General features: G+C 39.6%; 1 protein-coding gene across 1 annotated transcript; it reads left to right on the forward strand.

Annotated features, from left to right (window-relative positions):
* Positions 1–36400: 36400 nt before the first annotated feature.
* On the forward strand, positions 36401–37936 carry LOC122896531 (testis-expressed protein 13C-1-like). Its single transcript, XM_044234696.1, has 3 exons — positions 36401–36513; positions 36681–37167; positions 37477–37936. The coding sequence occupies exons 2-3, from the start codon at positions 36747–36749 to the stop codon at positions 37743–37745; spliced, it is 690 nt and encodes a 229-aa protein (XP_044090631.1). The 5' UTR covers positions 36401–36513; positions 36681–36746; the 3' UTR covers positions 37746–37936.
* Positions 37937–72089: the final 34153 nt, after the last annotated feature.

The raw sequence follows: 72089 nt of genomic DNA on the forward strand, positions 1-72089 counted from the left end.
TGGATCACCTGGCTAAGGTAGCCGGAGGACTTCTATTCCTGGGTCTCATGGGACTGCAACAATTGGAGAGATGGTTCTTGGCAGGCTACCACCCCCAGGACCCTGCACAGAGAGCTGACTGAAACACACCCCTAGTCTTTCTGTGAAAGAGGCCTCTTCACTTGTCCTAGAGATTTGGCCTGAGTGGTAGGCTTCAAATTTGACATGCATTTTAGAGATTTGTGGACACACTCTCAGGGAACATGGGCTGGTGGATTCCACCTTGTGCTGCTCTCCCTCTGTCTTGCTACAACTCATCAGTATCTCAGAGCAATCCCCTTTCCCCAGGTTAAAATAGATCATATCACCTGGTGTAAATTAAACCAGGGTCTTCAAGGATTTAAACTTACATGTTATATATGATCTAGTGAGTGAAAGCATTTTTGTTTTTTTTTTTCCTACTGCTTCCCTATGAACATCCCATTTTGGCCTGGTCTTAAACCTGGAAAGAATGAATGGTGCCTCATAGTGGAGCACAACAAAATTAAGGCCCATATACCCAATATTGTAATTACTGACCCTACCCCATCAGTAACTGGTAAATATTTTGAGGTTAGATGTTTGGCTAATGTGTTCTGTTCAGTATCTATTTCTTTCTTTCTTTTTTTTTTTTAAGATTTTATCCACCCATTTGACAGAGAGAGAGATCACAAGTAGGCAGAGGGGCAGGCAGTGAGAGAGGGGGAACCAGGCTTCCTGCTGAGCAGAGAGCCCAATGTGGGACTCGATCCCAGGGCCCTGAGACCATAACCTGAGCCGAAGGCAGAGGCTCAACCCACTGCGCCATCCAGGCGCCCCTGTTCAGTATCTATTTCAACAGCCTCTCAACACAGTATACCTTCACCTCTGAAAGGACACAATCCACCTTTACCAGGTTTACTCATGACGTACCTGAGAGGCCTTGTCATTACACAGTCTTTGCCAGCAAGATCCTAAGTGTATCCACCTTTCTCTAGAAACATTATTTGACATTATATTGATGACATCTTCCTCCTAGGAGATTTACTGGACACATGTATAAAGGACACAGAAATACAAAAAAGCTCAAAGAAAAGGGACAGATCATTGCCATACATACTGCAAGGTCCCACCACATAAATTCCTGAAAAGTCTTTGGGAACCCAAGAGCTGCTCTGTCTTTGACACTGTCAAGAAACAGTCGCTGATGCTTTTAGCACCTACAATGCTAATACAAGTCCAACATTTTCTAGCCCTTTTTTGCATTCTGGAGGCAACACACTCTTCATTTATAATTTTACTTCATCTCACTGATGCTGTTGCTTGCAAATGGGTCTGCCTTAAATGAAGTCTTTGCCAATGAAAGGCTCTAGAATCTGTCCAAATTGAAATCAAACGTTACTGCTGTTAGTGCCCTTGGAGACCCCTTCTCTGTAGAGGCTGTGGCAACCACCTCTCATGCTTCTGAACTACCTATCACAGCCACTAGTTGGCCATTGGCTTCTGATGCAATAATTTGCCCTTCTCTGCTCCGCGCCATTCACAATTGGAATGGCAGTTGTGGCCATGTATTGGGCTCTTCTAGAAATAGAAGCTCTCACAGACTGAGTTTATGACCTTATGTATCTTGCTGCACATTATGTCTTGAGTAATAGAAGAGGCACCCCAAGGTTAGCACAGCTACTAAGACCTCTTGTCTACAAGATGGAGACAAACCGGGGCCCTTGGCAGGTGGGTGTGGCCTCTCCTGTCCTCAGTCCCTTGCCGGATGCATTGGTGCTGGAGGAGGTCACCTCTCCTACTTGGAGAGACCCTTAGCATCAGCTGAGTAAATAACAATGGGAGTTTATATACTTTACAGATGGTATTGCCACCGCACACAATAGATTTTCAGAATGTCCCTGGTAAAGAATGAGGCTCAAGGACCAGCACAACTGGTCCCATGTCAGACAGTTATTGTAGCACCGGATACGCTGGCCAAGAAAATTGCCCCATTTGTACAAGTTTACGAACTTGTAGGTCATTGCCTAAAATTTGCCCCCTTTGGGGTAAAGAACACTGGGAAGCTCTTGCCTCACAGATACCCAAAATGTCAATCAAGATAACAGACTATCTTTCCATATAATTAATATAATATAATATAATATAATACAGCTACAATACAAAGCCTCACCAAGACATTCCTTATGCCCTTTGGAATTCTAGGCATTACTGATAGTGACCAAAGCACTGGTTTTGGTCCTCAGAATGCCCACGTTTAAGCTCTTGAAGAAGATATTCAATGGAATTTCCACCTTTTCTATAGACTCCAGGCAGATGGTTTAATCAGGAGGCATAATGAGCTTCTCAAAGAATTCCTATTTAAGTTAAAAATGTCCAGTGGAGCCCATGTTGGTTGTCACTTTTGCCACAGGCATTGATTAATCTAAATTCGTACTCCCTAGGGACATACACTCCCTATCACAATGACACACAGGTCCCTCAATATATTTTATTGGCTATAAAGGGGGATACTTGTAAATTGTCGTAAATTTTTTACAACAGCCTCACCACGTGGTCCTCTTCTTCTTGGTCAAGTAAATACTTTGTTTCCTACTCCCACTCCCTAGAAGCCTCAGTCATTAGGTTTAAGTTGACACCAAGGTACCAAGGGTCAATTGTGGAGTAAGGCCTAATATTATGCATCTCAGTATCTTGGAAAAACTAAGAGGGTCTCAAATAGCCTAGATGCAAGTTCCCTTATCCATTGTGCTCACATAGATATTGTCCCCAGCACAAGGACCTGGCATAGTGTCTGCTTATGAAAGTTTCCGCTCCCTCCCAGCCAGAGGAATTTAGACAAACCAATCACATCCTCCCACAGGAACCAGGGGGTACCTCATCCTTCTGTTCCCACAAAGCCTGTTTTATTTAGCACCTTGCTGATTCACTATGCTCCTGAATGAAACACCTGTGTGACTCTACATGGTATGGTGTCCTCCTCCCCAAGGTTGTGAATATATGTGATTAATTAACTGTTGTCAATCTCATTTGTAAAGTGTCTGCTGTGTGTTAGACCATCTTTGTGGCCCTAGAGCAAGACTCCCTCCCCCAAACGGGCTGTAGTAGGGGTGAATAAAACATTGACCACTCTTGGGTCAAGGAGGTAGACATTAACTTTTTTAGATATAAATTAAGAACAGAAGGGGCAAAGAAAATTTCTGAAAAAGACATAACATGAAGGGCCTCATCTGACCAGATATTAAAATGCAATATGTATGTACAGAAAATAAAACTCTTTAGTCGTGGCACAATAATGGACAGTCGGATCAATGAAACAGAAAAGAGTCCAAAAATAGATCCAAGTAAATATAGGAACTGAGTATACGATAAAGAATATTTTTTTTCCTTCTCATCTTTCTTTCTTTCTTTCTTACAGAGAAAGAGAATGGGCAGGGGAGGGGCAGAGGGAGAAGGAGAGAGAAAATCTTAAGTAGGCTCCACACCAGCATGGAGCCCGACTTGGGGCTCAATCTCATGACCCTGAGATCATGACCTGAGCTGAAATCAAGAGTCAGACACTTAACAGACTGAATGACCCAGGCACCCCATAAGGAGTATTTTTTAAAATGAGAGAAAGATAGTGTTCACGAAATGATACTGGGATAACTGGCTGGCTATTATGAAGGGAAAAAAAAAGATAAACCTGTGTCGGGGACCGCCTCCGGCCGGGAAAGTCCCCACCATTACACGATGGTGCTTGGCTCACTGCCAGCAAAATACGCTGCAAGTGAACACCGAACTTTCTGGTGAAGCCCACCTGAAGGAGGACATAGTCATTGGCTGTTTCAAATTTAATCAGCATAGTAACGGGACTCTCACTGGCTCTCCCCATTGTTTGGCCCCTTATTGGTCACCCTGACACATATAAGGTAAGAAAGTTGTCGAAATAAAGAGACGAAGCATTAACACCATGCCAGGCTGGTTGTCGTTCTTGCGGGCCGAGGGCGACAAATGGTGCCAAGACCCGGGAATAGTTAACGAGTAAGTAAACCTTGCAAGGAGAAAAACCGCAGGTAAGCGGGGAAGGAACCACGATTAAAGTGGTGGGAATCTTGTACAAGACCGCAATAAGAAGCGGGTGGCCATAGAGCCGGGATTTTCTTCCGCGGTAAAGCGGGGAGTAAAGGTCGACTGAAGTATATGCGCGTAAAAAGTCAATGTGTTGGTTAGTGTCTTTAACGTCTGCGTCTGTTGTTTTTGTGTTCATAATGGGATCTGAAGTATCTAAAGAGCGGTCTTCTTGTGCCTCAGAGGGGGGTAGTTCTAGTGAAGAGGAAGAAGAAATGTCAGGGGAGGAGTTAGACCGTAAAATGTACTCCAAGTTTGAACAGTTGAAACTGTCGACTCCAGCAACGCCTAGTGCCCCTCCGCCGTATAATCCTATGGCGTGCCAAGGAGCTTGTAGCTGCTGCACCACATGCGGTAGTGGCAGGGTTTCGAGCTGGAGAGATCATGGCCTGGCCTCTGCCTTTCCGGTTTTAGAGGACCAAAACAACCAGCGGTATCATCAGCCTCTTGATTTTAAACTAGTTAAGCAATTAAAGGAAGCAGTCATGCAGTATGGCCCTCAGGCAGCCTTTACAGTATCTTTGTTGGAGACCATAGCGGGAATGAACTTAGTCCCTGAAGACTGGGGTAATCTAGCCCGCGCAACCTTGTCAGGAGGGCAATATCTAGTATGGAAAACAGCCTGGCAAGAATACTCACAGGACACTGCCCGCCGTAATGCAGCGGCTGGAAATCCTCAGTGGGACCTAGAAATGTTAATGGGAATGGGACTGTACATGGGAAAGCAGGCCCAAATACAATACAACCCTGCAGTGTATCTGCAAATAGCCGCAGCGGCCACTAAAGCATGGAAAACCATTCAAGGCAGTGGGGATTTACAGGGTCAGCTGTCTAAGGTAATACAAGGACCAAATGAGGCATATGCTGATTTTGTAGCGAGGCTGATGCAAACAGCTGGTCGAATATTTGGGGAGGTAGAGGCAGCCATGCCATTGATAAAACAGCTGGCTTATGAGCAAGCTAATAAGTGGTGTAAAGAAGCCATCAGACCTTGGAAAAGCAAAGACTTGAGTACATATATTAAAGTTTGCAGGGATATCAATGACAGTGTTATTCAAGGGCAGGTTATGGCTGCAGCTATCACTCAAGGTTTACAAGGATTACAGGGAGCTCAACAATATAAACATAGGGGTATTCCTGGAGTTTGTTATTACTGCAAGGAGCCAGGACACCTTAAGCGTGAGTGCCCAGAGATAAAGGTGTCTTGTCAGGAGCCTAAAAAACCAGGTATCGATATTAAAGATTGTTTCTTTTCCATCCCATTGCACCCCGAGGACACCCAATGTTTTGCTTTCACAGTACCTACCATTAATCATTCTAGTCCGGATCAACGCTATGAATGGGTGGTATTGCCTCAGGGCATGGCCAACAGCCCTACAATGTGCCAATTATATGTAGATCAAGCCCTGAAGGAGGTGAGAACACAATTTCCCCCACTCATTGTGTATCATTATATGGATGATATTTTGCTGTGCCATAAAGAAGAACAGTATATTGAGAAGGCCCTTTCCTTTCTTTTCAAACATTTTGAGAGATTCGGATTACACATAGCACCAGAAAAGGTCCAAATGACGCCCATTAAAGAGTATTTGGGAACTAGGTTAGAGAATACTAAAGTCAGACCTTTAAAGATAACGCTGCGGACAGATCACCTAAACATTAAATGATTTTCAAAAATTGTTAGGAGATATCAATTGGATCAGGCCCTACCTAAAACTCACTGATCAGGAATTGTCACCCTTATTTGAGACACTTAAAGGAGACCCTAACCTCACCTCTCCTCGTCAGTTGACTGAGGGGGCAAAAGCAGCCATCAATCTGATCCAGAAAAGGCTAGAAGCTGCTCAGATAGACAGAATTGACTATTCCAAACCTTTGCTATTTTGTGTCCTTGCCGAAAAACGAGCTCCCACTGCAGTTTTTTGGCAATCTGGGCCCATATCATGGGTTAGTTTGGCCCACTCTCCAGGGAAGGTCTTGCCTTGGTACCCAAGCGCCGTTGCACAAATTATACTTAAAGGGATTAAACTTAGTATAGCAGCGTTTGGTAAACAACCAGATACTATAATAACACCATATACGCAGGAACAAATAAAGTGCCTAGCAGCCTGTGATGATGACTGGGCCATTTTGATAACTATAACGTGCGCTCAATTTGATAACCACTACCCATCACATCCATGGCTACAGTTCAGTTTATCCAATCCAATCATATACCCTAGGATCACTCACCATAAACCCCTCAGTAATGTAAGGCTTATATTCACTGATGGATCTAAGCAAGGAGTAGGAGCTATAGTTACCAAAGAAGAAGAGTTGGACCTTCCTATTTCAAAGCTCCTCTCCCCAAGAAACCGAGCTGCTCACAGTGATAAAAGCATTTCAAATGTTTCATCAAGAACCCTTCAGCCTTTATCAGATAGTAGATATGTGGTGCAAGCTGTCTCTATCATTGAAAATGTGGGTTCTATTAATGCCAGGTCTACTATCTCTAAGGCATTACAAGAAATCCAAACATTAGTTTGGGACAGGAAGGCTCCATTTTATGTTGGCCACATAAGAGCTCATACAACCTTACCAGGCCCCCTGACACAAGGTAATCGGTTAGCAGACTCCTTAACCAGAGGAGAATTTGTCTTTGCGATTGAGGACCCGCTGCAACAGGCAAGACATTATCATAAGCTGTTCCATGTGAATGCTTTAACTCTTCGCCTCAAATTTAACATAACAAAAGCACAGGCACGGGACATAGTAGTCTCCTGCAGAAACTGCGTGACCTTACTACCTGCACCGTCTTTGGGGGTTAATCCTAAGGGTCTGTTACCTAATCATATATGGCAAATGGATGTCACACATGTTTCAGAATTTGGAAAGTTAAGATATGTTCATGTCTCTGTAGATACCTGCTCTGGAATAATTTTCGCCTCAGTGCATACGGGGGAAAAATCCAGAGATGTTATCGCCCATTGCCTACAGGCTTTCGCGGCATGGGGAAAGCCACGCCAGTTAAAGACAGATAATGGTCCAGCCTACACCTCACAACCCTTTAAAGCCTTCCTACAACAACTTGGCATTCACTTGATACATGGAATACCCTATAACCCACAAGGACAGAGTGCTGTGGAGCGGGCGCATCTTACAATAAAAAATGTGCTTTATAAACAAAAAGGGGGAATAGGGGACAACTTCAGGTCCCCTAAAGATAAGCTCAACACCATTCTCTTTATTTTGAATTTTTTAACGTTGGACAAAACAGGTAAATCAGCTGCAGACAGACATGCAAGTGCTGTTGCTGCTCCCCCTAAGCCTTTAGTACTTTGGAAGGACATCCTCACAGGAAAGTGGAATGGACCAGATCCAGTGTTAGTATGGAGTAGGGGGTCTGTATGTGTTTTTCCACAGGAAAAAGAGGCTCCAATTTGGATCCCAGAGCGGCTGGTGCGTGCAGCCTTGCCTCCGAACACCAGTCATGATGCTGAAGATGCTGATGATAACTCTGGGGATGCTACACCTCCTGCGGCGGACTCAAGCCAGAGAGCTGTGAGCAGTGGTTAAAGCATGGCTATATTCTTTACCAGTGACTAACTCTTCTCTCATATTCCCTCCTCTCCCTTTGATGCATGGCAGGTCTGTAACTTGTTAGGAGCATGTACTGATATCTCAGCAGTGTCCATGTTAAATGGTGGCAAATTCCTCAACTGCTCTTATAAAAAAAATGACTCTGGTACCTTTGAGACAACAGTTAATGTGTCTTGTCCCAATAATATTATTTAATTGCTATCTTTCCCAGTGCTGGAATGTCACGGCCTTCAAGCTGGCTGTGATTATGCGTATCCCTACCCATGTTCCTATCCCAGTTTTCATTCCAGAGGACAAGTTACCGGTGGTGCTATCCAGAAAGAAGAGAGACTTTGGTATCACAGCCGCCATTGTGACAGCATTGGCTATATCTACAGCAGCTGCCACGGCAGCAGCAGTCTCGCTTGCTGCAACTATACCCACTGTGGAAGCTGTGAACACCCTTGCAGAAGGAACGGCAGCTGCCCTTCAAACACAGACCCAGATCAATGCACATCTGCAAGCAGGAATCCTGATAGTCAACCAGAGAGTGGATTTGGTTCAAGAACAAGTGGACATATTGGGGGCCCTATTGGGACTGGGATGTATAGCACACTTCCCGGCAAATTGTGTAACTCCCATAGCCTATACTAATATGAGTAACTTACAGAATGTCTCCCGACAGCTCTCCCAGTATTTGCAGGGTGCTTGGTCTGACGATGTTCTGACGATTTTCAAAATTTCACATGAGTACACATGTGCAACCAGTTTCCCTCCCAGAGCTATTTCAAACATCCAGCAATATGTTCCAGTTTACCAAACCATGGGCTGGCACAATTGGTCTTCTTGTCCTCCTTCTTACTGGCATTCTGCTTCTATTCAGAAAAGTTCGCCAATGGAGAACACAGCAGCGAGAGCAGAGCCGAGCTATAGTACAAGCCCTTTTGTCAATAGAGGCTGGGACATCTCCCCAGATGTGGCTAAGCATGCTAGATCGGTAGTCAAAGACGGGTAAGATCAGTAGAGAAACATACCAACCTAAGACAGGACAGAGATCATCGATATCTTGTGTCTGATGACGGGTAAGGATGTTTTCTGCTACTGACGACCTAAGACAGGCACGATCTCTGCCATAAAACAAAAAGGGGGGAGATGTCGGGGACCGCCTCTGGCCGGGAAAGTCCCCACCATTACACGATGGTGCTTGGCTCACTGCCAGCAAAATACGCTGCAAGTGAACACCGAACTTTCTGGTGAAGCCCACCTGAAGGAGGACATAGTCATTGGCTGTTTCAAATTTAATCAGCATAGTAACAGGACTCTCATTGGCTCTCCCCATTGTTTGGCCCCTTATTGGTCACCCTGACACATATAAGGTAAGAAAGTTGTCGAAATAAAGAGACGAAGCATTAACACCATGCCAGGCTGGTTGTCGTTCTTGCGGGCAGAGGGCGACAAACCTGGATTCTTAACTTACTCCTTCCTTAAAAATAAATGCCAGATAGCTCAAATATTTACACATGAAGAGGCCTGGAAAATGTTTCTTAGAAGAAAACTTGGGGAAAATACTTACATCCATGAAATAGGGAAAGCCTTCATAAAGCAAGACACAAGACCCAGAAGCTTTACAGAAAAGTAATGATAAATTGAATGACATAAAAAATTAACAAATTTTCTCAGGAAAAAACACCCAAGAAAAGTCAAAAGATAAATGGAAGCTGGAAAATATATTGACAACACATATGATACACAAAGAGCTAGGTTTCCTAAGCTATAAAGAGCCCTCCCAGATAAGAAAAAGACAAAACAATATAAGGATGATCAAAGTGTACAAATAAGCAAATCACAGGAAAGAAATATATAATTGACTTGTAAATATGAAAAGATGCTTAATCTTATTCATAACTTTAAAAATCTAAATGTAAACAAGTATACAACTCTTTTTCTCTTACCAGCTTGCTAAAGATCCCAATATCAAGTCATACATAGAAGAATAGTCATCTACATAGAGCAGCAGAAGCAGTGAACTAAAAGATGCTCTTGTATTGTTGGTTAAAGGGTATATTGATGACAGTAGTTTGGAGGCCAATTAAGAATACTGTATCAAGATAAAAAATGCACATGTTATTTAGCCCATTAACTATATTACTTGAATTTTATTCCAGAGATATTGCATGAGAAAATATATATACATCTACACACAAGGATATTTATTGCAGGTGTGTTTATAACAGCAAAAGAGTAAAAACACCCTTTGTATCTTTCGTTCAGGCAGATGTTTAAATAAATTCTGTACAGTGTTAAGGTGTTCAAAGAATGTGACAAATTTATATGAATCTATAAAAAAGTTTCTGAGATATAGGGTTAACTGCACAAAGCAGACACAGAAGAGTGTGAGTACTATGCTCTTATTTGTGTAAAGAAAAATCATAGCTCCAACTTTTATGTGAAAGTATACATAAGACACTATTAATAGTGAGTGTCCCCAAGGAAAGGATCTGGGTGTCAAGGGTGGTTGGGAGATATCTTTTATATTCTATACCCTTTGTCTTGTTAAAATTTTACCATGTGCATAATACTTTTTCAATATAAGAATGTTGTTAATTAAAAAAAAAATCATGGAATATTTGAATTGAGAACCAGACAGAAACCGTTCCTCTTAGCACGTATTTTATTTGAAACAAAACAAAACAAAACCAAACCTGCAAGCATTGCCTTGAAACTCTGAAGGAAGGGTAGGGCTTAAAAGTTTCTAGCAAGGAAAGAATGGTAAATGAAAAATAATTGTACAAATACTGTTATGACTAATTTAAGATTTGTGGCATATCGTTGGTGTGCTCTTTGTGTACTGTGTGGCTTTTGTTATTTTTAACTTTATTGAGGAATAATTAATAAACATAATGGTATATATTTAAAGCATACACTGTGGTAATATGATATACAATATGATGCCTGGATGTGGAATGATTACCAAGGTCAAGATCAATAACACATTTCCTCACCTCACAAATTAACATTTTTGTTATTTACTTACTGTTTAAGCTTTTTAAAAAGCTTTTAAAAGCTTTAGTAAGTTATTTATTTACTGTTTAAAAGCTTGCGTTTACTCAAGATTTTCATTTCCCAACACTATTTTCATATATATTTTTCCCAATATGAAAATAACTATTTAGGTGTTCTTCTGATTTTAAATACAATACACATTCATCATAAAACATTCAGATGTTACCAAAAAATATTTAAAGTATGTGAAAAGTATCTATAAATATGCTACTTGGACAAAACCACTGTTACATTTTTGGTGTCTACCATTCCAGAATTATGCGTATATATTAATAGATATTATAGTGAATGCTATAAATTGCATACTTTAACAGTATTATATCATAATACTATCTCATAACCCAATTTTTCTGACCAATATTAAATAATAGACAAGTCTCTATGCCAACCAGGAAGAATGCACATCATCGTAACATCATATATATATCATGTGTAATAATACAACTGTGTTGTTGATGTAAATAAAATTTTTAATTTCTTTTTAAAAAGATTTGTTTATTTCTTTTTTAGAGAGAGAGAGAGAGAGAGCACACAAGGGAGGGAGAGTCAGAGGGAGAAAAAGAGAGAATCTCAAGCAGACTCCCTGCTGAGTGCAGAGCCTGATGCAGGGCTTGATACCATGATCCTGAGCTGAGGATCACGACCTGAGCTGAAATCAAGAGTTGGGTGCTTAACTGACTGAGCCACTAGGAACCCCAGGTTCTTAATTGCTTAAACAATAGCTCACCTACAATTGAGATTTGCAGAGGAATTTCTTTATATCCTACATAGCATTCTTTGGAAATGGATATATATACATAAAAACCCATGTAAATGAATATATATAGGAAAGACACATACTAACTAAATATCATTGAAGATATTTATTTGGTTGCTTCATTTCCAGGGTCTTTTAGGATTTATAGGATGAAACTATTCTAGGAATCTAGAAAAGTGTTTTGAGAGTACAAAGGAGGGAGCAATTTATTTGAGATGGAACCATGGGGAAAGCTTTATGGAGAAGTTAACATTTGCACTATTCTTTATAGAAGGAAAGAGAAAGGGCATTCTATAAAGAAAGTTTAGAATTTTAAAAAGGTGAGCAAGGAGTCAGCAGGGATAATCTGGTTATCTCTCTAGACAGTTCTCATAAATGGACAATTAACTTGGTGAATTCACCTCTGTATCCAGAGACTGGCATTCAGACAATTTCTCAGTAGTATCTCATTTATTTGCTATATGTATCACGTGTATATTTTTTATGTGTATGTGTATAATGGAGGGTATAATTTATGCTATTTTTTCTAAGTATGAAGTGAAATTTATAAAGTCAAAATCATATAAGCACTTAATAAGTGCTTTCATAAACTAGACATCAATTTTAGCAGTGAAGCATGAAGATATATACAACCTTCCAGTTTAATGAAAAGAAAACATGAAGATATATACAACTTTCCAGTTTAATAATAAGAAAACAATTTTAAAACTGTGGAGTTCATATTTGTTAGATATTTTTGATCGTGTTATTGACAAATGTACATTGCTCACTGGGTATTGTATGTAAGTGATGAATCACTAAATTCTACTCCCGAAACTATTACACTATATGTGAACTAACTAGAATTAAAATAAAAACTTGATACATTTAAAAAAGGATAAATTATATTTTCCTTTCTGCACTGACTAAAGAAAATATATTTTTTAAAGATTTTATTTATTTATTTGACAGACAGAGATCTACAAATAGGCAGAGAGGCAGGGAGAGAGAGAGAGGAGGAAACAGGCTCCCCGCTGAGCAGAGAACCCAATGCAGGGCTCGATCCCAGGACCTTGGGATCATGACCCAAGCCAAAGGCAGAGGCTTTAACTCACTGAGCCACCCAGGCACCCCAAGAAAATAATTTTTAAAAATGTATTGGAGCTTCTGTTTTCAGCTCGGAGATGTAGAGAACATGACTGAACATTGACCCCATCCTAAAAACAAGAAAAGCTGGATAAACTGCCAGTTAATGAAATTTCTTGAACCTTTCAGAGAACTAAGTTTGCAGTCCAAACAAATAACTAAAAACCCAGAAAAAAACCTATGGGAACGTATAAGGAGAAACAGGACTTACTTAAAAGTGCATGTAATAGTCTTTGCCTTTATGAGTAAAAGCATGAGAGAAAGAGGCATGAGTAATACATAATTAGTAGAGATAAAATAGAATCATAGAAGTGTTCAGTTAAACCCAGATCAGGTAGAAAGAAGGGAAAAAATGTAGAACAAGTGGTACACACATACACACTCATAATTAATATTATAGCATACATGGGGCACCTGGATGGCTCAATCGGTTGAGCATCTGCCTTTGGCTCAGATCATGATCCCAGAGTCCCAGGATTGAGTCCTGCATCAGGATCCCTGCTCAGCGGGGAGTCTGCTTCTCCCTCCGCCCCTCACCCTGTTCATGCTCTCTCTCTTTCTCTCTCTCTGTCTCTCAAATAAATAAATTCTTAAAAAATCTTTAAAAAAAATAAAAATATATCATAGCATATATGAAGAAGTCAAATTAGTGCCTGCTTAAGTTTTTCCTTTGTTAAAAAGTTGAGTACTGGGGCCCCTGGGTGGCTCAGTGGGTTGGGCCTCTGCCTTTTGCTCAGGTGGTAATCTCAGGGTCCTACGGGGGGAGTCCTGCATTGGGCTCTCTGTTCAGCAGGGAGCCTGCTTCTCCCCTCTCTCTCTGCCTGTCTCTTTGCCTACTTGTGATCTCTCTTTCTCTGTCAAATAAATAGAAATCTAAAAAAAAAGTTGAGTACCATAACATCATCTTCTTTATAGGGTTGTTTTGGAGATCAAATGAGAATAAGTGTTATCCAATGCTTAGTGCAATTCTTGGCACATAGTAAGATGCTAATAGGCTCAGTATATAATGAATGGAACATACTCTATGGAGGTAATTGAAATTGACGTGGTCTGGGTTGGCCAAGGTTTGTTGATAAACAAGGTTGGACATATTCTTAGCCTTGTTGGGTGACCAGGATGACCAGAGCAGGTAAGATATTCTTAGAAATGGAGGTGGTAAGAGATGTGTGTGTGTGTGTGTGTGTGTGTGTTTGTGAGTGATGTAGGATGAGGTGAAATTAGAAAGGGTTAGATATGGATGTGAACTGAGCCAAGAAATCCCTGATAACAGTTCTAGTCAACACACACACACACACACACACACACAGAGCAAGGCTAAGGATTTCTGCCTTGTAAAAACAAAAGATAAGGCTCCTGTTTGCTAAGTCTCAGGAGTGGTACTTGTGCCCAAGCAAATCAGTATTTGTGGCATTTCAACTTGCTGGTGGCATGGTGATAGGGTACAGGCAGAGGTGAAGGGAGGCTGCCAACTTTTGTGAAGTAACAAACCCCTTTGAAGCTGGAAAATTCAAGGTGAGTACTGTAGCAGACATAGAACTAAAGACACTTGGAACTAAACTCACAGCTTCATATTTTCTATCCCTCCATTATGTGGTCCCCGGAGTGATGTGACGCCTCAGCAAATCTTCAGGGAACCGCTGCCTTTGGGGACTCCAGCTGTGCTTTGTTTCTATCTGCAAGCTGCTAGCAAGCACCCTATGGTAAGTCTGCCTCTGTGGGATGAGACCTGGAAGGGGAAAAAGGGAAGACTCTCTAGATTAAAACCTTTTTTTGTGATTTATTTATCTATTGGAGGGTTAGAAGGAGAGGGGGAGAGAATCTCAAGCAGGCTCCATGCTGAGCATGGAACCTGACACGGGCTTGATCGCATGACCCTGAGATCATGGCCTGACCTAAAACGAAGAGTTAGAAACTGACTATGACCCCCAGGTGGCCCTAGATGTAAAACTTTTTCCCCTGGAAAAGATCCAGGGAAGTAAATGAAGTCAAATATAACTTCTGTGTTACAGTCACCAAATTGCAATACTGACTAACCAAATGGGCCTTTATTTGCCTGGCTACTGCCTGCTGAGCTTGGGGGAATGGATAGAAATTGAACTCATGTAATGCCACAAATGCCAAAGAACATAAGATAGTACACGAGATGCCTGGATGTGGTGAAGTAGAAAGTTGGATTTCATTCTCTTCATTCTGCACTTATGAAAAATTGAGAAAAAAATGAGAGAACATATGCTCTCTCACTCAATAATTGAGGGCTGTCCCAAACCTTCTGACCTCTCTGGACCTGGCCCTTTCCATCCTCTACCCCAATCGTTCCTCAAAGTAAATCTGAACATCTCACTCCCCTACTCGAAAGCCTTCAATGCCTCCCCATTCCCTCTGGGAAAGGACACAATAATCTTAACAGACACTTTGTGTTCTGGCCCCACAAATATCTCCAGGTTTGTCTCTCTTGGAAACTGTTCCCACTCATATAATTTATGCTCCATAAATATTAGAATGCTTGTCATTTCCAGCACATAGTCTATTAATGTCATGTCCCCATATCTATGTGCATGCTGTTCCTTCTCTGGAATGCTGTTTCTGCACCATTCTGCCTGGTTAACTTCCATTTCTCTTACCGTGATCCAGTTGCTTTTTATCTTCCCTAAATTTCCTCTAACTTCAGAAAGAAAAAATCATTTCCCTGTGCTGCCACTGTGACTTGAGCTTATTTCTGTTGCTGAATTTATTACTATGCATTGGGAATTGTTGACTTACATGCCTTCCATCCTAGACTGCAAGTTCCTTGAGGACAAGGATTTCCCCTTCCTTGCTTATCAGAGACCTAGTATATAATAAATAGCCAGTGACTGTGTGGTTAATGTAGCATAGATCATTGCAGTCCTTAATGAATCTATAGAGCTATCTTATAGAGCTTATAGAGCTATAAGAAGATAGAATTTGAGCACCATATTCTATTGCCTGGTTATTTTCAGACCCTTCCTCCCCGGTAAGCAGTGGGATTGCAAGGGTTTTCTTTTAACAATTGGTGAATAGTTTTTCTTGTAACAATTAGTGAATTCTTCACTCTGTCTGTTAAACAAACAGTGTGTATTAAGTGTTAAAGTCAGCCCACAGGACATGGAGGCAGTCTTGGAGAAATCTGGAATTCAGTTCAAAAAATTTCTGACCTTTCTGGGTTTGTATATGGAAAGTCATTACCGACCATCTTGTGCTGCCTGGGGCTGTCTCAGTTCTAGCACTGACAGTCCAAGGTCCTGGGAAACCCCGCAGTCCTAGGAAAACCAGATGGTTAGTCATTCCAGGAGATAATCAGTAGTGCATCTTCTTGATTCCTTATCCCTATATAAACCGAAACAAGAGCAAAAATTTGTATGTGAATATTAGGGATATGAATTTTGTCCTCACATTACCTCCTTGGGATAATGTAGGAGGAAAGGAGGACCTAACAAGAAAGAAATCCCTCTACCCTGATTAGTTGGTTTCCCAAAGAAAACTAGTGAGTAAGGGTCCTTACTGGTCAAAAACTAAAATTTATCTTGCTGAGGGAGAACAGTCAGTTTGCTTGTAGGTGATTGCTCATTGTCTTGGGTCGTCAGAATAGCAAAAGCAATCTGTTTCATAGACACACAGAAAGGCTTGAATAAAGTCCAATCCTACCATTTATCTACAATGAGATTTTTGTAATTTTCCCATGTTTTGGTTTCCTAATCTCTTGTATGGAATAGCAAAAGTAACTACCTCAGAGGGCTATGAGGAAAATAAAGTAATAGAAGCGAATTGTAACTCGTGAAACATAATAAAAACTGTCATTTAGTTTTGGTAAGTGACCATTAGACCACTGGGGTAACAGTAGACAGATTTCCAGGTATTTTGAAACTTCGAGTTCTTGATAAATGGTAGAGATCAACATCTAGGGGGATACCATCATTTATTCGCCCTATTATTGCCTGGTAGCGAAACATTTATTTAACATATACTATATGTCAAGTGTTGCGCTAAGTGGTGAGGAAGGATTGATAGTCTGTGAAGAAATTGATTACCATCTCAGTTTTAATGAAATTGTATTCTGAGACAATGACTGAACTTCTTTGTTACCTTTTTACATTAAGAGGGCCACTCTTGGATGTGATGATTGAGGGGACAATGGTATATAAATTTTTTAATACCAGATGGTAAAGGAAACTTGGACTATTTTAGAAGCTAGCTGCAATATCTTACTGAGTCAGTCTATCCCAGGTTATTTGAATAGACTGAGCCATAGCCCATGCTTTTCTCCCTTTTGGGGAGTTTCAATTTTATTTATAGAATCAGCCAAAATTTGGAGGCAAAGTTGTGAATAAAGTAGGTGAATAAGCGAAGGAATGTGATTTTGATTTAAACAAATGGGTGATGGCTATTCAAATAGTGATCCTATTTTTCTTATATGGCTTATAAACCTCTCTAAAGACATTTTTCAAAAAGAAGTTCTAAAAGGATCATGAAGCCATAGCATATTTGTTGGAAAGTGTGTATTTTTCTAAGATGACAGCTTCAAGGGACCCACTTTCATTTGAAGTACACTTTTTTCTATGTGTTTTTTAATCACAATTAATAACATAAAAGTCTATTATTTAAAACTAGTTAGGGGCTCCTGGGTGGCTCAGTCAGTTAAGCATCTGACTTTGGCTCAGGTTATGATCTCTGGGTCCTGGGATCGAGCCCCACTTCAGGCTCCCTGCTCAGCCGGGAGCCTGCTTCTCCCTCTCCCTCTGCCCCTTGCCCTGCTCACGTGCACATGCTCGCTCGCTCAAACAAATAAAATCTTTTTTAAAAAAATAACTAGTTAGAGAAAAATAGTGCTTGTAACCCCAACACTTGAACAAAATTAATGTTTTTAACATTATGTTTTGTTACGCAATAGCTGTTCTCATAATTTAGTATTTTCCACTTATAAGATAAATTTCATTTTAAGATATACATCTCAGACATCTGAAGCCCCAGATTAAAAAAAAACAGGCAGACAAACTAGAAAGAAAACAAAGCAAAATACACTTGCTTTAGGTTGGAAAGATTATCTATGAACTTTCATTCCTGCATCTTTGGAGTACCAGTGTTTAGACACTCCTTTGCCTCCTACTATGATTCCAGCTTCCCAGGAGTGACTGTCGCCAAAGAAGTCCATAACTGGTTAAATGGGGATTATTTATATGACTTCACGTGACTTACCAAGGAGCATAACAGGGCTCTCCGTGAGGAGGCAAGATATGTGGAGAATCTAGCATTTTAATGGAACATGCACAGGACATTTCTAACGTTGTGTTATAAATGCAATTGTGAGTAGACTCCATGCAATGAAAAAGTCTGGTACATTCTTGGAAGCCTGGACATAGTATTACTGCACCCAAAATCCTTTGAGAATTATAATTAAAGGATATGAAAATAATTAGAGTGAACAGAGAATTATTACAGCTTTGGAAACTGCCAAAATCTTGGCGGGGCAATGTTGATTTGTGTTTTTCTTTTATAAAATGAAAAGAAACACTTTCTTACTGGCGTCACAATATGTTCAAGGCTCATCTGGTATTTTCCCTGCCCAGCCAAAGAATCAACCACTTCTGCAAGTCAAAAGAATACAGGAACAGACTGAGATAACTTCTAGGGATTTGAAATGCTGTTTTAATCTTTTCCTCTTCACCCTATTAGTGAGAGAAGGATTCCCACCCTAGTAGTATGGGAATGGCCAAACATGGGAACCGAATCCTGGACAGATGGGACTGAAGGAAGCATATTAGTCACATACACTCACAGTCCAGGGTATCACGTGCCATATAAGGACACAAGGGTATTATACTTGGGAGCACAGTGAACAACTACAGAGTGTGGGGGGTGAGTTTTGTGGTATCAAGAGGGGGGTGGGAACCTTGGTTCCTGCAGGAAGATATGACTGGCTTGTTGGAGTCATTCCATGGTTCGGCAGGAACTGAAACCCTCTACTCTGGGATAAGCAGGCACAGAGCCTGGGCCCCTTGATAAGGAGAATTGTTTGGCCAGGGGACTTACAGCAGGAACAGAATGAGGAGGGGAACTGTGATTAGGCCATTGGAGGCACTCCTGATTTCACTAGGTCTCAAGGCTGCACATCCTATTAGGCCTTCATTTTAGGCTTTACATCACAAATGGAATAAGTTAAATGATAACAATAATACTGGATTATAATCCACAGGATAAATATCCCTGAATCCATGCTGATAGAAATAAATTACAGAAAAAACAACAACTCTTCCTTACAGAAAAATACACTTAACAAATGTAGAAGGAAAGAGAGTAAAAGAAAATCACTATTAAAACACCCTAGGAACAATTGTTGTTAGAAAAATCTACTGAAGGATACTATTAGTGGGCAACGTTTTGTGGAGAGACAGCATATTTGTATGATCTCAGAATACCTTCTTCAAGATATTTACTACTTATAAAGAGAACAATAGTAACCTAATAATAGAGAAAGCAGGCAGACACTACCTTAACCAAGTGATCAAGGTTAATGGTCGCCAGTACTAAGACATATAGACATCACATTTCTGATGACTCACTGAGAAAGATGAAACACCACCTTAGTAGTGGTCTTATTAAAAAAATGCTTCACTTTAATCTAATCATTAAAAAACATTTCAGAAACCCAAGTTGAGGGACATTCCAGAAAAGACCTGGTCAGTACAACTAGCACATGAAAGATAAGGAAAGACTGAACAATTTCCATGGCTCAGAGGCGTCCAGCGCAGTGTGGGATCTACAATTGGATCCTGGAATACAAGTAGGGTATTAGCGGATACACTGGTTAAAAGTAGGGGCACATGATTGGCTCCGTTGGTTAAGGGTTAAGGGTCTGTCTTCTGCTCAGGTCATGCTTTTAAGATCCTGTGATCGAGTCCCATGTTGGGCTCCCTCTCCCACTATGTGTCCCCTCACTCTCACTGGTACATTCTCTCTCTCTCACATGGTCACTCTCTCTCAAAGAAATAAATAAAATCTTCTAAAAGTTTTTTTTTAAAAAAGTTAAAACTGAAGAAAGTATATAATTTATTGAATATATTGTATAAATGTTAATTTCTTAGATTTGATCAATGTACCTTGGCTATATAAAATGTTTATAGTAGGAGAAACTGAGTAAAGAATACATGTGAACTCTCTGTACTATTTTTTGCAGCTTTTCCCTAAATCTAAATTTATTTAAAAATTAACAAAAATCGGGGCACCTGGGTGGCTCAGTGGGTTAAAGCTTCCACCTTAGGCTCAGGTCATGATCCCAGGGTCTTGGGATCAAGCCCCGCGTTGGGCTCTCTGCTCAGCAGGGAGCCTGCTTTCTCCTCTCTCTGTCTCTCTGCCTCTCTGCCTACTTGTGGTCTCTGTCTGTCAAATAAATAAATAAAATATTTTTAAAAATTTTCAAAAATCAAACACATCAACCAAAAAAACACAAGTGAATTGCTATCAGCTGAACCATTTGGTAACATGTTACCAAAATTTCCCTTTTTGCTTTTATGATTCTTGTTTTGAATTACATGATTTGTGGAATACCTATCTTTTTTGCCCTCAGTACAAAAAGTGGGATGCAGTTGGGAGGATTCTATATTGTCTTGGCATGGCAGTAGGTAGGATACACTTCTGCTTCATGTTTGTCCTATATCTTCTGCAGGCATAAATTAAGCTGCAGCTAATCACTGCTGGTTTTTAGCTTTCACCTCCACTTGAATTTACTGTGATGACCTTGGTCCCAGTGAGGGCTCCTGACAGACTGTACTCTGTGCCTTGCTTATTCTAACCCCTAGCCCACATTTACCTGGCCTGCCTTATATCAGTCTTTTCTGTACTCATTTGTGGAATAGGAATTTTCCATACTATAGTAAGGACATAGATCTCAGTGTGGCTACCCCCAGATCCACCTGCTTGACTTTGACTTTCATGAAATCATTGATATTTGAGTCCTCTGCTTACTGTGTGTCTCACAATATCCTCAGTTAACAACCCGAGCAACAGGACAGAATCCCTCTGCTTTAGAGAGCTCCCTTCAACTTACCTAGGATTTTCATCACCCCATATCCCCACTGAGATGAGTCTGGAGAACATAGGATTCATGATTAGAGATACTCACTGTCTATTAACTTCATTGTTCTCCTCTGTTTTCTCTCTCCCTACTGGTTCAAACTCATCTCCTTTAAGAGCATTAAAATTGTTTATATGTAATTATGAACTTTCCCTAACCAATTTCTATGATATAAATGTTATGTTCAAAGTCCTTGAAGCCCTTGGATGTTCATATTTACACTTAAGCTGCAGTAACCAAAAAAAAAAAAAAATCCCATATCCTAAAGTCTTTTTTTTTTTAAAGAGAGAGAGAGCACAATTAGGTGAAGCAGCAGAGAGAGAGGGAGAAGCAGACTGAGCAGGGAGTCCCACACAAGGCTCAGTCACAGGACCCTGAGTTCATGACCTAAGCCAAAGGCAGATGCTTAACCAGCTGAGCCCCCCAGCCTCCCCTCATATTCCAAAGTCTTAATAGAGATTCTAGAAAACCAGAAAATGACTTTTTTCCAATACTATTGATTGTTGTCTATAGGTTTAATAAATTTAAACACTCAAGGAAATAAAAAGTATACAGATTGTGAAGGAAGAAATAAAACTGTCTTTGCAGATGATATAATTGTCTATATAGAAAATCTGAATAAGCTAACCAAAAAACGCTCCTGTAACTAATAAGTGATTCTAGTAATGGTGCGGGACACAAGGTTAATATGTACAAGTCCTATATACCAGCAATGAACATATGGGATTTGAAATTAAAAACATTAATACCATTTATATTACACCCAGAAAATTGAAATACTTAGGTATAAATCTAACGAATTATATATAAAATCATATATAGGAAAACCACAAAACTTTAATGAATGAAATCAAAGAAGAATTAAATAAATGAAGAGATATTCCAGGTTCATGGATGGGAAGACTCAGTATTGTTAAGATGACAGTTCTTGCCAACTTGATCTATAGATTCAAGGCAATCCTTACCAAAATCAAATACCAATAAATACCAGCAAGTTATTTTGTGGATATTGACAAACTAATTCTGAATTTTATGTGGAGAGGAAAATGACCCAGAGTAATGAATACAATATTGAAGAAGAACAAAGTTGGAGGACCGACACTACCTGACTTCAAAGCTTACTATAAATCTACAGTAATTAAAATAAGTAGTATTGGCAAAAGAACAGATAAACAGATCAGTGGAACAGAATAGAGAGCCCAGAAATAGACCCACATAAATATAGTCAACTGATCTTTGACAAAAGAAAAAAAGAAAATCAATGGAACAAAGGAAATCTCTTCAAAAAATAGTGCTGAAACAACTGGACATCCACATACAAAGAAATGAATCTAGACCCAGACCTTATCCCCTTCACAAAAATTAACTCAGAATGGAGGCACCTAGGTGGCTCAGTCAGTTAAGCATCTGACTTTTGGTTTTTACTCAGTATCATGAGATCGAGCCCCATGCCAGGCTCCACATTGGGTATGGCGCCTGCTGGGGATTCTCTGTATCACTCTCCCTCTGCCCTTCCCCCATCCTCATGCACAGACTCTCTAAAAAAAAACAAAAAACAAACAAAAAAAAAACCCCAAAACAAAAAACAAAAAACGAACTCAAAATGAATCACAGACTTAAACATAAAACACCAAACTTTAAAACTAGGAGATAACAGAAAATCCTATATGGCCTTGGATATGGCAATGACTATTCAGTTACAGCACCAAAGGCAGAAGTAGATCCAAGACAGATCCAAAAGAAATAATTGATAAGCTGAACTTCATTAAAATGAAAACTTTCACTCTGCAAAACACAATGTCAAGTAAATGAAGAGACAAATCACAGACTGGGAGAAAATATTTTGGAAAAGATATTTGATAAAAAAACCATTATTCAAAAATATGTAAAAAATTGGGACACCTGGGTGGCTCAGTTGGTTGAGCGGCTGCCTTCGGCTCGGGTCATGATCCCAGCGTCCTGGGATCGAGTCCCACGTCGGGCTCCTTGCTCAGCGGGGAGCCTGCTTCTCCCTCTGCCTCTAGCCTGCCACTCTGTCTGCCTGTGCTTGCACTCTGTATCTCTCTCTCTCTCTAACAAATAAATAAAATCTTTAAAAAAAAAAAATGTAAAAAATTCTTAAAACTCAAAAATGAGAATAAAACCAAATTTTTTGATTAAAAAATTGGTCAAAGACAAAAGATGCTCCACATTGCATGTCATCAGGAAAATGCAAATTAAAACAACTATAAAATACCACTACACACCTTGTAAGAATGGCGATAATTTGGGACACTGACAACACTAAACACTGAGGGGGATGTGGAACAACAGGAACTCTCATACATTTCTGGTGAGAATGCAAAATGGTACAGCCACCTTGGAAAAACACTTGGTAATTTTCTTATAAAACTCAACATACTTGTACCATGTGACCCAACAATCCCACTCCTTGCTATATACCCAAATGAATTGCAAAACCTATGTCCACATGAAATCCTGCACTTGAATGCTTAGAGCAACTTTTTCCAGAAGTGCCAAAACTCAGAAGCAACCAAGACGTATTTCAGTAGGTAAGTAGGTAAATAAACTGGCATACATCCAGGCAATGGAATAGTATTTAGCTCTAAGAGAAATGAGCTATCAAGCCATGCATGGAAAGATGTGGGGGAAACTTAAATGCATATTGCTAAGTGAAAGCCCAGTTGAGATGCTGCTACATAGTGTATGATTCCAACTATACAACATTCTGGAAAAGACAAAATGACAGAGACTGATCAGTGGTTGCCAGGAATTGAGGAGACGATGGACCAGCAAAGCACAGAGGAATTTTAGGGCAATGGGAATTCTCTGTACCAATACTGTAATAGGGAATACATGCCATGATACACTTATTCAAACTCATAGAACGTACAACACTAGGGTGAACTCTAAGATAAATTATAGACTTTGGGGGATTATGATGTGTTAACGTAGGTTCATCAGCTGTAATAAATGTACCACTATTGGGCTCTTCCCAATGTTGATAATTGGGGACGCTATGTGTGGGGGAAAGGTAGGGGGTTATGGGAAATTTCTGTATCTCCCTTCACTTCTGATGTGAACCTAAAACTGCCCTAAAAAATATCACCAGTTTAGGCATGCCTGGGTGGCTCAGTTGTCAAGTGGCTGCCTTTGGTTCAGGTCATGAACCCAGGGTCCTGGGATCGAGTCCCACAACAGGCCTCCTGCTCAGTGGGGAGTCTGCTTTTCCCCACTCCCTCTACCTGTCCCTCTCCCTGCTTGTGCACTCTCTCTCTCACAAATAAATAAAATCTTTAAAAATATATATCACCAGTTTAAGTGATTAATTTATACAACATTAATGTTTGCATTATTAATTAAGCAGGTGTAGATGTAGAAGAACCTAAAATTAGAAATTTAGAATATGAATCTAATTTTAAAGTTTTATACACAGAGTCAATTTTTCCAACATCTCTTTATTTGCCTTTCCCAATCTGATGTGTAGGATTGCATCTTTTATATAACAAGTTCCTATTTATGATGAAATGTATTTCTGAATTTATCTGTTCCAGTCATCTACTTTATCTCTGCAAATTACCCTGATATTTAAATGATTACAGCTTATTATAGCCTTCAAATCTGATTGGGTAAGTTTCCCCTTCTTGTTCTTATTTCTCAGAATTTTCTAGGCTACTGTTAAATATTAATTGTTCCATATAAATTTTAGAATCAACTGATTTAGTTCCATTAAAAAAAATCCCACTCTGGGGGTGCCCGGGTGACTTAGTTGTTAAGCATCTGACTTCAGCCCAGGTCATCATCTCAGGGTCCTGGGATCTGAGGACCCTTTTCCTTCTACCTCTGCCTGCCACTCCCCTGCTGTGCTCTCTGTCTGTCAAATAAATAAGTAATATCTTTTTAAAAAAAATCCCACTGGGAATTTGATTGGAGTTATCTTGAATTCATAAATTATTTTGGAAAACATTGTCATTTTAAAATTTCATATAAATCTTCTTATCCATAATCATGATACATATCCCTATTTATTTGAGTTTTCTTTTCTGGCATTCAATAATGCTGTATAATTTTATCTTTAAAAAGTGGAGACAGCTTTTTCTTGATTTATCTGTAGGTACCTGATTTTTTTGTTGCTACTTTGGATTATAGCTGTGTTTCTATCACATTATCTGATTGGTAAATTTTGATGATGGGAGCTCTATTGATCTCTGTTGACTGAGACAGTATAAGCAACCTGCCAAATTTATTAGTTCTAATAGTTTTTAGGTTCTCTTAGATATTTTTTAAAAATATTTTATTTATTTATTTGAGAGAGAGACAGCGAGAGAGAGCATGAGTGAAGAGAAGGTCAGAGGGAGAAGCAGTCTCCCCACGGAGCTGGGAGCCCCATGTGGGACTCCAGGGTCATGACCTGAGCTGAAGGCAGTCACTTAACTGAGCCACCCAGGCGCGCCCTCTCTTAGATTTTTTAATGTAACAAATTAATCATCTCAAATAACTTCAATTTTTCTTCTCTTTCCCATTCCTTTATGATCCCTCTCCTCCCTCTCCCTCCCTTTCTCTCTCCTGCCCCTTCTTGCCTCCCTGCTCATTTCTTTCTCATTTTATTGCATTAACTACAAGCTCCAGGATAATGTTAAATAGTAGTGTTGAAAATAGTTAATACTGTATTCTTCATGATTTAATAGGAATGCTTTTATAATTTTGCCAACGTGATGTCAGGATGTTATTTTCAGATCTTTTTGACTTTCAAGGAAAAATGTAAGTGGACATTTGGACATACAAGTCTGAAAATTAACAGGAAAGCAAACTGAGGATAAAAATTTGGGAGTTATCAGCATATCAATATACTTAAATCCATGGGACTTAGTGAGATAAATAGAGAAGAGATCCTGAAATGTTCCACGTTTTATATGTTCTAACTGTTGACTTCTCTCCTAATCTGTTTTTAAAACCTTCCCAAGTTTGTTTTATATTCTCAAGACTTATTTAAATTTATTAGAATAACCACCAGTTTTTATTAACCATTGCTTATTCTTTTTCTTTTTTATTATGAAATAAAACCTAATTTCAGAAAGTTGCATAAAACATACATGTACAATTTAATGAATAATTATAAAACGCATATCCAAAAAGCCACCACAGAGGTCAAGAAATAGAACATTTCCAAGGTGTTACTTTGACCCTTGTTCCATTTCTCCTCCTGACAGAGATAAACTCTGGACTTCTATACCAATAGTTTTCTTGTTTCCTTTATAGTTGGCTTACCAATGTATGCCTTCCCAAATAACACTCATTTAGTCAAAAACATATGACAGGTGTTTACAACCAAGAAACCATTACCACAGTCAAGATAATGAACACATCTGTCACCCCAAAAGGCTCTTTGGACCTTTTCATTGTACCTGCCTTCAGCGCCACCTTCCTTCCAAGGCAACCACTGATCTGATGTTTTCTGTCACTACACATTAGCTTTCATTTTCTAGAATTGTATATAAATGGAATAATGTAGTATTAACTCTTTTTGGGGGGTTTGGCTTTTTTATTCAGTATGATTTTTTGGGGTTCACTCATGTCGTTGTGTGTGTTATGCTGTATGGAGCATGTATTCATCATTTTCTTATTGTTCTATACTATTCTATGATATTTATGTCCTATGACTTATCTGTTCACCTGCTGATGAATATTTGGGTTGTTTCCAGTTTGGTTATCACAAACAAAGCTGTTATGAACATTCATGCACAAGACTTTGCATGGACATATATTTTCCTAACTCTGACGTAAATATCTAGGCATAGACTGGCTGGATCATTTGGTAGGTTTAACTTTGAGGATACTAACAAACTGTTTTCCCACAAGCAGTGAATAAGAGCTCCTGTTCCTCCAAATCTCTCCAGTGGTTTGTACAGTTAGTTTTTATAATTTTATTTATTTATTTATTTATTTAGTGATCTCTACACCCAGGCATGGGGCTCGAACTCACCACCCCAAGATCAAGAGTCACATGTTTTTCCAAATGAGCCATCCAGGTTCCCTAGTATGGTTAGTTTTTTTAAGTTTAGCCATTCTAATAGGTGCAAAGTGGAATCTCCTTTTGGTTTTGACTTACATTTCCCTAATCATAGTGTGTTAAACTTCTTTTCATATTCCTATCTTCCAAATATCTTATTTGGTGTAGTGTTTGTTCAAATACTTTGTCATTTGGTGATTGGGGTGTTTATCCTTTTTGAGAGTTTTTGTATATTCTGGATACACATACTTTATCATGTTATTATCTGTAGGTGGATTTTTTCCTAGTCTGTTCTTTCAAACAATGTAGCCCTATGGCTGTTCTGGCTTTCTTCAAGGATTTTAGTTCCAAATCCTACCTTCCTCAGTCTCAAGATTTCATCTTCTGTTTCCAAGTAATGATTGTTGAAATCCAAGGCGCTTTCTTTCTTTTTTTTTTTTTTAAAGATTGTATTTATTTGACAGAGTGTGAACACAACAAGAACGTGGAGAGGTATAAGGAGAGAAGCAGGTTCCTCGCTGAGTGGGAGCCAGGAGGAGGGGCTAGATCCTAGGACCCCAGTATCCTGACCCCCGTGGAAGGCAGAGGATTCACGGACTGAGCCATCCAGGGGTTCCAAGCCACTTTTCTTTTCTTCTTCTTTTTTACTTTAAATTTATTTTTTAAAATTTATTTATTTGTTTGTTTGTTTGTTTGTTTATTGGGCCACTTTTCTTTTTAGACAGGCGGTCTGGGGCACCCCGGTGGCTCAGTCCGTGAAGCGTCTGCCTTCCGTGGGGTCCTGATACCAAGGTCCTGAAATCGAGCTCCGCCCCGGGATCCGCCTTAGCCGGGTGCCTGCTTCTCTCTCTGCCTGCCTTTCTCCTGCGCTTGCTCTCTCAAAGTAAATAAAATCTTACCAAAAATTTAAACGGGCGCACTTTCCGCCTTACAACATCCCAACATCTTCAGTAGCTGAAGCTTCAGCTCTGTTTGCAACGGTTTTTTGTTTTTATTTTTTATTTTTTTAGATTTTCTCTTTGTTTTGCCAGCAACCCCCACCTTACTTTCTTGCAACCCTTAGCTGTTTAAATAAAACGAGGTTTGCTACTCTAAATCCAACACATCTAGGATTCATTGATGACAGTGGGGTCAGCCATAACCATGAACTCTGTGGGCGGATGCACCAACTTCTTAATACAGCACCTTCTACGCATTACTGTGCCGAGTAAGTGTTTATAAATATTGAATTGATTTGGAATTCTAGGACAGAAGGATTTAGATTTGGTACCCTGGATGTCAGAGAGACAATACAGTTCTGGAAAAGAGAAAAGTCATGAAGCCACTAGAATCTCTTTCCTGGATTATTGCAATAGCCTCTTCTAACTAGCTTCTTACATTCTACCCTTGTCACCTATAGTCAATCATTCAAACAGCAACCCGTGTGATCCATTTAAAACTTAAGTCAAATGATGTGACTCTTCTCTTTAAAGTCATACTATGTCATCTCATCTCCTAATAATAAGACAAAATCTTAGCAATGGCCTGGGATGTTCCTATGAGAGCTGACCCTCTACCATCTTAGCTTACCTGCTACCTTCCATTCTCATTCCACTTCAACCATATTGGGTTTCCACGTTCCCCCCACCCTCCCGCTAAACTTTATGGGGGAACAATTGACAGATACGATTATATATATCTAAAGTGTACAACATAATGATTATCTATTTATATATTTGTAATATATATTATACATATTATATGTATAATATATCACATATGATATTTATATTATATATTTGTAATATATATATATTATATATAGGCGTGATCACCAAGATCAAGTTAATTGACACACTCATTACCTCAGTTAGCTCTGCGTGTGTGTGATAAGAATGCTTAAGACCTAATCTTAGCAACTTTCAAGCATACAGTACTGTGTTATTAACTATAGTCACCATGCTGCTCTACATTAGTATCTCAAAACTTATTCTTCTTATAACTGGAAATATGTACTCTTTGATCTATAAAGTTCCCAAACATGCCAAGCAAGCACTGGATTAAGAGAATTTGAATTTTCTCTTCTTTGAAATGAATCCTCTTTCCTCATATAGCTGCCCCAAATTAACTATTTAACCTTTATTAATATTGATAAAACACAGGAACTATTTGATTCCACTGGAGATACTCCTCATTCCTAAATGAAGTTAGTATTTTAAGTATAAGGCTGAATAATTAGACTTAGCAATTTGTTAAGGTATAATTTACATACCATAAAGGTTACCCACTTTCAGTATACAATTCAATATTTTTTTAATAAATCTACTGAGGTGTTTAACCATCACCAAAATCCAGTGTTAGAACTTTTCCAAATACCCAGTAAGATCCCTTGTGCTATTTGTAGTCAATTCCTGTTTTCATTCCCAGCCCCAGACAAATATACTGATCTGCTTTCTGATATGGACAATTCATACATGTGAAATCATACAATATGTGGTCCTTTATGATTGGCTCTTTCACTTAACATAATGTTTTTGAGATCCATCCTTGTTGAAGAATGTGTCAGTATTTTTATTTTTTTTATTTTTATTTATTTATTTTTTTTTACTTTTCCTTCTACCTCCGCCTCCTTCGGTTTTTTGGTTTTTTTTTCCAATTTATTTATTTTCAGAAAAACAGTATTCATTATTTTTTCACCATACCCAGTGCTCCATGCAAGCCGTGCCCTCTACAATACCCACCACCTGGTACCCCAACCTCCCACCCCCCCGCCACTTCAAACCCCTCAGATTGTTTTTCAGAGTCCATAGTCTCTCATGGTTCACCTCCCCTTCCAATTTACCCAAAAGCACATACCCTCCCCAATGTCCATAACCCTACCCCCTTCTCCCAACCCCCCTCCCCCCAGCAACCATGAAACAAGATGGGATAGGGAGGGAGACAAACCATAAGTGACTCTTAATCTCACGAAACAAACTGTGTCAGTATTTTTAAAACTGTTGTTGAAAGCCTTAGCCTCAATTTCCATCTATTCATTAATTCTATTTTTTCTTTATCTTGATTCATGGATTTGTGCTTCAGTGACTAAATTGATCCTTTAATATTTTCCTTGGGTTTAGTTTGTTGTTGCTTTTCTAATTTATTTAGTTTAAAACTTAGGTTATTTATTTACATTGTCTTGTTTTATAACAAAGGCATTTAATCCTCTCAAAATCTTCTGAGGAGAGTTTTGTTGTATAACAAAACTAATTGTCATTATATTCTATTATAACACTACTTGTAGTTTTGTTTCCTTTTCCATGCCACCTTTTTGAAAGATCAATTTGGATTTTTTTTCAAAGTCAAAGTTATTTGCTTTTCTTGGTAATTTCTAGGGTTTTTGTAATATAGTCATAGAATTTGACTATTATGATTTCTACTACACTGAGGAATTTACTTATCTACTTTAAAAGTACAGTTAAAATATCATATTTGCATTTAAAATGAGTATGTATTCTCAATAGTAATATAAAAAGTTTAATATGCTTCTTAAAGTTTAACCTATTAATTTTACTATTCAATTTCCTATAGGTTAGGAGGCCTTTCAATCTTCTTTTCCTCTATTTATTTTGAGAAATTAAAAAATACAAAAATCTGGGGCACATGGGTGGCTCAGTGGGTTAAAGCCTCTGCCTTCGGTTCAAGTCATGATCCCAGAGTCCTGGGATCGAGCCCCACATCTGGCTCTCAGCTCAGCAGAGAGCCTGCTTCCTCCTCTCTCTCTGCCTGCCTCTCTGCCTTTTTGTGATCTCTGTCTGTCAAATAAATAAATAAAATCTTAAAAAAAGATAAAAAAAATACAAAAATCTACAAAGAATATCAGAACATCCCTGTGCCCATCATCAAGAATTGATAATTACCCCATATTTTCATATTTGTTTCAACTTGTTATTTTAATGACAGAACATAGAAAGCTGAGTTCCCTTTGCCCACCTCCAGTTCTAATTATCTCCTTTTTTTTTAAGATTTTATTTATTTGACAGAAAGAGAGAGCACAAGCAGGGGGCGTGGCAGGCAGAGGAAGAAGGAGAAAAGCAAGTTCTCCGCCGAGGAGAGAGAAAGCAAAAGAGAGCACAAGCAGGGGGAAAGGCAAAGGGAGAAGCAGTCTCCTTGCTGAGCAGTGAGCCTGCCTTGGGCCGGGTATCGTGACCTGAGCCAAAGGCAGATGCTTAACCGACTGAGCCACCCAGGTGCCCCTGATTCTCTTCTTTCTACACAGAAGAAGCAATTATATGAGTGTATTGTGCCTTCTTCATGTTTATTAAAAAATACTTTTATATATTAGGTCTGTATTTTTAGAATGTGTGTATATATATATATATATGATATATATATAATTAAGGATGTGTTCTATTTAACTTTCTATACACGTTGTCATGATGTGAATCTCTGAAAGTCTTTGTTTTCTCTCAGAATTTACGTTATTTGAAATCTATGTTGATTTGTATCAAGTGAATTGCCTTTTATTGTTCTTTAGAATTTCATGGTATGAATATATCACATCACTGTACACGACTTGCATTGGTATACACTTAAATTGTTCTTGGCTTTTTAATATGAAAAAATGTTGGACTAAACCTTCGAGGTGCATTTTTCCTTTCGTACAGGTGAGATTACTTATAGGTAAAGAATCGATGTATCCGGCACCTGGGTGGCTCAGTGGGTTAAGCTCTGCTTTCAACTCAGGTCATGATCCCAGGGTCCTGGGATCAGGGCCTGCGTCAGGCTCTCTGCTCAGCAGGGAGTCGGCTTCCCCCTCTCTCTGCCTGTCTCTCTGCCTGCTTGTGATCTCTGTCTGTCAAATAAATAAAATCTTAAAAAAAAGAATTGATTTATCTAGAAGTGATAAGCACATTTACAATTTTATAGGTTATAACAATTACTTTTCCTAATTGTTTTACTGGTTTATATTACTTCTAAAACATATGAACATTTTCCTTTCTCTGATCTTTGATATAGGCATACTTTTTCATTATTGTCAATCTACGTGCTTAGAATAGCAACATATTTCTGTTTTCTAAATACTACTGAAATTGAGCATCTTCTCAAATTCTTGCTGGTCATTTATAAAGACCCCTTTATTTCCTATGGTTGTATTATTTGTGTATACCTTTTGGTTTTAGATTTGTAAAAATACATGACATATTTGGGATGCTAATTTGTTTTAAGTTATACAGTTTACAAATATCATCTGCTAATCTCTAGCTTCTTTTGTTGCTTTTCATATGTATTTTTAAAATACATGACCTAGTCAAACTTATGGAATTTTCCTTCATGTTTCTTGCTTTTTGTGTCCTGTTTAAGGAATTCTTACCCATTATCACAATCGTATTATCCTCTATTTTCTTCTATACATTTCAGAGTTTTGATTTTAACATTTATCTCTGTGCGAGGTATGAAAACAAGGTAGGGATCTAATTCTCAAAATGTAAATGAACCTAAATGGACATACATGTACTCATCACATAGTATCCACAGTTGTCAAAAGTCATCCAATTTTTTTTCATCTATATTCTAGATGAAAGAAGGAGAAGTCTAGAACATTTTAAAGCAAATCCCAGGTATCATGTCATTCATGCATCTCTAGTTGAGGATTTTTTTTTAGATTTATTTATTTATTTATTTATTTGACAGAGAGCCCAAGAAGGGGGAGCCGCAAGCAGAGAGAGAGAGAAAGAGAGAGAAGCAGATGCCCCACTGAGCAGTGAGCCCAATGTGGGTCTCGATCCCAGGACCCTGGGGTCATGACCTGAGCCAAAAGCAGCCACTTAACCCACTGAGTCACCCACTGAGCCACCTAGGGGCCCTAGCTGAGGATATTTTTTAAACATAGCAATGCTGGCATTGTAAATGGATGAACAATGGCATTGTTGCTATGTTAGAAAAAAGGTTTAATATCATTCCGTACTGAATCCATATTCAATCCTATATATTGAATCTTACATATTTGCATTTCCAAATTGTCTCAAAATTTCTTCTTACTTTATATCTGTTCAGATTAGGATTCAAATGAGGTCAAGGTCCACATATGCATTTGTCTGTTATTTGTCAGAGTCATTTTTCCCCACTTTATTTTTATACCATTGATTTGTTAGAAAAACTGGGCAGTTCAGCTGTGAAATACATTCAACATTTGACTGATTGCTTCCTTATCTTAGTGTTTATCTTTATCCTCTGTTTCCTATAAACTGCTAGTTAAATCAGGGAGATAGATTAGATTCGATTTTAATTTTTTTGGCACAACATGTCAGAGGTGCTGTTTGTATACTTTCTATTATATCATTTTATGAAGTAAATTATATCTATATGTCTCAACTTTAATGATATGGTGTTTGATTAATGTGCTGGGATGACTGTCAGTCAGGTCTCCCCACTATAAAATTCCCTCATCCAACCTAATGGTTCTAGCATCTATTGAGTAATGTTGCCTTGATGCATTACTTCTTCAGAGGCTGAAAATTGGTGAATTTCTTTTTTTTTTCTTAAAGATTTTATTTATTTATTTGACAGAGAGAGATTACAAGTAGGCAGAGAGGCAGGCAGAGAGAGAGGAGGAGGAAGCAGGCTCCCTGCCGAGCAGAGAGCCCGATGTGGGACTCGATCCCAGGACCCTGAGATCATGACCTGAGCCGAAGGCAGCGGCTTAACCCACTGAGCCACCCAGGCGCCCCCAAATTGGTGAATTTCTAATCTTATCATTCGTTCTGCATTTAGAAGCTGGAATTCTTATATGAGAAAGAATTTTCCCTCTTTGACTATGTGATTACTCTAAAATACAGTTTATTCAGGAAAAATGGGATAAGTAATAGGTTTTTTGTTTATTTAAAAGATTTTGCCTATTGGGGTACCTGGGTGGCTCAGTCAGTTAAGTGTCTGCCTTCGGCTTGGGTCATGATCCCGGGGTCTGGGACCGAGTCCTGCATGAGGTGCCCTGCTCAGCAGAGAACCTGCTTCTCCCTCTCCTCCTGCCTACCACTCTGCTTGCTTGTTCTCTCTCTCTCTCTCTCTGTGTGTGTGTCAAATAAATAAATAAACAAAATCTTTTAAAAAAATATTTTACTTATTATTATTTTTTATTTTTTTTTCCAATTTATTTATTTTCAGAAAAACATTATTCATTTTTTTTCACCACCCCCAGTGCTCCATGCAAGCCGTGCCCTCTATAATACCCACCACCTGGTACCCCAACCTCCCACACCCCCGCCACTTCAAACCCCTCAGATTGTTTTTCAGAGTCCATAGTCTCTCATGGTTCACCTCCCCTTCCAATTTACCCAAATTCCCTTCTCCTCTCTATTTTTTTTTATTTGAGAGAGAACACGAGAGTTGGGGGAAGGCCAAAGGTAGAGGAGAGAGGGAGATGAAATCTCAGGCAGACTCCATGCTGAGTGTGGAGCCCAATGCAGGGCACGATCCCGTGACCTTTGGATCGTGACCTGAACTGAAACCAAGATTCAGACTCATGTCTCAACTGAGCCACCCAGACACCCCATAAGTGATAGGTTTCCTTTAACCTTTATTTATGAAAATCAGAAAAATGAGTTGCTGCTGTAGCAACATCCAGTGCTGATCAATGAGCTTTTTGCTTTTTAAATATCAGTATAAGCACACTTTTTTGAAAAATGATGTATTTTAGTCAATTTCAGACATTTGTGATGCTCACATTTTTCTATCTTTAGCTAGCTGGAGCTCCTTTAATCAGCCCTATATATTCTTTGACATGACCTCACTAAACCTTGGTAGTTTCCCTGGTCTGACACCATTAGATGTACTCAGCTTATCTTTTTCAATTCCTTTTCAAGACTGGTTAGATCCTTGATAATGGCCATAAATGACCGCAGGTCACCCACACAGTAATTCCACTCACAGCTGCCATGGGACATATGGTACTCAGTTTCGAGCAGATCAATACTACCTCACTTACGTGGTATGATTTCAGGGGAATGCATTCTTTTCTATCTTAGTTATGAACTGTCTATGTTCTGTTTGAACGGAAACAACAAGCTTTATATAGATAATCATAGTATACTATTTGTATAGTCATAGATGTTGAAGAATTCCAGACAGTTTAGATATCCTGTAAGAACATCATACAGATCCATTATATTGATACTATTATGTTGTTTAGGCTCGATGAAGAAGAGGCAGCTAGCATGGTAGAGGCCTTGACAAGACAACCAGAAAACAAAAAATCCAGCCAAGAAATAGGCAGAAGACACAAACAGACATTTCTCCAAGGAAGACATACAAATGGCTTACAGACACATGAAAAAATGATCAATATCATTCATCATTAGGAAAATACAAATGAAAACCACAACGAGAGAACACATACTGGTCAGAATGGCTAAAATCAAAAAGGAAACGATAGATGTTGGTGAGGATAGGGAGAAAGGAGAAACCTCTTACAGTGCCGGTGGGAATGCAAGCTGGTGCAGCCACTCTGGAAAACAGTATGGAGGTTCCTCAAAATTTAAAAATAGAACTACCCTATGACTCAGTAATTGCACTACTAGGTGTTCATCCAAAAATACAAATGTAGTGATCTGAAGGACCCATGCACCCCAGTGTTTATAGCAGCAATGTCCACAATAGTCAAAATATGAAAAGAGCCCAGATGTCCATTGATAAAGAAGATGAGGTATAAATACACAATGGAATATTACTCAGCCATCAAAAAGAATGAAATCTTGCCATTTACAATGGCATGGATAGAACTAGATCCATTAGTTCTATCCATGTGTTAGGCTCCGTGAAAGAAGTCAGAGAGAGACAAGTACTATATGATTTTATTCATGTGGAATTTAAGAAATGAAACAGATGAACACAGGGGAAGAGAAGGAAAAATAAGAAAAAAAAATAAAAACAGAAAGAGAGGCCAACCATAAGAGGCTCCGAACTATAGGGAACACACTGAGGGTTGCTGGAGTGGAGGAGGTGTGAGGGGCTGGGGTTATTGGGTGATGGACATTAGGGAAGATGCTTGATGGAATGAACACTGGGTGTTCTATGCAACAGATGAATCACTAAACTCTACCTCTGAAACTAATAATACACTCTATTTCAACTTGAATTTAAATTAAAAAAAAATAGAATGTCTTTACATTTGCCAAAAAAAAAAAAAAAAAAGAACGAGAGAAGTCCTCCCTTTTCATAATAATGATGATGCCAAGGAGCTGTGTTGTGAGTTCTGAATTTTCCTTTGAATGGGTTTATCTGTTCAAAATTATACTAGAAAACCAGCCTCTGTAGTTCTTACTGATCTTTGTTATCTCCTTACCACTTAACGTGATGCCTGCTCTAAAAAGACAGTTAATAACCATTTTTATCATTAAACACCTTCTACGTTTCAAAATCATGCTGCATGAATGAACTCTCACTTGGCAAAATATACATGTGTGCGGTCTGAGCAAGTTTACATAAACTGTGAAATATACCTATCAAAAATAATTATTGCATTTCTTCTGTGCCTCCCAGGAGCTTGCTCATGGTAAAAGATTCCCTGCTTTCCAGTATTTTATAAATTCCTTGTGGCACGAGGTAACACGGCATACTTACTAAATTAATATTGCCCAGGTCAGTTTAGTAAACGTTCGGTGTGTTTTTGTGTTTGCCTTCAGATGCGAGGGCTGGCCGGGGATAAGCAGATTGTTTTGCTTTGTTTTATAAACTTTGTATCCATCCCATCCACTGACTCTCTCTCCAGCTTTATCCTGGCTTTATCTTCCCGCAGCCCTGCAGCACGGGAAGGAGCTGACTCCGGTACCTGGCAGCTAAACCCTCAAACCAGTAGGTGGCATTTAACTTTCCATAAAGGGGTGGTGACAGTGGAGGAGAGAGGTCAAGGTCATAGGTTATATCCTGTTGCTGTGTGCTTTCTGAGGGACAGCAGGTCTGAGAGGGCAGTTGTGAGAATGGCTGTAAATTTTAATGACCGAAACTGTGGCTTCTTTCAGAGAGAGGTGGTCGATTTCATCAATAAGCAAATACTTCGAAATGGAGTTAGTCCCCACTTCTACTCGATGCAGCTGTGCAAGTCTTGGAGCGATATGGAGAAGAAGTTGCGAGACGTCCTGACCAACTCAGCAGTGGCAGAAGCCACCAAGGAGGCTTGTGCCTGGAAAACCCTGGCCCAGGCAGTGCGCGTGGCTCAGAGGCAGAAGCGGGAACTCGTGGAAAAGGTGAAGAAGCTCCAGGATCAGCTGGAGGAGCAGAAGCTGTTCACCAACGTCTTGGTCGGGACGGTGAACAGACTCAGGGATATGCAAGAAAGGGAAAAGAAGGCGGCCCAGCTGCAGCTTCAGGAAAGCCTCACAGCCCTTCGTGGAGTGGAGGAAGAGCGAAACCTGCTGAGGAACGAGCTGCTCAGGGTATCAAGCGCTCAGTCTCAGAAGCAGGACAGAGCTGTGGAAAATAAGAAGGGGAAGGAGGTGTGGATGTTTGGTAAGTTTGCTTTTGCTCAGGCTGTAGCAAGTGACATCGGGGCAAGGGGTGGCGGGGGTGGGGGGGTGGAGGCAGGGAGGGGAGCAGGCCTGGAGTCTGCTACTCCTCCTGGGACTGCAGCTCTAGCGGGGGAGGCTCAGGAGGGGAAGGGATGGCTGTATGGGGCAGTGACAGAGGTGGGGAGGGGGTGGGGGGTACCAACTGTTCCTTGCTCTGAGGTCTTAGGGACCTGGTCTTGGGTTATTCAGCAGCCACCCCTTAGTCTGTCTGAATCCCCTTACTCATTCCTCCCTGCGTCTTCTCTCCCAGGAGCAGCAGCAGAAGCTGCAGCAGTTCCCGCTGGGAACAATTCCAGAAGCACCTGGAAGGGCAAGCATTACCCCTCCAAGAAGTTCTTGTCTAAAAGGCTTAAGCAAGAATCTGGTTTCTCTTGCTCTGCAAGACAGGCCATGAGGGGCAAAGGCCGGGATTGGGACTGTCAGCAGTGTCATTCAGTGAATTTCTCATGGCGCAAAAAGTGTTTTAAATGTAAAAACTTCCAGGATGCCAGGGAAGGTGAACGCTCTGCCCACAATTAGGGGCCTCATTAAATTCTCACAGATTCATTTTCTGATGCTCTCTTCTGATTTAGAAATGGAGCAGGAGCGTGTTATTGGTTAGATGTTAAGTAGAAATAGACAAACAAAAAGGAAGAAGGTAGACAGTCATCTTTAACTTTACCCGCAGTTAACATTTCACTTACTTACTTACAGCTCTGAGGGTCACTACATAGGCGAGTTCTAAGACTTCAATAGATTTCTTAGGACAATGGAATTGTTTTTTAAAATGAAGCTTATAACTTGCTTATGACTATTGTTATTGATTTGATAAAATTTGGACTGCAGGAAAAAAGTACAGAAAAGAGAATTAAAATCACACAAAATGCCATCTTCTTGAAATGGTCCTTAGGGCTCAGGGTTGCCAGTCCTCTCTTGTTATCCACAGACAGACATACATACTAGCACATTTCGTCCCTGAATGCAGAAACATGCTATTTTGATTTCTAAAATGAGTTTAAACTATTAATATTACTGTGGGAATCTTTTTTTTAAAATGACATTCATGTAAATGTGGAAAATTCCCAGAGGCACATGTACACACATGAAATGGTAATTCAACCACCTGGAGACAATAATCCTCCAGTATTTAGTCTCATGTATTTTCAAAACTTTTTACCTGTCTATATGTTGTTATTAAAATCAATTCTTTTCCCTTATTCCTAAAGTAAGAAATTAAAAGTAAGCAACAGTGGAGAAGCAAAAAGAAGAAATTAAATTGTAAGCATAATCTCGTTATTGTTTGTCCATATACATATTATTTTTTAAAAAGGTGTATATTGTTTTGATGCCAGAAGAAGTTAATAATTGTGTTAAGCTAAATACATGTGCCTCTTTTAAAATTGACATATGTAATATGTATGGTTTTAAAAACTATATGTGTGGATATTTATTTAGCTTAACATTGTTCCCCATCTCCCCCCGCCGCTTTGGTACTCTGTATTAGATTTGGTGACTCATTCCTTAAATGGATTTGCTGGGGATGAGTTTTTATTGTTTTGGGGTTTTTTCCCCCTTTCTTTGGTTCAAAGAACCGGCTCCTGATTTTATTTAATTGGTCCTAATTGTATGCTGCCAAATTCACTTATTTTCCTCCCGTTCCTTCTAGTTTCTTGAGGGTTTGTTATGATTATTTTTGTCTGCGTTTTAAGATCTTGATTTGATGTTCAGTTCGTTTATTTTCACCCTTCACGTTTCCTCCCTGCTGGGGATTCTGATCTGATGCTACTAACTGAAATGCTATGAATGGAGCAGGGAGAATTTTACTATGTAAACATGTTTGACTCTTGTTTTCTGATGACGCTTCACCTCTGTGGTAGCTGTGTGATTACAACAGGCTGCAAAATTGGGAGAACAAGCGTGGTATATTTTAATCCACGCAAAGATTAGGACATTTGCACTGAATTTTTCTGTGGCAATAATTCTTTCTCTTTCTCTCTCTGTTTTTCTCTTTCCTTCTTTTGGAAGTGCCAATAACTTTCTGAATCACCTGTGTTTGTTTTAATATGGAATGAAAACTTTGGCAATATGTAAAAAAGCTTCCGATTGTATTGTTTTTAGGGTGTGCTTAATGTAAAATGAATGTGTTAACAGTCATTGGAATAGACTGTCAGCCAAGTTGCATGTTTTAAGACATGAATGTTGTGAAAAAAATTTTAAGAACCTGTCAGATCGATCCACATGAACTTACTGCTTGGGAAGTCTGAAAATGGTGTTAGTAGGTAGAAAGCTTCCCCCCCCACACCCCGTTGATTCTGGATGTGAACGTCATTGTATTTTCTGATATTTTAGGTTGTTTTGAGGGATTTTAAAATAATGAAATGTTCTGGTCACGGATCCAGTCTGTAGAGATGTAAAGGCCACAGAAACTTGAATGTTCACTACTCAAAATTACATGTAGGGGCAGCACTTAGAATATCATAACACCGATGAAATCGTTATAATGGGGGAAACACCTGTATTCAAAACTGGGGACTTGAAAAAAGAAATTAAGGTCTGTAGTTCAGCTCATGACCATGAAAATTAGAAAGAATTTTACAAGAGCCTTGAGGGGCAGTAGTTTTCTTTTTGGTTCATGTACATGAAAGAGTGTTAGGGGACTCACTCTGGGACACTTTGATGGCCTCTGCTTTTAGATTCTGTACTCTTCCCTTAGAGGTAAGATGTCCAGATAAAAGATGCCCAGTTACATTTGAATTTCAGATCAACAACATATTCTGTTTTCGTATAAGTATGTATTGACTATTGCGTTCATTTTTGTTTGTAACTCTGACAAAGCTACCTGGAGGGAGGTTGGCGTTTATTTTCCTTTTCAGATAAAAATAGTATAGACTCTCCTGAAGAGAGGAGCATCTGGACTTTGAGAATTTGGAGCAACGCTCGGGATCCATGGATGAAGAACCAAAAAGAAGAAAAAGGCAGCGGAAGCTTTTCAACATCGTCAACAGTGAAATCTGGGTGCCTGAGTTGTGTGTGGTATATATGGTATGGTGTGGCTGAATCACAGATGGTCGAGACATGTGGGCTATATGATTTATTACTACATGGAAAGGCGTTTGTTTTAGCTTGGAGAGAAAGATGTGGGGAAATGCAAAGGTGAGCTTCTTTTTGTAAGGAGAGAAATACAGAAAAATATCTTCGACAAGTGAAAGTAGTACTCTTCCGAATAAAAATGTAGTGTCTGGGAATTTGAGAATCTGGTGGGTTAGAAGTTTTATTAAAGTTTTGAACTATTTTGTATGTTCTATTACTAGAAATAAAATGTTACAAATGAGTGGATTTCACAATATTTCTTGGTCCATGGAATATATGAAGATAAACCCAAGAAGGATGCTAGCTTATTTCCACCTTTGTGACCAGTTTATTGAGCTCGCATGCTCCAGAGTGTCATGGAGTGTGATACTTGTCTGATATTCATCTAGCTGGTGTGATCGTGGCTAGTGTAAATAAACTGGTTGTTGTGAATCCACACTGTTTCATGTGTTCTGTGTATGGCTATAGCCACATGGGAAGACGTCTTAGAGGGAGCAGGGGATCAGCATAATTGCACAACATTATTTCTCTCTCTCTCTCTCTCTCTCTTTTTTTTGCTTGTTCTTGGTTTTTTTTTCGTTGTTTTTGGTTTGGTTTGGTTTGGTTTTTTCCTTGTTCTTGTTTTTTTGGTTGCTTTTTTTGTTTTGTTTTGTTTTGTTTTGTTTTTTAGAGAGAGAGAGTGGACAGGGAGGGCAGAGGAAGAGAGAGATGTTTTTCTTTTTTTAGGGAGAAAGAGAATCTTTAGCAGATTCCACGCTCAGCACAGAGCCCCATGTGAGGCTCAAGCTCACAATCCTGAGATCCTGACCTGAGCTGAAATTAAAAGAGTTGGACGCTTAATGGACTGAGCCACCCAGGTGCCCTAATACAACATTATTTCTCTTAAAAGCCAAACACCTGCGAAGTTATTTTTTCTTCCTGCTCCCCTCCCTCAAACATCATTAATTTCTTTTTTGGTTTGTGGCCGTGGAATGGTCCAGACCCTAATATGTGTTGGGTTTTGAAATTCTCAATTTCTCTTGCGAAGTTGCAGGAATTGATTCTTAGATTGTAAATGCACTGAAAGATCTTCTTTGGGGCGCCTCGGTAGCTCAGTGGATTAAGTGTCCGAGTTTGGCTCAGGTAGTGATCTGAGGGTCCTGGGATTGAGTCCTCTGTGGGGTTCCCTGCTCAGCACAGAGTTTGCTTCTCCATCTCCCTCTGTTCTCTCTCTCTCAAATAAATAAACAAAAATCTTAAAAAAATTTATTCTGAGAAATCAGCTGATTTATCTGTAATTTTGCAGGTATGAGGCCAGCATTGGGGTATTTTTGTGTCCTAGTACATAAAGCACCTAAACAAGTTATATAGAAGACTGACTCGGCGTTGGAATAGTCAGTCTTCACATGTGCTAAGAAGGAGCAGTCAGTGTCAGTAAAAGATGCTGCCAGGACAGAATCCAGTTTTTTGTGATCGTATGTGGGCTACATAGGAGAGATACACATATGTGAACACCTGTTCATAGCCTTTGTCCAATTTCGAATCAGGATGTTTAGCTTAGTTCATTTCATAATGTCTTGGCTTGAAAACGTGTCCACTGATTATCTTTGTCATTATTTTATTAAAGCAGAAATCCAAGAAAAAAAATCGTAAATGCTATGAAATCAGTTTGCATTTTTTTCAGGTTACCCAGGTTTGAGGACAGACACATCAATAGAATTTTATATTCTACATTTCATGTGGTATTTTGTCATGTGCATTTCATTTTGAAATAGTCTTTAAATCTGCCTATTTTTGTTTCTGTCATTGTCTTAAAAAGTAATTTTAAATATATATATACTATATGTAAATAGATGATAGTTATATTCATAAAATATATATAAAATAAGGGTTGCTTTATAGGTTACAATCTTTTTTTTTTTCTCTTGCTTTTAGGATTCTCTCTTTGTCTTTGATTTTTGACAGTTTCATTATAATCCATCTTTAGAGAAGATCATTTTACATTGAGATAATGGGGTAATCTATTAGCTTTGTGAACTTGGATGTCCAAGTCTCTCCTCAATTTGAGAAGTTCTCAGCTATTGTTCCTTTAGATAAGCTTTCTATTTCCTTCCGCCTCTCCTTTTCAGGAATGCCAATGATTCTGATATTTGCTTGTTTGATGGTGTCCTATAGGTCACATAAGCTTTCTTCATTTTTTTCCCCTTCTTTTGCTGGCTGGGTTGTTCTCTGGCTCAGTGATTCTATCTTCCATTTGGTCCATTGGTCCTTTTGTTCAAGTGCTCTCTACTGCATTTTTTTTATTTCACCCATTGAATTCTTCAGCTCCAGAATTTTTGGTTTTTTTTTTTTTATGATTTCTATCCTTTTGTTAAATTTCTCCTTTTGTTCATGTATTGCTTTCTGATTCTGTTAAATGGCCTATTTGTGTTTTCTTGTATCTTATTGAATTTTCTCAAACCAGCTATTTTGAGTTCTATATTGGAGGACCCCAGAGTCCCATGTGTTTGAGTTTGATTACTGGAGGATTATGGAAGGGTTTTTTTTGTTTGTTTGTTTTTGTTTTTGCTTTTTTGTTGTTCATTTGTTTGGTTTTTTGGTGGTGTCACATGTCCTTGATTCTTCACATGCCTTGAAATTTTGTGTTGAGATTTTTCCTTTCAAAGTAGCATCTCCTTCAATCTTTAGTGGTTTCTTTCGGGCAGGATCTACTGTTTGTTGGTTCTGCTCATATCTGGGGCGTTCGTTCTCTGAGCTTGTCGGGATACACCAGTCTCGTGCTTCCTGCTCCTTCTTTTAGCCGAGTTTTTTTTAGCTTAGATTATCTTCTCTTGGTCTTAAAACTTGCTGGGCTCGTTGCTGGAAATTTTTCTTTCCAGGAGGTGGTGCTATATTTCAAATTTGTGGTTTCTCCCTTGCCCACGGATCCTGGCCTGTTTTCTGAGCACTCTTCCTGTTTACGGCAGCTGGGTAGCTGGTTCCCGCCACCACACTCGGAATGTGCCCCAGGAGACAGCTGCAGAGGTGGGAAGTGTGGGTTTAACATTCGAGTCATTGGGTGTGCCCGCAGGCCAGGTGGGCCAATCCCCAGATGAGGTTTTCTTAGTGGCTTGTGCGTAGGCGTCCTACTGTAGTCCTAAACACAGTCCGCAGGCGCCCCATCCCTTTAATGCCTTCTGATGTTATTATCGGCCTCTTTCCAGATCTCTCCCCTCCTCCCAGTCATGGAGGTCCTGCCTCAGTAGTCTGGGTGCTGCAGGAGAAAAATGGGTTTCTCTAGCAGTGTCCCGTGCGGCATGGGAACTCCTACAGAGAGATCTGCGAGGTGCTCCAGTCTTTTCTTAGGAAGCCGGAACTTGTCCAAAGGCTACCTCATTTGTGAACATCTGCCCAGATCAGCGCTCGGCAGCTTTTCCCCGATTGTAGCTGAGGGTCTGGGGCCCGTTGACCAGCCCTTGCTAGTTCTGACGCGCAAACCCAGTCTGTCCACCTGACGCACAGAGAGATGCGGCTGCTCCCAGGTCCCTCGGCTTTGCGGCTGGATCCCACTGCTCCCACAGAGGTACTTTTGTTTATGGACAGAAGCCCAGTTTTAGTTGTTAAAAGAAGGGGTGGAAAGAAGAACGTCCTGTGTAGCCACGATGCTGATAGCACTCATGTCACAGTTTATTCAAGAGTCTCCTGGTGATGGTCCTTGGGAGATTTTACGTGACAAACAATGGGCTAATAAGAACTATTATTATTATTTGACACGTATCCATGCATACTGCTGTATGTAGCCGGGAGGGTCAGAGGGAAAAGGAGACAGAGAATCTTTTTGAAGATTTTATTTATTTATTTGACAGAGAGATCACAAGTAGGCAGAGACGCAGACGAGGGCGGGGCGGGGGGGGGGGCGGCGGAGAAGCAGGCTCCCGGCTGAGCAGACAGCATGATTTCGGGGCTCCACCCCAGGATCCCGGGATCATCAACTGAGCCAGAGGCAGAGGCTTAACCCACTGAGCCATCCAGGTGTCCCGAGAGAGAGAATCTTTTTTTAAAAAAAATATTTTATTTATTTGTTTGAGAGAAAGAGAGATCACATAGGTGGAGAGGCAGGCAGAGAGAGAGAGAGGACGAAGCAGGCTCCCCAATGAGCAGAGAGCCCGATGCAGGGCTTGATCCCAGGACCCTGAGATCATGACCTGAGCCGAAGGCAGAGGCTTTAACCCACTGAACCACCCAGGCGCCCAAGAGAGAGAATCTTAAGCAGGCTCCATGCCTGGCTCCATCTCACCACTCTGAGATGGTGACCTGAGCCGAAATCAAGAGTCAGGTGCTTAACTGAGCCACCCAGGTGCCCCAGGGAAATTTACATTTAATCAAATGATAAGTTAAGTAGCATTCTATAACTTTGTTGTTCCTTTGAATTTTGTGTCCCATCGAATGTCTTTTTCTATTCTTAGTGAATTCTTTGCTTTTTTAATTTTTCCATTTGTAGAAGCTCTTTGTATATCATAAATGTGAACATTTGAATTTATGCCAGAGTATTTTTCCTCCACTTCTGTTTGTTTTTTTGAGTTGATTTATGCTATATTTAATCAGAGAAAAATTTTTATTTTTTTGAAAAGCAAAAAGGACTATCCTATCTTTTACAGCTTTTAGTTTTCTGATTAGTTTAGGAAGCTCATCTCTACCTCCAATTTCCTTTATTTTTTTTCTTTTTCAGAAAATTTCTGATCCATATGAAATTTACTTTTGATTATGAGATGACATTATGATTCAATATTGTGTTCTATCAAATGAATGATCAATTGTGCCAAGATCTGTTATGAAACTTTCCCTTCTGAGTTGAGATAGTTGAGATTAGCTTCTGTCAACTACTAAATTATTATACATATTTTCTGGACAATCTACTACAGCTCAACCGTCTAGTTTATTTTTTAAAAGATTTTATTTATTTACTTGACAGACACACAGCGAGAGAGAGAACACAAACAGGGGGAGTGGAAGAGGGAAAAGCAGGCTTCCTGCCGAGCAGGGAGCCCAACATGGGGCTCTATCCCAGGACCCCAAGATCATGACCTGAGCCCAAGTCAGAGGCTTAACTGACTGAACCAACCAGGTGCCTCCCAAATTTACAAGAATAGTATAAGTAACTCCCATGTGCCCTTTACTTATATTCACAGACTCCTGTTGAGTTTTGGTAGCTAGACTTCATTATATAGTTTCATAGTATTTCCATTTTACTTCTTTTTTTTGTTTTGTTTTTAATGAGGAATAGATGCTACATTTTTCTGATGCCTTTGCTGCATTAGTATTGTTTTTTTTCTTTTAGTTTGTTGATAGATTTTGCTAAAGTTGACTCATTTTTGCATTCCAGAAACAAATGATATTTGGTCATGGTACATTATTTGATGCACTGATAGCTTGATTTTTAACATTCTGTTTATAGTTTCTGCATCTGTTTTAAAAAGTGAGATAGTGGGCGCCTGGGTGGCTCAGTGGGTTAAGCCTCTGCCTTTGGCTCAGGTCATGATCTCAGGGTCCTGGGATCGAGGCCCACATCGGGCTCTCTGCTCAGCGGGGAGTCTGCTTCTCCCTCTCTCTGCCTGCCTCTTTGCCTACTTGTGATCTCTCTCTCTCTATTTCAAATAAATAAATAAAATCTTTAAAAAAAAAGTGAGATAGTTCTGCATTTTTTCTTTTAGACTACCTTTATGAGGTGCTAGTGTTGAGACTATATTAGCTGCATAAAATTAAATTTGGAAGCTTACTATCACGTGCTATGCTATAATAGGGTAATTTTTCTTTTAAATTATTTTCTGAATAAGTTATTAATATGTTTCAAAGAACAAAATTCAATAGAAAGACAACATTAAAAAGTCTTCCTGTCAGCCAGTCCCTATGTACCCCTTCCCTACTGTACCCTGCAGCCCTTAAAAAAACCACATCTTATTTTTAAAAATCCGTTCAATGTTCATTTACGCAAATACACTCAAATACAAATAGGTATTACTTTCACCGTTCTTTGCATAAAAGGTAGCATCTATGTAGTCTAAAAAGTACTCTGATTTTTTCCTGCCATTTAGTAAGTTATGGGGATCATGTAATATCAGTAAATATAAATCTTCCTCACTTTTTGGGGCACCTGGTTGGCTCAGTCAGCTGAATGTCTGCCTTCAGCTCAGGTCCTGATCCCAGGATCCCTGCTCAGCCAGGAGCCTGCTTCTACCCCTCCCTCTACCCCGGCCACCTGCCACGCGCTCCACCCCCCCCCAACTCCACTCATGCTCTCTTGCATTGTCTCTCTTTCAAATAAATAAATAAATAAAATCTTTAAAAAAAAATCTTCCTCACTTTTTAGCCTGCATAATATTTAACTATGTGACTGTACCACAGGAACCGATGGACACTAAGAATTCCCAATATTTGATTATTACAAATGATGTTTTAAGGAATAATCATATGCATATGGCATTCATGAGGACCTATCTCTAAGATGAATTCCCTGAAATAGGATTCCTGGATCAATAGGCAAAACACTTGTAATTTTGCTAGCTGTTGCTAAATTCCCCTCCGTAAGCATTGACTCATTGTGCATTTCCAGAGACAATGCATTGTCAGAGTGCCGGTTTTCCCAAAGCCTGGATGGAACATGTTGAAGGAGCTCCGTCCGCTTTTCATGAAGGTACTCTGGGTTGCTGCCTGGCAGCTGCTGCAATATTTGCTAAAGAAATAAATGGCATAGTTTCTACCCAGGCATTCTTCCTCCTGGGCCTGAGTAGAATCAGAAGAAAAAAAAAATGAGGGAGATGCTTCATACATAAAGTAGGACACTTTTCTCACAGCAAGGGGAGTGATGGAACAGGGATGTGCTTTGTCAGAAGTTTAATTTATGCCTAGGAAGAAAAGATTAGAAATTGATTGGACTCTATAGTGATCAATTTTATAGAGAGATGGTAAGTGGTGGGCATTTTCTGTTACGTGTAGTATTTGCGGCATTTCTCTGATAAATTTTTTTAGAAGATTTTATTTATTTATTTGACAGAGAAAGAGTGAGCGCGAGAGAGAAAGCATGAGCAGGGTGAGCGGAGAGAGGGGGATGGTTAAGGAGCAGAGGAATCGGGAGAAGCAGGCTCCCTGCTGGTCAGAGAGCCCGATGTGAGGCTCGATCCCAGGACCCTGGGATTACGACCCGAGCTGAAGGCAGATGCTTCACCGACTGAGCCACCCAGACGTCCCTCTGGTAAGTATTTTATAGTCATTTTATTTAGTTTTTATTTTTTGTTAAAGTGCAGTTCGCATACAGTATAGCATTAGTTTCAGGTGCACAACACAGTAATTCGGCAACTATAGACATTACAAATGTTCACTGTGATATGTGTGGCCGCTTTTCACTATAGCAAGTTACTGCAGTATTATCAGCTACATTCCCTGGGCTGTACTTTTCATCCCTTAGCTTATTTATTTTATGACTGGAAGTTGGTACCTCATCCCCTTCACCTCTTCAGCTGTTCTCCCCACCCTGCTTCTCTCTGGCAACCTCCAGTGTGTCCTCCATAGTTGTGAGTCAGTTTCCACCTTGGTTGCTCATTTGTTTTGTTTACTAGAGCATGTAAGTAAAATCACATGGTATTAGCCTTTCTCTGACTTATTTCACCTAACATAATATACTCTAGCACCATCCATGGTGTCGCCAATGGCAGGATTTCACTTTTTTTTTTTATGGTTGAGTAATACCCTGTTGTATATATATGCCACAATTTCCTTATTTCCTTATCCATTCATTTATTGATGGATTCTTAGTAACTTTCATATCTTGGCTGTTTGTTGTAAATAATGCTGCAATAAACATAGGGGTACATATATGGTTTTGAATTAGTTTTTTTCCTCTTCAGGTAAATACCCAGAAGTGGAATTACTAGGTTGCGTGCTATTTGTATTTTTAATTTTTTGAGGACCTTCCATACTGTTTTCCATAGCAGTTGTACCCATCTACCTTCTCACCAACAGTGCACAAGGGCTTCCTGTACTCCGTATCCTCGCCAGCACTTGCTATTTCTTGTCTTTTTGATAATAACCATTCTGTGTGGTGTAAGATGATAACTCATAGTGCTGTGGATTTGCATTTCCCTGATGATGAGTGACATTAGGCATCTTTTCATGTGTCTGTTGGTCATCTCTATGTCTTCTTTGGAAAAATGTTTATTCAGGTCCTCTGCCCATTTTTAAATTGGATTCTTTGTTTTATATACATATATTATATATTATATATATTTATATAATTTTATAAATTTATAATATTTATAAATTTATTAAAATATAATAAATAATATAAAAATAAAATTTATATATATAATATATAATATATATTGTGTATATATATATCTATATAAAATAATGTATATATTGAATTGTGTGAATTCTTCACATGTTTTACGTGTTAACCCCTTATTGGATTTGCCATTTGCAATATCCTCTCCCATTCAGTAGATTGTCTTTTTGCTTTGTTGATGGTTTCCTTTACTGGAAAAAGGTTTTTAGTTTGATGTAGTCCCTACTGCTTATTTTTTGTTTTTGTTTACCTTGACTGCGGAGACAGATCTAGAAAAACATTGCTAATGCCATTATCCAAAAGATTACAGCATATATTTCTTTTAGTTTTGTGGAATAATCACTTTCTTTGGTGATATATGCTAGACAAATGAGTTAGGTGAAGATGGGAGATAGACAAGGTTACTTCTTGGCTCAATTAGGATTACGAATGTACTGATGTGTCCATTTTGGTGTGTGTATGTCCTTAGTAAATATACTGTGGTAGGATTCAGCGATGTGGGGTGTGATGAATCATCCTCTTTCATAAAAGGTATGACCAAGACGTATCACCTCTCTCAAGCCCTCTCAGTCAGTTACAAAGTCCTGCTAATGAATCTCTCATGAATTCCCTTTACCATCCCACTATGTCTACCCCATTTCAGACCCTTATTCTCTCTAGTGACATGTATGGAAATAGCTTTCTGAGCAGCCTTTGTGCCTCTAGTCTCTGCTACCTACCCATTGCCACCACCCCCAGAATAAACTCTCCATTTTGCAGCCAAAGTGATTATTCTAAAACAAATTTGAGCATGACCATCCTCTGATGGTCATAAAAGCCTTAATAATGCCCTATTGCTCTCAGGACAATGTCCAAGGGCCTTAGTTGGTCACTGAAGGCCCTCGTATCTGGTCCCAGTCTGCCCTTTCAGATCTCTTTCCTGCCATTGGTTCCTATTAGAATGAAAGTGCCAGAAAGCCTAACAGGGACCCTGTCTGTCTTATTCACTTATGCCTCTCTACTGCCTGGAAGAGGGTTTGGCACGTATAGGTGCCCAGTAAATATTTGTTGACCTAGATTAAACATTGTATTTTCTGTAATTCTCATAAATCCTGCTCCCATCCTCAGAATTAATTGCTCTCTCCTCTGTTTTTCCTTAGCCCACTTCTATATAATATTTCTCTTTCACGCTCGAATGGATGTTCTCTAAGAGCAGCAACCCTCTTTCCCTGAACTGTCCTCCCAAACTCTACCTATCAAGATATTTATAAATAGGCGTTTGTAGTGTGTTGGCTTAAAATAAACCCAGGTTTATAAACTTTTATTATAAAGTCAGACTCTTAAAAAAATCTTTTGGTTTTTTTTACAGTTTTTATTGTTGAAGTATAGGTGACCTACAATGTTATATTAGTTTCAGGTGCACAATATAGTGATTCAACTTTTATAGACATTCTGAAATGCTCACCATGATAAATGTAGTCGCCATCTGATGTTATCACAATATTATTGACTATATTCCTTATCCTGTACTCTTCATCTCTGTGATTTGTTTATTTTGTAACTGGAAGTTTGTACCTCTTAATCCATGTTATCTATTTCCCCCACTGCCCAACCCACCTCCCCTCTGGCAACCACTGTGGAAAACAGTGTGGAGTTCCCTCAAAAAATGAAAAATGGAAATACTATATGATCCAGTAATTCAATTACTGGGTATTTATCCAAAGAACACAAAAACACTAGTACAAAAAAATATGTTAACCTCCATGTTTATTGTGGCATTATTTGTAATAGCTAAGATATGGAAGCAACCTTAGTGTCCCTTGATAGATGAATGGATGAAAAATTTGAGAGCTATGTATTTCAAATATATATATATCTCACAACTATATATATAAAGAGAGAGGATGGAATATTATGCAAAGAGAAAAAGGAACAAAATTTTGCCATTTGTGACAGCACAGATGAACCTCGAGGTTATTATGCTAAGTGAAACGAGGCTCTTAAAACTTTAATCACTACAATGGAATATTACTCAGCCATCAAAAGAATGAAATCCTGCCATTTGCAATGATATGGTTGGAGCTAGAGAGTACTATGCTAAGCAAAATAAGTCAGTCAAAAAAGACAAATACCATACGATCATACTCATATGTGGAATTTAAGAAACAAAACAAATGATCATAAGGCAGAAAAAAGAGAGAGACAAATCAAGAAGCAGACTCTCAACTATAGAGAACTGAGAGTTACCAGAGGAGAGGAGAGGAGAGGGTCTGTCGGGGGATGGGGGAAATAGAGAATGGGGATTAAGGAGGTCACTTGTGGGGGTGCCTGGGTGGCTCAGTGGGTCTGAGTGGTGGCTCTGCCTTTGGTTGAGGTCGCAATCTCAGGGTCCTGGGATCGAGCCCCACATCGGGCTCTCTGCTCAGCAGGGACCTTGCTTCCCCCTCTCCCTCTGCCTGCCTCTCTGCCTACTTGTGATCTCTCTCTCTCTCGGATAAATAAATACAATATTTAAAAAAGAAAAAGAAGGACACTTGTTGTGATGAGCACCGGGTGATATATGAAGGTGCTGAATCACTACATTGTATGGATAAAACTAATATTACACTGTGTGTTAACTCCCTGGAATTGAAATAAAAATTTAAAAAATACTTTAATCAATTCCATGTCATCATAGGACTGAAATCTCTGCTGTCTTCCTGGCATTCATCTGCAAGTCACACTTGAGTGGCTCAAGTCCTGTCTCTGGTCTTACGTAGTCCCTTAACTCTCAAAACCACCAGTGGGGCTTCGAACCCTTCGCACACTGCTATCTCTCTGACCCTTCTTTTGTCATAACATCTCTCTCTCTCACCTCAGCAGGGAGAGTGTCTCATCTTTTAAGGACTCATGTAATTTGTTTGAGGCCACCTAGATATTCCAGAAAAATCTCTGCTCTTTAAGGTCCATAATTTAATTACATCTCCAAATCTCTTTTGCCATGTACCAGATCCCAGGGATTAGGACATGAACATCTGTGAGCCATCAGATTTGGTAGGTAACTAACTTACTAGTGTTTGCTGTGAGGCATGGATCAGAATGATAAAAAACAGGACATGGAGAGTGGTGCTTTCATCTCATAAGCTAAAATGGGCCTGTATGCAGGATATTGTGGCTTAAGACCATGTAGGGTTTCAGATGGTTGTTTTTGAGATTATGACAGGTGACCATGTCCTGCTGACTGGTAGAAGGTGACATTTGTGCCTGTATCCTGTGATACTGATTGCATTCAATTGAATTCTAGATTTTCTCCAGTATCGTCTATGTGTCAAAGCTACATTTAACTACAAAGTAGAGGAGATGATTTTTCTCAAGACTGGCTGCAAACTAGAGGATTATTTTCTGTGTCAGAGACCTGGCCCTCAGATTTGTGGGCTCAAAAATCTAGATGTGACTTTGTCTGTGATCTGAGTCGATTCTTTTCTGCTTGGTTTTCCGAGTGTGTCACTCAGTTTACTTCTATCTCTATAATTTAAGTACTATCTTATCACATTATTGACGTGTTAAAAGAAATGATTTTTGTCCTTATTACCCGTGTTGCTGAAATTGGGGTCCACACCCGAGATAGGTCCACACATGGTGCGTGAGCTCAGTAGCAAGGAAATGCTAGATGAGTAATTTACCAAATAGCACAGCACTTTCAGAACTAGTTCCTGCCCCCCAACAAAGTGAGCAATTTTATTTTTTTTTAGTCTCCTCACCAGTTTAGTCAGTGATAATATTCTGGCATCTTTGCTTTAGCTTTGGTTTGGTTAAACATAACCCTAGGTTATATTTGTCAAAATCATCCTCAGAAGGAATCGGCCTGGGGCGCCTGGGTGGCTCAGTGGGTTAAGCCGCTGCCTTCGGCTCAGGTCATGATCTCGGAGTCCTGGGATCGAGTCCCGCATCGGGCTCTCTGCTCAGCAGGGAGCCTGCTTCCCTCTCTCTCTCTCTGCCTGCCTCTCTGCCTACTTGTGATTTCTCTCTGTCAAATAAATAAATAAAATCTTTAAAAAAAAAAAAAAAAAGAAGGAATCGGCCTTTGTCCCTCAGTATCAAATTTCAAAGCTCTCTTGGTTCCAAATGGTCATCTTCCCACAAGAATGCCGAACTAAATGGCATTGGCCCTGCCTTAAGGAAGCAGAGAGCCCCATAAGCAAGAGCTCATCTTTTCTTGCTTTCCTTTGTAACGCAAGGCCCCATGATTTGCGGTCTCCCACATTTCCTGTTCAATTTAATGGCATCCACATTCATAGAGTTCTTCCTTTCTCCTTCATTTACCTCGCTCCCAGATTCAATTACCTAGTCTAGCTGATTTTACCTTCCAATTATTTAGTAGCTACGTGAGGTAACGGATGGGCCAATTAACTCAATTGTGATGATTTCACAATGTATATGTTATATCAAAACATCAAGTTGTGCATCTTTTTTTTTAAAGATTTTATTTATTTATTTGACAGAGAGAGATCACAAGTAGGCAGAGAGGCAGGCAGAGAGAGAGAGGAGGAAGCAGGCTCCCCGCTGAGCAGAGAGCCCGATGCGGGACTCGATCCCAGGACCCTGAGATCATGACCTGAGCCAAAGGCAGCGACTCAACCCACTCAGCCACCCAGGCACCCTTTTTTTGGTTAACTATACCTCAAAAAAACTGGAAAAACCTTAAAAAATAAATAAGTACATACATACATAGACACATACGTAAATAAAACCACTTCTTACTGTGTGATTCTCTTGCTTAAAGTCATTCAGTGACTGCTCCCTTTCACCTACAGGGAGGATGAAATTCAAAATTTCTTAACGTAACTTGCAGTGTCATTTATGCCCTGACTGCCTCTGCAGTACATTTCATACCATCATTACATAGAACTCTCTGGAGATCCCTGCATACCGCGTGTAGTTTTAAAACGCTCGTCTTTTTTTTTTTTAATTTTTAATTTTTTATAAACATATATTTTTATCACCCGGGGTACAGGTCTGTGAATCGCCAGGTTTACACACTTCACAGCACTCACCATAGCAAATGCCCTCCCCCATATCCATAACACCACCCCCCCTTATCCCAACCCCCCTCCCCACAGCAACCCTCAGTTTGTTTTGTGAGATTAAGAGTCACTTATGGTTTGTCTCCCTCCCAATCCCATCTTGTTTCATTTATTCTTCTCCTACCCCCTTAACCCCCCACGTTGCATCTCCACTTCCTCATATCAGGGAGATCATATGACAGTCGTCTTTTTTTAAAATTTTTTATAAACATATATTTTTATCCCCAGGGGTACAGGTCTGTGAATCGCCAGGTTTACACACTTCACAGCACTCACCAAAGCACATACCCTTCCCAATGTCCATAACCCCACCCCCCTTCTCCCAACCCCCCTCCCCCCAGCAACCCTCAGTTTGTTTTGTGAGATTAAGAGTCAGATAGTCGTCTTTTTATTACTTGTATGTAGTGTCTTTCCTTATTCAACTGATGGTGGTTTAAGACTCAGTGAAGGTCCTACCAAGAAGCTTTCTGCAGCTACCTCTCCCAGTAAAATCTAGTCTTGATTTCCCTCTGCTGAATTACTATAGTGCCTGGTGCTTGCCTTCATCCAAGTGCTTCATATGTTCTTGAATAACTGTTGACATGACTGTTTTTATCCTTGAAAGACAGATGAATCTTCTCCTCATCTCCATTTCTGCAATGCAGAAAAAACTCCCTGGTGCATGTATACATTTAATAAAATGTTTGATAAATGAATAAGGAATATGATGATTGTGTGTAGTGAAACTTTATGCACACTAAAGTTCAAGTATATGATAAAAGATAGCTGCTGAACTGGGGAAAGAGGTAGATGATCGTAATGCCATTAGATTAATGGTTCAAGTAGGCTTCCTAATGTAGCACTGTATTGTGACAATATGATTAATCAGAGCTGTAGTGATTTCAGGCAGATTCAATTATATACTGACTGATTTCAGTGGCTCCAGCGATACCTTGGTGGTGGATTCATCTTTCTCTTTGAATATTCTGCACGCTGCCTCAAAAGACTTCCCCAAACAGCCCCACAGTGTGGCATGATGTCAGGCTGGAAGTCTGCTTCCATTGGGATTGGGTTCCGCTGGGCACTAATCAAAGGCGATCCTAATGGATGACAGAGACTCCTGATGTCAAGAGCACAGTAGAACACGGAGGACCTGAGTTATCAGACACCCATCATCATAGAGCACCTCAATCCATGGGGTAGTAATTGGCTATCCATGTACATCTTCTGATAATCTCATTTACATCAACAGGGAGCCTCCTAGTCTAGGTCTGAAAATAGTATTGCTTGAAAGGCGGCATTTAACAGCTAATAAACTAGGATCCCAAGAGAACCTGGCTCAGAATTCAATAATGTTTGATATGAATAAAATAAATCCCTATCTCTAATAAGAGTAGATGTCAATTCATTAATGTTGCACAGCACAGTCATTACTGATAGCATTTCAGATCCTTTTTTTAGGGCCAGAGCAGCCCAACAAAAAGTTAGGCCTTTAGGACAAGAAATGATTTTGAGTGATGAAACAATCTTCTGTGCTTGTGACTACACAGTTGTGTCAAATGTATCATAAAGTTACAGCTGCATGTTTTCCATTAGCAGCCTGACCCCCTGTTTCTCAGAAATGGGCAGCTTGTCAGAATGACCGCAATGATATGGTCACAACTATCTAGTTTTGTTTCCTACCAAGCAAGTATTTAGCTATTTTTGCTATTGGTTCTAAAACTCAGTCATCACCCTATAGTGTGAAAACAGTACCGTGCACCATCTGTGCACTTCAAATATTGACTGACTGGAATAGCTAAATGCATCGTGGACGATTGGTGGATATTGTCTTTATGCAAATTTTAGGCTCCTTCCCCGAATTCCTAATTTCTCTTCCCTGATTATTAAAAGCAAAATAATCATGTAAAAGCAGGTGCTCCAAGCTAGAAGTGAGTGCTTAACTATACAGAGAGGTATGTTAGATGTTAAGAGGCCAGTTGTTAAGATATATTTTTTTAAAAGATTTTATTCATTTATTTGAGAGAGAGAGAGTGTGTGTGTGTGTGTGAGTGGGGTTCAGAGGAGGGTGGGGTGGGACAGAGGGAGAAAGAGAAGTAGGCTGCCTCTGAGTAAGGACCCAGACACAGGGCTTGATCCCAGGCTCAATCCCAGGATCCTGGAATCATGACCTGAGCCAAAGGCAGACACTTTTCCAGAAAACAAGATGTTACTAAATCTAAATATGAACACTGGGCAATTGTGCTGACTGACACCTCCCAATACAAAATGTAAGAAAGCCGCCTATTAACTTTTCTTATTCTGTCTCTCAAAGGAATCTTCAGAAGATAGCACTGAAATTTATGAGTGCCTTAGATATAAAGGTATAAGGAATGGCTTTTAGGAGGTGCCTGGGAGGCTCAGTCAGTTAAGCATCTGCTTTCAGCCTAGGTCATGATCCTGGAATCCTGGGATCAAGCCCCACATTGGGCTCCCTGCTCAACAGGGAGTCTGTTTCTTCTTCACCCACCCCCCCTGCTCATGCTCTCTTTCTCATTCTCTATCTCAAATAAGTAAATAAATAAAATCTCTTTTTTTATGATTTTATTTATTTGACAGAGAGAGAAGCAGCAAGAGAGGGAACACAAGCAGAGGGAGTGGGAGAGGGAGAAGCAGGCTTCCCGCTGAGCAGGGAGCCAGACATGGGACTCAATCCCAGGACCCTAGGATCATGACCTGACCCAAAGGCACCCGCTTGACGACTGAGCCACCCAGGCATCCCTAAATAAATAAAATCTTAAAAAAAAAAAACCCAAAGGGCTTTTAGGGCTACTCTTGTATAGTTGTGTATTTTTCTTTTCCCTCAATGTTCTGGGAGAAAACATCACCTTATAATAAAAAGTATGGTGGATTTGCATTACACCAACCTGATTTTTACCCCTGATTTGGTCCCTCACCCTTGAGGAACTAGAGAAAATAGTTTAAACTCTGTGACCTGTATTCACCTTTAAAATGAAGAGGCTGGACTCTTTCTTATTATAAAACCTGATGAATATTTGTTGATATGAACAATTTTATGGATGAGTCTAATAAAGTTATGTAAAGTCCATTCTTTCCACGTTAATCTATGGTTCCCTAGTTAGTTCTGTGTCATTGAACTTAATGAAACAGAAGTTACAACCTGTTACAGGTGCTATTAAAGGAATATGATGGTATCTACATACAAGACACTCTTGGAGCTATTGTCAAGCTGTTCTTGTCAAAACTGTAAAAAGAGAGCACTTAATGACATATAATATGAAAAAAAACCCTCACAAATAATTACAAATAACTTGAAAAAATAATATGGTATCACTTTTGCCTACCAAATTGGCATATAGTTAACAATACAATGGTGGTATTTCATGGTGGCAAGGGTCCTTATGGCAGTGTAATTTGATCCAGATGTTTCTGAAAGCCCTTCACCTGGCTGGCTGCTTCTTATGCTTCAGGTCTCAGCCTAGAAGAGAATTCATCAGACTTTCCTTGACCACATAAGCAATTTCTCCTTCAACTTCCACTCCATGCTATGCCTGCCAATTCTTCCCTTTGGCATGCACTGCAAATTTGCGCTTTTGAAGTTGGATCAGTTAGGATTCTATAGAGAAAAATAACCAATAGGAGACTTTATGTGTGTGTATGTATCTCCTACTGGGTATATGTACATACACATACACATATGTTTATAATATATACATATGTATGTATGTAAAAAATTATATATGTGTGTATGTATAAATATATGTGTGTGTTATGTATATGTTAACATAATAGCATGTTAATATGTGTATATGTGTGTATATATATAATATATATGTATATAACACATATATATGTGTATATGTAAAAAGGAAATTTATTTGAAGGAACCAGCTCACATGATTATAGGAGGCTTGGCAAGCCTGAAATCTTTAGGACAAGCCAGCAGGCTGGAAACAAGGCCAGACTTGATGCTGTAGCCCTCAAGTGGAATTTCTTCTTCTCTGGGAAACTCAGTTTTGTTCTTAAGGCTTTCAACTGATTAGATGAGGCTCACCCACATTGGCAAAAATTATTTACTTTATTTAAAGTCAACTGATTGTATATGTTAACCACATCTACAAAACACCTCTAACACCTGGATTAGTGTTTGATAAAATAACAGACTATTATGGCCTATTCACATTGACACATAAAATTAACCATCACAACAGGTTTATTGATTCTCCCACTAGATGATAAACTCTATAAAAGGGCAGAGGGCTTGGATTTTCTGGTCACCTCTAGCACATCACTCACACAGTGTGTATTCAGTAAATATAGTAGTTGCATAAATATTTGTTGATGTAATAAATGAATGCATGATATCTGATGACTGTTGAAGCACTCATTCCATGGTTTGGGGGTCAAATGGTAACTTTTTTATCATGACCATTTTCAATACCTGGTCAGTTGGGTAGAACCATAAAGAAGTATTGGAAAGTTTAGTGGTTTTAAAAATTATTGAAATAAACAAACAGGCAACAAATGAACAGTTAAATAATAAAATGTAGAACCATTCAAATGAATTCCTGGTTTATTCTTCTTATTTTTTAAAAAGATTTTATTTATTTATTTGACAGAGGGAAGGGGAGAGATCACAAGTAGGCAGAGAGGCAGGCAGAGAGAGAGGGGGAAGCAGGTTCCCTGCTGAGCAGAGAGCCTAATGCGGGGCCCGATCCCAGGACCCTGGGACAATGACCTGAGCCAAAGGCAGAGGCTTAACCCACTGAGCCACCCAGGTGCCCCTATTCTTCTTATGTTTATGTCTTAATTAAGCTGTTATTTTCAGATAAACCTGGAGGACATCAGAGATCAATGACAGATAAAAATAAATATTGTCCTCATGCATTAGTTGTAAACAACCAGGAAATATATTAAGACAAAAAGATCTTCAAAATGGCAATGAAAATTTAGAGTACCTACAAATAAATCTAAACAATTCATTTAAGATCTTTGTCTGGGGGACGCCTGGGTAGTTCATTCGGTTAAGCCACTGCCTTTGGCTCAGGTCATGATCCCAGGGTCCTGGGGTCAAGTCCTGCATAGGGCTCCTTGCTCAGCGAGAATCCTGCTGCCCCGCCTCTGCCTGCCACTCTGCCTGCTTGTGTCTGCTCTCTCTCTCTCTTTGACAAATAAATAAATAAATAATATCTTTTTTTTTTTTTTTAAAGATCTCTGTCTGGAAATTGAGGACATAATAACTGGAAAGACCTGCTATATTCATTATAAAGATGTCAGTTATCCACCACATTAATCTATAATTTAAATGTAATTCTAATAAAAATCCAATAGGCTTTTTCTTGGAACTCAACAAATGGATTAAAAAATTCATCTGGGAGAGTAAAAGTTAAAAACTAAGTCAAATCTGAAAAAGAAGAGTGTGGTGGAGCAACATGTGCTATAAAATTTTAAGATGTATTTTAAAGTATATTTTTAAGTTATTTATTTATTTATTTGCAAAAGGGAGCATGAGCAGGGGGAACAGGGAGTAGGGAGAGAGGGAGAAGCAGACTCTGAGCTGAGCAGGGAGCCTGATGCGATGCGGGACTCGATCCCACATACCTGGGATCATGACCTGAGCCGAAGGCAGATGCTTAACTGACTGAGCCACTTAGATCCTCCATAAGATATATTTTAAAGCTCCATAAGATATATTTTAAAGCTGTAATAATTAAAACATTGATGTATTGGCACAGAAGTAGGCAAATGACAAAGAAACACACTAGTGCCCTAAACTATGTCCATATATATAAGAAAATCTGACAGGTGACAGATGTGGCATTATAAATCTGTGGAAAAGAACACAACATTGTCACGATGTTTTATCTATCTTATACACTGCTGGATTTTTTTTTTTTGGATAATGTTTTGTGTAAGAGTTTTGCATCTACACTTGTGAGAACATTTTCTGTAATTTTCCTCTTTCACAGATATTTGTTGCCAGGTTTTTGTATTAAGTTTATGTTAGCATATAAAATGAATCAAGATTATTTCTTCTTTTTCTATATTCCAGAAAGTTTGTGAAGTATTAGAATTATGTGCTTCTTCAAAGTCTGGTAACACCTTCTCATAAAACTCTACCAGGTTTTTGGTTTCTTTCTGTGAGGGAAATTTTTGGATTATTTTATTTCTTTAGTTGGAATATAGGAATGCTTGGAATATTTTTTCTTGATCAGTTAAGTAAGTTATATTCTTCTAGGTATATTTCTGTTTTAGTTAGGTTTTTGAACTTACTGGCATAAACATACGATTAGTTATCCTCTTACTATTTATTACAGCTTTATTGAGATATAATAGACATATAACATATAACATTGCATAAGTTTAAGGGTTTGATATATGAAATTGATCACCATTACAGCTTTAGCTAACACCTCTATCATGTCATATCATTTCCATTTCTTTTTTGTAATGGGGACACTGAAGATATATATTTTCTTAACAACTTATAGTTAATAATATTATATTATATATAAATTAATAATTAACTTATAGTTAATAATACTATAATCCCCATGCTGTATGTTAGACGCCCCCAGAACTTATTCATCTCATAGCTGGAAGTTTGTGTTCTTTGACCAACATCTTCCCATTTTCCCTACCCTTCAGTTCCTGGTAACCAACACTCTACTTTCTGTTTCCATGAATTAGGCTTCTTTTTTATTTCACATATATGTGATGTCATACAATATTTGTCTTTCTGTCTCTGGCCTATTTCACTTAGCCTAATGACTTCAATAACTGTCCAAGAATATTTATTGAAACATTGCATTTTGCTGAATAGTAAGTGAGAAAAACAAGTTCCAGAACTTTATACACAGCATGAAATCATTCTTATACATTTAACACAAGCATTTTTTTTTAGATTTTATTTATTTATTTATTTATTTGACAGAGAGAAAACACAAGTAGATGGAGAGGCAGGCAGAGAAAGAGAGAGGGAAGCAGGCTCCCTGCTGAGCAGAGAGCCCGATGCGGGACTCGATCCCAGGACCCTGAGATCATGACCTGAGCCGAAGGCAGCGGCTTAACCCACTGAGCCACGCAGGCGCCCCCATTCTTATACATTTAGAGATGAACACACATGCCCAATAAGTTGAAAAACAAAAGAAAACGTGAACTGCAGAGAAAGCAAATTCATGGTGGTGATTGCTTCTACAGAAGGATGAAAGGATTTGGGGCTACAGAGAAGAGCGGAGGGGATTCAACTTTGTAATGTTTTTTTCTTTGAACAAGTCTGATGTAAATATGAGTATTCATTCAAGTGTGATATTTTATCTTTTATTCAAATTGTGATAATACTAAGAAGTAAACAAAGGCCCTGAGGTAGAAAAGAGATTTTCAAGGATTACATAGGTGGCAGTGTGACTAAAACATAATGAAAGAGGGGAGAATACCCATGAGATGTGGTTTCAGAGGTGAACAATTGCCATCTACGCAGTTTTGAGGCCATGGTGAGATGATTTTTGTTTTCTTTTTTTTTTTTTTTTATTTGACAGACAGAGATCATAAGCAGAGAGAGAGAGAGGGAAGCAGGCTCACAGCTGAGCAGAGAGCCTGATGTGGGGCTCGATCTCAGGACCCTGAGATCATGACCTGAGCTGAAGGCAGAGGCTTTAACCCACTGAGCCACCCAGGTGCCCCTGTTTTTTTTTTTCAAGATTTTATTCATTTATCTGAGAGAAAGAACATGAGTCAGGGGTTGGCGGGGAGGGGCAGAGGGAGAGAGACAAGCAGACTCGTATGCTGAGCAGGGAGCCCCATGCAGGACTTGATCCTAGAACCCTGAGATCACAACCTAAGCCAAAGGCAGGAGCATAACCCACTGAGCCACCCAGATGCCCCAGAAGTTTATATTTTACTTGGCTTTATTCATAGAAAAATACTTTGCCAAAGGAATTATGGTGACAACAGTAGTAGAAACCTTGCCCACCATGTGGTGGGGGGCACCTTAGTCTGATTCCTTGCTATTCCCTTGCATGCTTTTTCTTTGGGGGGCAGTGAGTATTAAAAGCTCTGCCTGTAGAAATCTTTTTCTATCTTATATCTGTAGTGCCTAGCACATAGAAAGACAAATGAATAAGTAGCATGAATGAATAAATCAATAATAAAAGATATGGTCTCAGGAATCAAGCACCCTGAGTCTGAGTCTCAGATCTACTATTCACTGTTGTATGACTTTGTACAGGTTAACCTCATTTTCTCCAATTGTTTTCCTCATCTGTAAAATGGGACTAATAATAGTACCTACCTCACAGGGGTATATTAAGGTTGAAATTAGAGAGCACATGTGAAAGTGTCTAATATACTATCGGACATAATGAGTACTCAAAAGATACCTTATTATTAAGTTTAAAGCATACTCTTGCTAAAAATGGGGGGCAGAATTAGGTGGGATGGGTTGGGGGTGTGAAACAGGGATAGCCAATGAAGGTTTTACTCTAGAGTTTACATTTGAACTGAGCTGTGATGGACTAAAACGTTTGCTAGCTAGGAGGAGGCTGGGGGAGGGCAGCATTTTAGGAAACAGCATGTCTAAAAGCATGGAGGAGTGAAAGTGGTGTGATGTTTCATTGGCCAGAGTGTACGGATATAAATGACAGAAGATGAAAAGAGAGGAAGAAGGGGCATCTGGGTAGCTTGGTTGGTTAAGCATCTGCCTTTGGCTCAGGTCTTGATCCCACAGCCCTAGGATTGAGCACCACATTGGGCTGCCTGCTCAGTGGGGAGTCTGTTTCTCCCTCGGCCCCTCCCCCTGCTCGTGCTCTCCCTCTCTCACTCAAATAAATAAATAAAATCTTTTTTAAAAGAGAGAGAAGAAATTTTCTTTAAACTGTGAGAAGCCTTGGGGTGCCTGTATGGCTCAGTCCTTAAGCATCTGCCTTTGGCTCAAGTCATGATCCCAGGGTTCTGGGTTCGAGCCCCACATTGGCTCCCTGCTTGGTAGGAGGCCTGCTTCTCCTTCTCCCACTCCCCCTGCTTGTGTTCTCTCTCTCGCTGTGTCTCTCTCTGTTAAATAAATAAATAAAATTTTTAAAAATATTAATTGTGAGAAGGCTTTTATTAAGTCAGAGTAAGGAGCTACAACTTAACCCCAATAGCCACAGGGAGCCAATAGAAGGTTATGAAGAGGGGAGTAACACGGTAAAATTTTGAGAAGGTTAGCTATCACAGGGAGTATGCTTTAGTCAGTGGTGGCCCCACACAGCACTGTGAAACAGGGAAAGTTGAAGTTCTCCTCCAAACTTGCCCCCTCCCTTTTATTGCCCTCTTCCCAGACACGAATAGTGTGGCCATGCGTCCTTAGATCCATCAAGTCTGATTTCCCTGGTTAGGATAGATGTCCTCATTACACGACCATTGGCACCCAGTATGTTTGTTTAGTTAATAGCCAAGTTTACCAGTAACATCAGCCCCAGGAGACAGAGACAAAGTAAGGACTTAATGTCTGTGATGTCCCTGGAACATCACACAGTATGTGCTGTATTACATAGTCAATGAATGTTCATAGCCTGTTAGATGAATGGATGGATCAACAGCAGGAAATATTCTTAATGCTTTTGGGGGGGCAATGAAATATATGGCAAAGAAGTGAGTTGGTCTCCTCTATGGTGATGACGAAAATTTAACACTAGCATGTGATCACTTATGCAATCATGGCTTCATTTTCTTAGCAAGTGTGTGTTAGGTGTCAGAAAAGAAGAAGAGATGATTTTCTAAGTATCTTTTAGCCTACGTTGTCTGGGATAACCAAGCCTGTGTTCTCTATAAAGTCCTAACTGCCTCATAATCTCCCTCAGGCTTAAGTCACTCTGGGCTTCATGTTCCAGCAAAGTTATCTTCTGACAACAGTGGGTCTCATTCCACATCTGTGCATAGAGTTGTTTTAAAGCAAATTTGGAATGAGGCTATTGCCAGCCTAGGAGATAGTACTTTATTACAATGCCTATAAAATGGTTGTCATAAAAAGGACTGTCCAATGTTGGTATGAAAATAGCTACTAAAATTCTATGCTTATGCAGAGATCAAAATGGTCAGATGGTAGGGGAGGGTTATGGTTGGCCACAGGGCTTCTACTGAGCTAGCTTAGGAGCTCTGGCCTGATGCTGGAGGGATTCACTTTGTTCGTAGGACTTTGCCCCTGAGCAAGCATATGTAGCTTTGGGGAAGGGTAAAAGTAATGCCACCATGGCTTGCTGAAATGCATCATAGATAGGGATAGTTGGGAGACAGATATGGAGAGGACGGGGAAGAAAGAGTTGAAGGAAATAAGTGAACATGTATTGGGTTATATGGGGAAGATGAACATTTTTAAAGTAATGAATACAATAGCCACAGGAAGTAATCTTCTCTGGTGATAGGATCCTAGTATGACCTAGCACAGAGTGGGTCATGTTGGCCTCAGTCTCTTCAACTCTAAAATAAGGGGACTGAACCAGAGGTTATTTGCATCTTTTTCAGATCCAATATTCTGTAATTCTATGGTGGAAATGATGCTGCAGCAAATTACAGACTGCCTGGTTCAAATGACAGATCGGATGTTAGCTTGGAACTTGTCAATCAACAACTGATTTGCATAAGTGAAGCCTCATTATATTGTCTCAGATGAACAGCTATATAAGTGACCCCAAAGATACAGAAATCGCTGCATTTTAGAGGAAGCATATTTATGATAGATGAATTAGTATATAAATGAGCAGAATGAAAGTTCATTACAAGTGCATTTCCCAGGACCCAATTGTTTAAAACAATAGTAAAACTGGATTAATACACCCAAAGTTCAAACGAAATGAGACTCATAAGACCTCAGCTCTGTCACTCCTCTAGTAAGTGGAAGGAAATGAATGATTTCAATGTATTCCTTGTGGAGGGGTGTCCAGATAGAAATATATCGACCACCACCTGTTCCCAACAAAATATATATTGAAAACGAATGAAATCAGATTGAAATGAGCATCAATAACATAGTTGAGGACAAGGTAAAAAAGGGGAACATTGTGGAGTAGGTGGGGAGCGCCATGGATAGGGAGAGCCAGTGCCACCATTTGTCTTGGCAATGGTGTCGACAGCAAGGTACAAGATGAGTGTATGTGTTTCAGCCTGTTGGCAGTTTTCACAGGAGCTGATGGAGATCCCTTTCCCTTTCTTAACCACCTCTTTTACTGGTCCCTACTCAGTTCTGGCAGTGTCAGAAACCCAGAGTAGGGTGCGCAGGACATTCAGGAGACCAAAGGACTGTCCACACTTCTTCAGGTGGTGGGAGAATTCCAGCCAAATTAGCTTATGCTTACATTCATTTACTTCTTTGCTCATTTCTCTATTATAACCAAGGCAAACATGGCTTCATTTCTTATAAAGCTGATCTTCTAGAAAATAATAAAGTCATCACCTGAGTACACATATGCAAACTGGGCTATCTCATGAAAGGAAAGAGCCTTTTAGACACGTTCACAGGCATCTAATTTAGGAGTGCAAGGAGGAAAGGGTCAGGGGACAGTTCTCTGTAGAAGTGACATTTGAACTGAGCTCTGACTGATGAGCAGGGGTTCATTTGGGCAAAGACTGGGTTAAAAGATAAGAAGCAGTAGAAACAACATGCACAAGTGTCCAGAAGCAGGGAGCACTTGGCACATTCAAATAATCAAAAGAGGGCTGCTAGGGGGAAGAGCAGTGCAAGAGCGTTGTGTCTTTCCAAGGGCCCAGCTTGACTCAGAAAAAATGAATGGTTCTGCAGTAAGTACTGCTAGACAGTGAGAAAGTCAAACTGGATAAACTAAATGGGCCAGAAAGAAAAACTATCATTGAGAATAGAAGAGAAATACAGGTCAGAATCCCAGGTGCCCTCAAGGATGGAGATAGGGGCACCTGGGTGGCTCAGTGGATTAAGCCTGTGCCTTCGGCTCAGGTCATGATCTCAGGGTCCTGGAATCCAGCCCTGCATGGGGGGGGGGCTTGTTTTTTGTGTTTGTTTTCTTGTACTAATAGCCATCCTAATGGGTGTGAAGTGGTAGCTCATTGTCCTTTTGATTTGCATGCCCCTAATGATTAGTGATGGCAAACATCTTCTCATGTGATTATTTGCATATATTTGGAGAACTGCCTATTGGGGTTCTTTGCCTGTTTAAAATTTTTGTCTTTCCTTGAGTTGTGTGAGTTCCTTATATATTCTGGATATTAATCCTCTATAGGATAAATGACTTGCAAGTATTTTCTCTCATTCTGGGGGTTGCCTTTTCACTCTGTCAATAGGTCGTTTGATGCATGAAAGTTTTTAATTTGCTGAACTCAAATTCATCTATTTTTTTGTTCTCTTATCTGGGCTTTTGGTGTCATATCCAAGAAATCATTGTCAAATTTAATATCGTGAATCTTTTCCCTATGTTTCCTTCTAAGAGTTTTATAGTTTTCACTCTTACCTTTAGGTTTTTTATTTAAGTTAATTTTTGTATATGGTATAAGGGGTCCAATTCCATTCTTTTGAATGTGGGTACCTAGTTTTCTCAGCGCCATTTGTTTGAAAGACTGTTCTTGCTTCCATCAAATGATCTTGGCATTCTTGTTACAAATTATTTGACCAAATATACAAGGCTTTACTTCTGGGATTTGAATTCTATTCCACTGGTCAATTATGCCTGCCTTCATGCTAGTATGACACTGTTTTGATTACTATAGCTTTGTAGTAAGTTTTGAATCGGAGTGTGAGTCCTCCAAGTTTGTTTTTTTTTCTTTTTCAGGATTACTTTGCTTATTTAGGGTCCCTCAAGGTTCCAGATGAATTTTAGGATAGATTTTTCTATTTCTGCAAGAAAAAGTCATTGGGATTTCATAAGGATTGCATTGAATCTGTAGGTTGCTTTAGAAACTATTAATAACCTAACAATATTAAATTTTTTAGATCTATGTAGACAGAAGATGTCTTTGCACTTACTTATGTCTTTAATTTCTTTCAATAATGCTTTGTATTTTTCAGTGTACAAGTGTTTAACCTCCTTCGTTAATTCCTAAGTATTTTGTTCTTTTTGATGCTATTGTAAATGGAATTGTTTTCTTATTCTCCTTTTCAGATTGCTTATTGTTAGCATATAGAAAAGCTGATTTTTATGTGTTTATTCAGTGTCCTACAACTTTTCTGAATACATTTATTCTAACAGATTTTTTTGCATGTGAAATCTTTAGTATATTTTCTACATATAAGATCATGTTATAAGTGAACAGTGTTCATTTTATTTCTTTCTTTGCAATTTGAAGATTTTTATTTATTTAATTATTTGACAGAGAGAGATCACAGGTAGGCAGGGTGTGGGCAGGCCCAATGAGAGGCTCAATCCCAGGACCCTGAGATCGTGACATGAGCTAAAGACAGAGACTTAACCCACTGAGCCACCCAGGTGCCCCCTTTCTTTCCAATTTAGATGCCTTTGATTTCTTTTTGTTGTTAATTGCTCAGTCTACAAATTTCAGTAGTAGTAGTGAAAGTGGGCATCCTTGTCTTATTCCTGGTCTTAGAGGAAAAGCTTCTAGTCTCTCACTACTGAGTATGACAGATGTAGGTAAGAAGAACTATTGATAGAGAAACTTCTGAAAGGAAAAGAATGATGGCATCAAAAGTCACATTTATTTTAAAATATATTTCAATTTCGGAACTGTTAAAACATGAAAAAATGTGCCAGAGAAGAATTAAAAAGAGATACAATTCTTTCTACTGTCGCTGGATAGCTCCTCTGGATGTCTTATCAGCTCTTTGAACTCAGTGTCTGAAACTAGATTCATCCTTTTGTCTGCACACCAGCCTTTTGGTTACCCGTGCTCTCAGCGCATAGTGCTACTCAGCCCTCCAATCCAGAAACGCAGTGATCATCTTAGATACCTTTCCTCGCCACCTTGTCCCCTCTTTCATCTGACTGGCCATGTGATTTTTTTTTTATTCTATCACAGAGGTAGATAGCTCCTCCATTTGTCCATTGCTCTAACTCTGCGCTACCCCTTGCCATCATACAGACTATTCTCAATTTTTGCCCAAACTATGGTAACAAGCTCTTTTTTTTTAAAAGATTTTATTTATTTATTTGACAGACAGAGAGATCACAAGTAGGCAGAGAGGCACGCAGAGAGAGAGAGGGAAGCAGGCTCCCTGCTGAGCAGAGAGCCCGATGCGGGGCTCGATCCCAGGACCCTGAGATCATGACCTGAGCCGAAGGCAGCGGCTTAACCCACTGAGCCACCCAGGCGCCCCTGGTAACAAGCTCTTAACTGGTCTCTTTGACATCAATCTCTCCCCCTTCAATAGACCATCACAGTGCCAGCAGTTTTCTTCCTGTAGCATAAATATGATTATGCCTGATAGAGCCAGAGATAGCAGATGTGAAAGCAAGCACTAAGGGTTCGTGCTAAAGTCTTTTCATTCTCTCACTATAGTTGTAATCCCACGTTCTTCTTCTTCTTTTTTTTTAAAGAATTAATTAATTAATTAACTTGAAAGAGAGAGAGAGAGAGCGTGCACGTGCACAAGCTGGGGGCAGGGGCAGAGGGAGAGAGAGAAGCAGACTCCCTAGTGAGCAGGGAACCAATGCAGGGCTGATCCCAGGACCCTGGGATTGTGACCTAAACTGAAGGCAGATGCTGCTTAACTGACTGAGCCCCCCAGGCTCCCTTCCCCCACTACTTCTAACATTCCACTATGAAGGAGACATAGGAAATGGAGTGATGCAAAATGATTTTTGAGGCTATTAGAAATAGGACAGCAAAGCAATAAAACATTAACCCGATGACCTCTTCTGGTGCTTGGATCAGACAGATTTGGCCAGGACATCTGTGACTTGGCGAGAGAATTGAGGGCTTCAGTCACATAGTCAAGATCAAGTGTTCTTTTTTTTTTTAAGATTTTATTTATTTGACAGACAGAGATCACAAGCAGGCAGAGAGGCAGGTGGGGTGGGGGGTGGGGGAAGCAGGCTCCCTGCTGAGCAGAGAGCCTGTCACGGGACTCGATCCCAGAACCCTGGGATCATGACCTGAGCTGAAGGCAGAGGCTTTAACCCACTGAGCCACCCAGGCACCCCTCAAGATCAAGTTTTATATTTAACATGGTTTTCCTAAACTTTGCACCTCCTACTGGCCTCATACCACATGTTGCTGCAATGTATAGGGATAAATCTAGAAATAGAATTACCACAAATTAGAATTTTTCTGTGTCTCAGCGTTTAGACTTTGAAGTCTGCAAGAAACTTCCATGGTACCTGAGTTGTCAATCAGCTCCAAAGGCAGTTTTTGCTGAGGCCACCAAGGCAGCAAAACCAAGGTTACACAGTAGAGGGAAAGCCTTCTCCACTTGAATCCAAGCTTCCCAACTACTTTTGGTTCCTGAATACCTACTGGATAAAGTCTAACTTCTTAGCTACACATCCAAGGCCCTTTATAATCTCTCTCCTACCACTGGAGGAACTCTCCAGTCTAACCTGTTCACCCCCCCTCCCATATATTGTATGTCCAGCTGCAGCAGGTGTTTCACTCCTCTCTGAAGATTTCATACCCTTTTGTGACCCCCAGCCTTCTCCTGTTCTCTTTATTCTCTCTGCCTAGAATCCACTTCTACCCCTTTTATGACTAGCAGATTCTTCTGTCCATACCCACAACATACAGGCCCTATGTCACCACCTCCGGGAAACGGTCTCCAAATTTTCTAGGTATTTACGTTTCATACAGGTATTTTAGCATTTAGCAAATTTGTGTTTCCCTTCCTCTTGCATATGAATTTCTGAAAGGCAGAGCATTTATAATGCTATAATTCTAGTGTTTGGTATAGTGGATACTCCGTGAATATTTGTGGAGTCTTCAATGAATTGCAATATACAACACTGAGAATGGACTTGAACGTGAACTGTGGACTCTGGATGCTGAGAATGCATCCATGTAGGCTCGTCAGTTGTAACAAATGTACAACTCTGGTGGGGAACATTCATAATAGGGGAGGCTATGCCTGTGTGAGAGAGGAAGGTATGTGGGGAATCTCTGCACCTTCCTAATTTTGCTATGAACCTCAAAGTGCTCTAAGTATAGTCTTTATGAATGAGTAAATTGCAAGTGTGTGTATTTAGTTTGTTTTTCTGTCATAGTAAAGAGAGTTTTATTTATATCACATGACATGGGTGAACTCTGATGTGTGTGCCTGTGTTGGCTTATATACCCGTCCATAGACACTCTGCCTCCCCAGCTAAAGCTAGTAAGGTTCTACCTGATACTGATCAACTTCCGTGAAGCACACGATTGATCTTCAAAAAAGACAGAGGGGAGCTCTGTGATTTCAGGACCTTCAGCAGGAGTTTTCTATGAAAAGCATCTGGTTAGGGACATTTGATTATCTGGGGGTATTGACTCATTTCCACTTACTCCTTCACATTGGTGATGGATGGAGTTGATTCAGGAGAAATGTATTCTGAGAGGCGGAAGTGGTCACTTGATCCCCCAGATGGTTCTAAGGTGCTACTCCTGGCTCTCTTTTCTTTCTCCTCAAATAATCTCCTTTGTGGCACGCCCGTTTTCCACTGGAGGAGTGGTATGTTCTACAGTTAAGGTTTTATTCTAATAAAAAAATGAGCCCTTGAACCACCAGAAGGCAATGGCATCGCTAGGAAGAATCTGGGTTTGTGTTTGTTTCTTCTTTTAAATAAAAAGAACCTCACTCCCCTTCTCCATTTTTTAAAGAGTCTCACCGGCCAAAACAGAAAAGGGAGGGCAGGTGCTGGGACATCAGGAAGTCATTTAGCTTGCCATGTCTCCATTCTGAGTCTTTGGCAATGACTTTATACTTACCTTTTTAGAGGAGGTATAGGCAACTAGATGATGCATTACGTTTACAAGTCCAAGACTTGGTTTAGAGCATTTTGTTTTTTAATGTATAAAGAGAAGGGGAGCAGCAAGGGAGCTCTCTGAATAATGCAGTTATAAAAACAAAAGCCGTAATCATCTGTCTCCATCAGGCAAAATCTGGGATGAATAATCTGAATAATTTCCTTATTACTTCATGTCATTATGGATGTGAGCCAATCAAATAAACCCATTTCCTTTCATTTAGCTTCCTTTCAGCTTGAGGAATGGTGTACTCAATTTAATGCACTGTTGGAAAGCTGAACAATCTCTTCTAATTTGCTGATTTCAACTCCACTCAACAAACATTTATGGAGCACCTACTGTGTGCCAGGAGCTGCATTTTAAAATTTAAATGATTCGGATTGAATCTCTCAGTCGTGTATTTTCATGACTCTATACCTCTGTCAAACAATTATGAATGTACATATTTAGTTGAAAGGCTAATGACATCATAACAAGCAGGCAATTTTAACCCAGCTGCATGACAATTAAAACAACTGAAGTTGATTTTGTCGAACTTGGCCCTTAGACGGGGAGCGATTTTCAGGCTGGCTTGCGCGCCAGAAGCGAAGCTCTGAGCTCCAGCCTTGCCTTCCTCAAAAATAGCTGAATCCCGAGCCTTCTGTTGGAAGCTCGGAGTCAACTTTACTATTGAATAAATAAAGCCAGATTTTTGTCTGTATGCTCATGTGGGTATGCCACAGCTAGTGAAAATAGATTCCGGAAGGCATATTGCTTGCCTGTCACCCCTTAGGTGCCTGTGGCAGGCTTTGAGCTTCTGAATGGTAAACACCCTACACATTCCTAAGATTTGTTGTTGCCATCATTTGCTAGGCTCTCCACCTGCTGCTTGTTTTCTGCAATTTGGGATGTCTGCCCATCCCTAACCTTACGATTTTTGCCCCATACCCTGCCTCCAATTCCTCAAGCATCCGGTTCACCAAGTTTCCTTTAGACATTGACCTTGGATCCCTTTCCCAGATTGGGCCAGCCCCTCACTGCTCCTGGTTGAATGCTGTGCACACACAGAGGGGCCCTTCTAAAATCCGTTTTTCTTCACGACGACCCAAAACTAATAAATACTCCATCCAAGTAAATGAGCACTGAGCTCTCCTTCCAATTCTTGTTCTACCATGTGCAGGCAAAATGGTGAGGTCTACGAAGTTTCTTGATGAGTCTCTCCCACTTCTTGTTTGGATGCCATTTCTTTCCATTTTGCTCTATACTCAGACTCCTGGCGTCTTCCGTCTGCTCGTATTTCTCCTTTCCCAAGTAGGCAAATGATGGTTTCATTCACACTCAGGTATCAGAGCTTCTGTGACACTTCTTGGAGGCAAGTTTGTATTGTGAAGGAACTAGAAGGCTAAGAAAATCCTCCAAGAACAGAATGCATAGTCAGCAGACTTCCTTGTGCATTATATCCAGACCTATACTTCTGAGTTAAAATGCTCTTATTTTTTTATTTTTATTTTTTAAATTTATTCTCAGTGTACCAGAATTCATTGTTTACGCACTACATCCAGTGCTCCATGCAAATCTGTGCCGTCCATAATACCCACCACCAGGGTCCCC

Source organism: Neovison vison, chromosome X, assembly GCF_020171115.1.
Source record: "Neovison vison isolate M4711 chromosome X, ASM_NN_V1, whole genome shotgun sequence".
Classification (NCBI taxonomy): domain Eukaryota; kingdom Metazoa; phylum Chordata; class Mammalia; order Carnivora; family Mustelidae; genus Neogale; species Neogale vison.

Coding starts and splice junctions, on each gene's coding strand:
- LOC122896531 (XM_044234696.1), top strand. CDS start 36,747: ATGCAGCTGTGCAAGTCTTGGAGCGATATGGAGAAGAAGTTGCGAGAC. Junction 37,168..37,476: donor GAAGGAGGTGTGGATGTTTG/GTAAGTTTGCTT, acceptor CTTCTCTCCCAG/GAGCAGCAGCAGAAGCTGCA.